This window comes from Rana temporaria, chromosome 6, assembly GCF_905171775.1.
Source record: "Rana temporaria chromosome 6, aRanTem1.1, whole genome shotgun sequence".
NCBI lineage: Eukaryota > Metazoa > Chordata > Amphibia > Anura > Ranidae > Rana > Rana temporaria.
Genome location: NC_053494.1, coordinates 119,972,234 through 120,044,322, shown reverse-complemented (window position 1 = coordinate 120,044,322; position 72,089 = coordinate 119,972,234).

Here is a 72,089-nt window from a genome sequence, read left to right as displayed (position 1 = left end):
ATGGCAACACCTAAAAGCCAAACTGGGGGAACTAAAGGCACTACCAACAGTGTTTTATATACTTCAAAAATTAACACAAAGGAGAGACATTTACAGGTAAATACAATGCTTTAATTGTGGTAAATTCACATATAAACATATGGAAAGATGTTTTTTTAAGTCAATGATCTGGGGACAGGGTCTCTTTAAGACCTAATGTGGTAATTAGGCTCAGGGACTTGCAAACTCAGTGTTTATCACTAGACAAGCAAAAGGGTTTCTACATTTTTGCAAATGCGACAATTACTATTTTTTATTTCCTGCTTGTCCTTAGAGGTATTAGCATTGGTGGTGGGCACAACTTTCTTTATTCTAATTCTATGATTCCTTACTGTATTTTCTGCGTCAAATGTTATGCTTCATGCCCTCTCCTGTAACCTGTGGTATTTTCTGTGGCGTTTGTGACTGACATTCGAAGTCAGATTTAAATGGAAAAATAAGCACAGCCAGACATTTGTTCATTATTTTTTGTACCTTTGAACAATACAATTTCCAAGACAAAGAAAAGGTTAAGTGATACATTAATAGAATTATGTCTTTAACTGAATGAATGATATTCAATAAAGATGGGCAATGCTATTATAAAATAGGCTTTTATTTGTAATTTCTCCATTGTCATTATCAATAAGAAGTTTAATAAAATGTTACTGTAAAATACCAGAGTAAATGTCTTTCTATGCAACTACAACCCAACTCTAGCAAAGGATGATTTCCTGTTTTCCTGTCCAGTGTTTGTTGCTGCCTGTGTGCTCCAGAGGATGTTGTTCATTAATTCTTGTGCTTGTGTCACATATTCAGAAAGTAAACAGATTTTTTTTTTCTTTGGGTACTCAGATAATAATAAATAACTTATGTTGCTCTCTATGCACGCTGAGAATTATTGTATTTGTGCCATCAGTGATATAGACCATTAGGTGTAATCTACTCAATGGGAACACAAGCAGTCTTAAAAAGAAGACATTTTAGTAGAAGAGAAAGTACTAGGATAAGCTTAGACTCAGTCCCATGGAAAAAGAACTCTGGATGCCAATGGGCTTTTAACCATAGCTCCCAACATCGCAAACAGCGAACGCGTTTCAAGGACAATTTTACAGGGGATGGGTATGGGGTTTGATTGTGTAGCACTACCCCCGAAGGAGCTGCTAGTTTAGATTTGGGCCTGCTCTCTGCCTGTTAACCCCTGAACTTTGGCTCGATCCCCATCTTGGCACAACTGGACAATAATATGATTGTGGAACCCAATTTGCAATAAGGGACCACAATGATACCACATAACAATAAATCTAGCCAATTATTGTTACCTTGATGTTGGTCACCTGCCACTCAGCTGCAATAGACAGAGTCTCACACAGATATAGCTTAACCAGAGGTAAAATATTTACTGGGCATAAGAAAAATGGAACAATGGTTACACAAATTGCATTGACCACACACAGCTCCCTGTAAAAGTCAATGGGACATAACTGGTTCAGAATTTCTTTGTCATCAAACCCAAATAACATAACCTGGAATCAGACCTGCGTGAGTGTATGGTAGAGGAATCTCCCAACGCAATGACATCAGCACTGGGACACCTCTCCAAATCCCACACAACCCACCCGAACAATAAAATAACAAGTAATGCAAGCAGTTATATCAACATATAAGTTCACAACTGTATGGCTCCCTCTAGTGATCAGCTTAACCGGTGCATGTGCCACCGTAGCAACTCCTGGGAATAGAGAAACTGGTGATAGCTCCTTTTTCGTGTCAGTTAATCTTCTGATAGCTCAGTTGGTGCACTTATCTATTTGTATTCCAATAAACAGGGTGAAAAGAAAGAATGATCACTTGATGTGTATAATGTAGTGTTAAAATGAACGCTAGTTCCCCGAAGCCGTTGTGTCGCTCTTAGGGTAATGTATCTTTACTTGCGGCGCTGCAGACGCCAGCAAGTATCAAAAGAAAAATAGGAGTCTCGCTCCTGCTACCCAGTTAACTATGTTGGTAGGAAAATGCCCTCTCACCACATGAGACCTTGACTTGCCGGTGTCCTCAATCTGGAACTTCCCATCGGTTCTCAGTCCCTCTGTAACACGAGGTCCCTGGTCTTCCGCGCGGCCTTTCGGTGGATAGGTGACTCCGGATTTCATGAGGTGTGGACCCGTCCCTCTCTGGCTCGGTCGACGAGACTGTCCACGAGGATCCCTATCTGGTCAGGTGATCCGCTCTCTCCCTCACTTTAGGCTTAGGCGCAACTGCCGCAGGCCTGTTGAAAGACGGTGGGCTGAGAGAGCGGGGTGAGGCCTTGCTGGTCTTAAATAAGTTCCCCCAGCAGGCTGTGCGTGGCACACTGCATTTTTGGCAGCATTGTGACCTTGTGGGTAATGTAGTCTCAGTCCAACCCTCAGCCATATAGTCTTTGTCTCTTGTACCACAATGCCCAGAATGCTTTGTCCTTGATATAACTGAACCAAACAAACTCCAACAATATAGCACACACCCGTTGCCAGAGGGAGCCAGATTTATATTCAAGCACAAAATTGCAGTCTGTTAAATGCATGCATGGTAACACCTTGCTACAATTGATATATATGCCTATGGTTTGGATCGATTTACAAGGTGGAGGCATGGCATGTTCTGCTGGGTGTCGGAAAATAATATAATAAAACTTTATTCTTTTTATGTGGAAAAAAATGTAAATAGACAACATGGCCATTAGTGGCCTCTTTCTCTATAGTTCCTTTCCCTCCCCCTCCCTTCATTCTCATCTCCATTTCATTTATTACCACATTATTAGCCATATGCCGGTTATATTATTGAAAGAATGGGGAACAAAAATCTGCGCTAACTTAAAGTAAATGGAAAAGCGGCCAGCACAGTTTGTAGATAAGCAAACAAAAACAATATAATCCAATAGTGCAGCGCTCAAAATAAATGAAAATGGAAAATTAGTCCAAATAAACAATATGGGCCAGATCCACAGACAGAGTACGCCGGCGTATCTACTGATACGCCGGCGTACTTTCAAATTACCTGCATCGTATCTTTGGTTTGAATCCTCAAACCAAGATACAACGTCATCTGGGTTAGATCCGACAGGTATACGTCCTCGTACGCCTTTCGGATCTAAGATGCAATACTTTGGCGTCCGCTGGGTGGCGTTCACGTCGTTTTGCGCGTTGGGTATGCAAATTAGCTATTTCCGAACATACGCGCGGCCGTCGCATTCTCTTACGTCGTCTCTAGTCGGCTTTTTCCGGCATATAGTTAAAGCTGCTTTTTTTGCGGCGTATAGTTAGATTTGCCATGTTAAGTATGGCTGTCGTTCCCGCATCGAAATTTTATTTTTTTATTTTTTTTGCGTAAGTCGCCTGTGAATCGGGATGGACGTAAGTCACGTCTAAGTTTAAAAAATGACGTCCTTGCGACGTCATTTCGCGCAATGCATGGCGGGAAATTTAGAAATGGAGCATGCGCAGTTCATTCGGCGCGGGGACGCGCTTCATTTAAATGAATCACGCCCCCTAATCGCCAATTTGAATTCCGCCGCCAGAGATACACTACGCCGCCGTAACTTACGGCGCAAATTCTTCCAGGATTCGAACCAGCCAAAAGTAAGTTACAGCGGCGTAGCGTATCTCTGATACGCTGCACCAATCTAATTATATGTGGATCTGGCCCTATGTGTATAAAGTCCACAAATTATATGTTCATCAATGAAATTGAAGATATAGAACCTCCACCAAAGTTTCAGTGTGTAGATACGGAAAAAGCACACCACACCACCGTGCAAACAATCCGCTTACCAGAACACAAACGTTATGGGCATGTAATCAAATAACGTGCAGGTCAATGGCAATCGCACTTCCAACAGAGTGTACAGGTGAAAACGGTTATCCGCAGGCAGCATCAATGATGAAATAACATCTCGAATGTCATGAAGGTCCAAAAGCATACATTGCGTTCATCAGCAGATATGTGGTCATAAAATGCAGAGAGGAAACGACAATAGTGAAGCCCGTTGGATAAAACCAATAAGCAATTTATTGTGTGGTATTTACAAACAGACAGGTAAAAAGGGCATCAAAGAATATAAAAATCTGCGGCTAATAGCGTGCTTGTGTCGGTCAGCCTTACATGTTTCATCCTATGGTAATATCTTCAAAGGCATGACCCAAGACACAAGCACACCCCTATAAATACAAAAAGACTCAAGCCATCCAGGCCCATGATAGGCCCCCATAGCTCCGCAAAACAGCTGTGCACAATAATTAGCAACATCCACCGCCTCCTGCACATGCCCAGTGCATTCAGGAAGGTGGAAGATCCATGTAAAGTGCCCATAAACAGTAGTAACAGTGAATACACTGCATCCTCTTACTAACCTGGTGGTCAGAGAACTAGGAACTGTGTAAAAAAAAAACACTTCCGGGGTGCCGAGATCACGGTCGTACCTGCAATAGTGTGGATACACCCGGAAAGAGGAACCAAAGTGCTCCAGCGTCGTTCCCAGGGGGGCAAGCAAAATAACACCCACCCGGAAACGGCGCAACAGCACTAGCAGTGGCCAAAAAGAAAATAACACTGCAAAACAGCATCTGGGTCAGGAAATGAATCCTGTGACACCAGAAAATAAATACTGGTTGCGGAAGTGCCCGTATATTAAAAAACAATATTACAAATGCCAAAAGTACAATGAAATATAAAATGGCAGAATAATAAACATTTTTCTTATATAGTGCATTTCAGTTTTGGTCTTTGTACAGTCTTACAATAGAATAGGACAATTATAAGAGGATTCAAAAAAATATATTTTATAAAACTATTTCTAAGTAGATGCATAACAGGAAAAAAATTGACAATCATGTCTGTATAACTTTTATTATTGTAGGGTAATTGGTTTGTTTGTCCTTCTGAGCACTGTGGCTTTAAATGGTAGCAGATATCTTTAATGATACATATACCAGCCTTGTATGATGGCATACCATGCTTTGCCCATGCATCGTTCATTTAACTGTCCCTTTACAATTGCTTATCTTTCATTTGCTCCCCAGTTATAATGTTTGATAATTTTGGAGAAAAAAAATAAAGATCCCTGAGTTAACCTGGTTGCTGATTAAACAGGGCTGGGCACCAATGGCGGCTGGTGCTAAACATTTTTGGGGGGCCGCAAACAACCCCCCCCCCCAGGTCCGCACTCACCCCTCCCCTCCACCACTGTGGCTTCCCTGGCTCCTCCGCTTGCCCTGAGAGGAGAAGCTGGAAACCAATAGCGAATATTGATTTGCTAGTGCCACAAGTGAGCCCAACCATTTTCAAGCCAATTAGAGCCTCAGGCTGTAATCGTGCTTGAAAAAAGAAAGAGTCTAGCCCCCCGCATGCAAATCACATTCAAACTAGGGGGGTGGTGCATTATTGGAGATAGAAGAAAAAAAATCACATTCACCAGGTGGGAAAATTAAGTGGCAGGGTAGCAAATGAAAGGTGAAAAATACGAGGTACAAAGGCAAGCAAATAACTTGTTTTTGTGCCCCAATTGGGCAAAGGTGCACTTAATGGGCCAGATTCACATAGAGATACGACGGTGTATCTCCTGATACACCGTCGTATCTCTGAGTTGTGCGGTCGTATCTATGCGACTGATTCATAGAATCAGTTACACATAGATATCCCTAAGATCCGACAGGTGTAACTGTGTTACACCGTCGGATCTTAGGCTGCAATTCCAGGCTGGCCGCTAGGTGGCGCTTCCCTATCTTTTACGCGACGATTATGCTAATGAGCAGTTACGCCGATTCCAAAACAAACGACCGCCGCTTTTTTTTTTACGTCGTTTGCGTTCGGCTTTTTCCGCCGTATAGTTACCCCTGCTTCTATGAGGCGCAGCCAATGTTAAGTATGGCCGTCGTTCCCACGTCGTTTTTTTTTTTTTATGTCGTTTGCGTACGTTGATTCACAAAAGCGCTGGACGCAAGTTACGCTCACACCGAAACCAATGACGTCCTAGCGACGTCATTGGGAGCAATGCACGCGCCTGATTTAAATACTACACTCCCCCTAGCCGCGGAATTTGAGTTCCGCCGGGGAATTTACGATCCGCCGCCGCAAGTTTTGAGATCCGCGGCGGCGGATCTTAAATCACATAAGTTACGCAGATCTAAAGATCCGCTAACCTATGTGAATCTGGCCCTATGTTTTTGCGGGTACTTTCCTTAACGCTATGTTGAAAAGTAGTTTCTTTGCTTATTTTACTTTTATCACTTTCCGACAGTACATAAAATTGTTTTTGCTAAGTATTCAAGTTTGTTTGCAAATTATTTCAGTATTTTTTTTGTAAAGCCTGTAGGGAAAAAATAATGTGCAGCAATCTCCAGAGAAACACTCAGTAAAGATGTCTTTTGGGTTCTTGAGAAACCACTATATTAAAGTAAAAAGGAGAAGCCGACTTAACCATGACAGCTTGAGCTGGCAAAGCGTAAGTAAGTTGCAGTGAGTGAGCACTGATGTCACATAGCTCCTATCATATACAAAAGAAAGACAGAGCCTCACGAACCGCAGTAATTATCTTGACAAGTTCAATTAGCAAGGAGGAAAAATGATACAGTGACTAGGATTTTCATTTTCCTTCTACTGCTGCTTTTTTTTTCTTCTGCAGAATGCTGCTGGCACTGAGTATCATAAAATCTGCATTGCACCAGAGGGAGAAATTATGTTATGTTTCAGTATTCCAATGACAGGGGAAAGTACCCGTGCCAACAAAGGTTTCTGGTGTTGTACAGGTGTTGCAGGCAGAAACAGGAAGCATCATTATGGAGTTAGAACAAATCCTCCTTTCCACTGTTGTACCCATCGATCATGAGTGGAGGGGGAACTCATAAACTACACTGGCAATCATACAATCTCTGTTAATGAACTGAGGTACCTGTGGGATATGATTAGTTTCCAAGCTGTGAAAAGTTATTGCAATCAAAATTAATAACGAAACTCAGGGTAGTGCAAACAATTAAGAAAAAAGCATGCTTCTCAGCCGCATGTGCTTTGAATAGTAAGGACAATATTCATTTGAGATCATAAATCATTTGACATGCAGACAGAATGTAAATACACAGTGTTATACAATTCAAACCTGACAATTTTTAAAGTTGCAAAGCTGGTGAAGAGGTGGAAATAATCTGCAAAACTTGCCATTATCTATATCAAGATTTGGGGTTTCAATGCTCAATCAAATAAAGATCTATCATACGGAAACTACAGTATATGCATTTCCTCTTTGGAAAAATAATCCAAATCATATTATTGCACAAGACAATTAAATTATATAGATCAGATTACTTGGATTCGAAGATGGTACTAATGAGTGTTATACAAAATAAAGTTGGAGGTGGTCATAGGGGTTATCAGTAAATAACATGTGCTTATTTGGGAGTACAAGATTAGGGGTCCTCAAGCTGTGAATTGGAGTAAACAGCTTTAGTTTACAGGATAATCCTGTTGCAAGCATTCTATTTGCTTCAGTGATAGAGCTAAGGTTTTGTTGATGTAGCCAGGTGCTGGCTAGTCTGCCTGTGTCATCTTGGGACATTCTTTAACCTGCCTAACGGTATTCCCGAGTGTGGCTCGGGGTGAGATTTTTGTGCTACGATCACACTCGGGTTTGCCTTGCTGGATGCAGAAAGAGGTGACTTACCTTTTCCCTGTGATCCAGCGATGTATTTCCACAGTGCACGGCGGCCGGATGTTCCGCCCGATGCACTGTGTTCCCCTGGTGAGCATTTTGTACAACTCTGCGGACTCCATGTTGTTGGTCAGTTCATTATGTAAGGGCTTACCTTGGCTGGAGTCCATATTGCAGAGTTTTATGCTCACCCTTACAAATACACACAGCCCACGGTATCAAAGTAAGAAGCTACCTGGGCTGTGAGTCTGTGCACGGGGGCTTGACAGGGATTTGCCAAACGATGGTCAAAGTAAAGCCGTGGTCAGGGATTCCAGAATTCAGGATACACAATAAACATAGCCAGGGTGAGAAGCCAGAGTCAGTCTTGTAGCTGAAACAAAGCACAGGAATACAGGTACACAGGAACCTTGGGCAATGACAGGACAATCACAATGAACTGACAAATCCCTCAGAGTAAGGCAGTGTTTTATATCCTAGTTGATTGGGTAACCTGCCTCAGCTGGACCAGGAGAGACAGGTGCAGATTGCAAGGAGACCCAGAGCACATCATTCAGAACCACCTTAGCTGGAAAGCAAGCAGAATACCAAACTGAGCAGTGGCTCAGCAGTAAAGAACCGAAGCAGCAACAAAGAGGTCCCAGGTTCAATACCACCCAGAGCCACTTGGGGCACGACCACGCCTCGCCGTCTGCTTGGCACGGTAGGGACCGTGGCAACCTCCACCGTAATGGTACACACCAAAGGTGGAAAGGATGTTATGAAGCCACAGGTTGTGTTTAGGGATGAGCCGAACACCCCCCCATTCGGTTCGCACCAGAACCTTTGAACGGACTGAACGTTCGCGCGAACATTTAAAACCCCATTGACGTTCAAATTTAAAAGTGCTCATTTTAAAGCCTAATATGCAAGTTCTTGTTGTAAAACATCTTTGAGAACCCGGGTCTTGCCCCAGGGAACATGTATCAATGGAAAAAAAAGTTTTAAAAATGGTTGTTTTTTCAGGAGCAGTGATTTTAATGATGCTAAATAAAAAATAAATGAAAAATTCCTTAAAATATTGTACCTGCTGGGTGTATATAGTATGCCTGTGAAAACGTCTTTAAGAAACCCGGGTCTTGCCCCAGGGAACATGTATCAATGGAAAAAAAGGTTTTAAAAACTGTAATTTTTTTCTTTAGCTGCAAACTACAGAGCACATGGCCAGTACACACCAAGTAGCTTTAGGTGCAAACTACAGAGGACACAGGCAATAAACCACGTAAGAATACTGCAGCTAGCACAATCACCTGCCTGCCAGTAAATTAGGAAGAACTGATCTAGCTAAACTATACAGTGTATAAATATATGTACAACACATGGGATGTATATATATATATCCTCTACACACTGTAACATTAACTGACTAGCCTGCCTGCTCTATCTACCTGCAAAAAATGACACTCTCTCTGTCTCTCAACCTGCAGGTGGCCTTTTATATTGTGGGGAGTGTACTAAACCCCCTAAGCCATAATTGGCCAAAGTCACCCTGGCTTTGGCCAATTATGGCTCTTCGTTTTTTGCAAGCTGTGATTGGCCAAGCATGCGGGTCATAGTGCATGCTTGGCCAATCATCAGTCAGCGATGCCGCAGTGAATTATGGTCTGTGAAACGTAACTCGAATTTGGTGCGAACGACCCGTTTTGTTTGTATTTCGATGAACGATCGAACATACGATGTTCGAGTCGAACATGAGTTCGACTCGAATACGAAGCTCATCCCTAGTTGTGTTGGACTACAACCACACTATGGGAGGTGTGGACAGAGCTGACCAGGCCATGACCTTTTACCCAGCCATGAGGAAGCAGCAAAAAAAAATACTATAAAAAAAAATTTGACATCTTTTGGAACAGTGCCTCTGGAATTCCTTCATTCTGACGAAAAAAAAAGTGACAGGCCTATGGTCCATGCGGACTTTGTGTGGAAGGTTGCAGAACTAGTCTTTCTGAAGCACCAAACGCCAACGGCGGTAAACCGATCTGGACGTCGGGCTGCTGGTGTTGTGAACCCTGAACGACTGACTGGTCGTCACTTTATGGACCACATTCCACCCACTGAAAAAAAACACCACCCACAATGATGTGTGTGGTTTGCTGCTCCAAGCGCGACGACAACGGAAGATAAATCCGTAAAGAAACACGTTTCTATTGTCCCGACTGTGACCAGATGCATATGGGACCGTGAGGCCTAACCAGCGTGACATGCCGTCAACACTTGCCAACAAAAAGCTTGGGCAGGAGAAGTAGCTGCATGGCAGAAAGGGAAAATGATGGCACTGAAGTGGCGGGATAAAAAAGACATGTGCCTTATGAGTACAGTTCATAACACCTCTGTAAGGGCTTACCTTGGCTGGAGTCCATATTGCAGAGTTTTATGCTCACCCTTACAAATACACACAGCCCACTGTAACAAAGTAAGAAGCTACCTGGGCTGTGAGTCTGTGCATGGGGGCTTGACAGGGATTTGCCAAAGGATGGTCAAAGTAAAGCCGTGGTCAGGGATTCCGGGATTCCAGAATTCAGGATACACAATAAACATAGCCAGGGTCAGTCTTGTAGCTGAAACAAAGCACAGGAGGCAGTGTTTTATACCCTAGTTGATTGGGTAACCTGACTCAGCTGGACCAGGAGAGACAGGTGCAGATTGCAAGGAGATTCAGAGCACATCTGGATCTGTTTTGGATCCATTAAAGCGAGGGTTCCGCGGGAATACGTTTTCGCTTCCATCTTGCTTGTGGGCACTCTGAAGCCCACAAGCAAATCCTTCCGGGATGCGGTGACTGCTGATGTCCCAGCTTTCACCGCTCTATCCCGCGCATGTGCAGTGTTGACGACAAGCGGCGCCTTCAACACTACACAGTTGCCATCACAACTGTAATGTGTAATGGCGCTTTCACCTGTTTTCCATCAGTTAAAATGGTGGAATTGTATCCGCCCTTGTCACATGACCGGCTGCATGTCATGTGACATGTAAAATCACGCGAGAGTGCTTCTGGTGGGCTAGAGAATCGTCTCCTGAGCAGCGTCATGCTGAGCTCCCAGGAGACATTGCAGCCAAAGCGACACGCCCACTCCCGCGATAGACAAACCAGGTGCCTGGTTCAGAAGAGATAAAAAAGGTATGCAATTGATTTAAATTTTTTTGGACAGCGAACTTTCAATACAGACACTGAGCACGTGTGTTTAACGCTTACTTTCAAATTAGGGCAAACCTCCGCTTTAAGATTGAGGGAGCTCTCAGTCATGCAATCATCGATCAATGCGAGGCATTTTTCTAATCCGTGATATTGGTCGTATTTTTAGTGATGCAAAAGTAAAGTTGAGTGTCATCAGAGTAGGAGTGGTAGCACAGGTCCTGTTTGCTGATAATTTTGAGGAGTGGGCGGAGGTAGATGTTGAAAAGCACGGGTGACGGGGGTGATCCTTGAGGGACTCCGCAAGAAATGGTGCGTGTTTCTGAGGTGAAGGCTTCTAGTTTCACTGTCTGGGAACGATTTTCTAGGAAGGATGTGAACCAGGGTAGATGTGAGTATTTGACTCCAGCTACTTCTTTAAGATGAATGAGTAGAGTTTTGTGATCTACTGTGTTGAATGCTGCACTGAGGTCCAGCAGCACCAGGAGACATGATTCTCCATCATCTGCTGCTTCAAGGGCGTCATTCCATATTTTGAGAAGTGCCGTTTCTGTGCCATGGCCTGGGCGGAAGCCTGATTGTAGTGGGTCCAAGAGTTTGTGGGTGTCCAAATGGAGTTGTAGCTGTTGTACTACTGCTTTCTCAATAATCTTGGAGATGGTCTTAAGGCTTGTTACCGGTCTTCAGTAGTTTGGGTCTTTGGGGTCGAGGTTGGGTTTCTTTAGGAGGGGTTTGATTATGCCTTGCTTTAGGGAGGTCGGAACAATACCTTCTTTGAACGATTGATTTACAAGATGTGTTATGATGGGTGACAAGATATCGGTACATTCTTTCAGGAGTTTTGTAGAAATTATGTCACTTGGTGATGTGCTGTCTCGGAGGCTTCTGATGATGTTTGTGGTGGTGTCGACGGTGATTGGGACCAGCGAAAATGTTGGCGGTTGTACAATATTTGTATTGATTTCCTCTTCTTGCTTTGGCTGAGTGAGGTTGGTTGTTTTTTTTTCTGTTGAATTATTTCCCAAATGATTTTGATTTTGTTGATTAAAAAATGACGTTTGCTGGAGGCTCTAAGCAGGTGGGGTTCATAGTCTGAGCGCTTTTAAGATGGTGTTTGAGAAGTGTTCTTTTTTTGCTTTGAAGATTGCTTTGTAGTATTTCTTAATGAGTGCTTTGTAGTTTGTGAGATTATCCTTTGTTGGGTTTATTCTCCAGGCTCCTTCAGCTCTTCTGTGTTCTTGCTTCAGTAATGTAAGAGCGTCGTTAAACCATCCGGAGATGTTTTTGCGGATGAGTTCTCTGCGTTTCGGAGCAACTGTGTCTGCTGTTTGTAGTAGTGCTTTGTTTAATGAGTTGAGTGTTTGTTCCGTTGATTGGTTTTGATTTAGCATTCCTATGTTTTTTGATAGTGTGGTTTTGAAGAGTTCAGAGTGTAGAGATCTTGTCCAATGTGTTGTTATTGAGTGTTTCGGTTTTTGGGAGATGGTGTTGGTGGTGATTTTAAATTTAATAGCGTGGTGGTCCTACCATGGTAAAGGCATGTTATCCAGTGTGTTGATGTCCACATTTTGTTTGAAGATGAGGTCGAGAACGTGCCCCGAAACATGCGTGGGAGCATCTATCAGTTGCTGCAGACCTAGTTCTTCCAGTTGGTCGATGCAGGAGGTGGCGATGGGGTCCTGGATGGAGTTGGCCCAGAGGTTGAAGTCCCCGGGTAGCAGAACGTTTTTGACTTTCAAGGTGTATGTCGAGATGAATTCGGTGAAAGGTGTGAGGAGGTGTGTCTTTGGTCCTGATGGTCTGTAGCATAGCAGTATGTGGACGTTTCGTCAGGTGTTGGTTGAAGTTGCAGAGTGAGTGTTTCCATGAAAGGCAATGGTTTGATGATAGAGAGGTGGGATTTGTAGATCACTGCTAGGCCTCCTCCTCTTTGTCCTATTCTATGCTTTGTTAGGATGCAGTAGTTCTCAGGCACTAATTCTGCTAGGATGGTGTTACAGTCGGATGTTAGCCAGCTTTCCGTGATAAAGAGGCAATCTGTGTTGTTTTGGGTGATGAAGTCATGGATTTCCTGTCTGTGCTTGACTGCAGATCTGTTGATCAGGGTGCATGATAAGTGTTGTAGTTGAAGTGGTGCCTTCCTGTTTTTGGTGGTCTATTGTCAATTGATTCTTAGAAGTTGTTCTTTCCGTAATATTTTTTGGGTGAAGGTTGGTAGTGTTGAGGCGGCAATCCTTAAGTTGTGGAGGGTGTCTGCTGAATATTTAATGTTGCACATGGTGGGAAAAAGCTGATGATGCTGGGATGATAGGATGATGATGATACCAATGAAGTGACGATGAAGATGATAAAGATGACGAGAAGATGATCCCGGAGATACGGCTAACAGTAGGATAGTGATGGCGATGCTGATGTGAACCCAACTGACCTAACCTTGTATTAACATTCCTTTCTGTGTGTTGACTTAAGAATCATTAGTAAATACTCATTTTCTTTGCTATAGTCTGGTGTCTTTGCAATTGTGTCCTTTTGTAAACCATGTCCGAACCCATGCTGTCAGATGTCGGGAGGCTTGCAATGTCAGGGCGACCTTTTGGGATTCATCCAGCGACCCCTATGGAAGTGGCACTACATTTGGGGGCTCACCCCTCACGGTTGGCCCTAGCAAGCAGCATGATGAGCCAAGAGATGAAGAGTGGAAAGACCCAGCAGCAGCAGCAGCAGATCAAGAGCAAGGAAGCTGACTGGTGTTGTGTACAGTGGTGGAGATTCCTGGAAGCCAATGGACCGAAAGTGAAGTACAGCAGCTAGTGAAGAAGAGCTGTGCCAGAGCAGCTGGTGAGGAAGAGCTGTGCCAGAGCAACTGGTGAGGAAGGCTGAGAGCCGAGTTCAGCCTAGATTGCACCCATGCTAGAGTGGAGAGAGGCTATACTGACCTGCTTTCAGAAGGACATTGTGAATTTGGCAGAAGGTTGAGGCCCAAATAATGCCATTGCTGCCGGTTGGGGACCTGGTGGAGAATCTGTCGCAGGTCAAGTCAATCAATTTGCCTCCTGCCTTTTTCTATACCGACATGAGCAAGCTGGTTGAGAACTTAGTAAAGAATAATACAGATTTGATCAATCAAGGATACTGGAACATTTGGTTCTTCTCAGGGTGGATTCCAACCCCTGCTGGAGAGGAAGAGTTTGAAAGTTGGATGGATCAGGCCATGCAAGCGGTGGAAGAATGGAGTGTTCCAGAAGTAGTGAAAAGACAGAGTGGAGTCTTAGGGGCCCAGCAGCTGAAGGGATCTTTATCCAAATGGTTAGAATCATTTGAGATACAGATGGCATCCCACCTGTAGTTCCAACCCCTGCGGATGCGAGTCTGCAACTCAAAGATCCAGAATATTTCTCACTCAAGGAGATTTCTATATCTGTCACCCTCCCCCCTTGTCACCTGGGCATCCACTCTTTTTATGCAATAGTAGGTAAATGATGCCATGTTACTACAGTGTACCCCACAGAAATGTTTAGGGACTTGTTATGTGCATTCAAATTAATACTGTTGCAATAATGCTCCCCAATACATGTACGCAAGTTACACATGGTACTGCCTATATACTGAAGGCAACAAGCTGTACATTGGTCAAGATATTCCACATGCATTGTCCCACAATTAATATACCGTGACATTCTATAAACTTTCCTCGTGGCAAAAGTTGTAAAATTCATGCCCACTTTGTGTATCCTACAATACCAACATGTGATGACACCACATTGATAGAAACCCATTACAGATAACAGACTACTGTCCACGTACAAAATAGGCAAGTTTTTTCAAATCACATCCACTCTTTGAGAATTTGAGGTGACAAAAGTAACACCTGCTGTTCACTTACTTCCACTCTCTCCTGCAATCTTTTACGGAAAACCTTGCATTCTTCATGAAAACTCGACTCATTTAACCACTTAAGACCCGGACCAAAATGCTGCTAAGGGACCTTGCCCCTTTCTGCGATTCAGAACTGTGTCGCTTTAACAGACAATTGCGCGGTCGTGCGACGTGGCTCCCAAACAAATTTGCCGTCCTTTTTTTCCCACAAATAGAGCTTTCTTTTGGTGGTATTTGATCACCTCTGCGGTTTTTATTTTTTGCGTTATAAACAAAAATAGAACGGCAATTTTGAAAAAAATCCAATATTTTTTACTTTTTGCTATAATAAATATGCCCCAAAAATATATAAAAAAAATATTTTTTTCCTCAGTTTAGGCCGATACGTATTCTTCTACCTATTTTTGGTAAAAAAATCGCAATAAGCGTTTATCGGTTGGTTTGCGCAAAATTTATAGCGTTTACAAAATAGGGGATAGTTTTATTGCATTTTTATATATATTTTTTTTTTACTACTTATGGCGGCGATCAGCGATTTTTTTCGTGACTGCGACATTTTGGCGGACACTTTGGAGAATTTTGACACATTTTTGGGACCATTGTCATTTTCACAGCAAAAAATGCATTTAAATTGCTTCGTTTATTGTGAAAATGACAGTTGCAGATTGGGAGTTAACCACAGGGGGCGCTGAAGGTGTTTCGTTTCACCTAGTGTGTGTTTACAACTGTAGGGGGGTGTGGCTGTAGGTCTGATGTCATTGATCGTGTCTCCCTATAAAAGGGATCACACGATCGATGCAGCCGCCACAGTGAAGAACGGGGAAGCCGTGTTTACACACGGCTCTCCCCATTCTTCAGCTCCGGGGACCGATCGCCGCACTCCAGCGGCGATCGGGTCCGCGGGACCCACGGTCCCGGTCACGGAGCTTCGGACCGGGCCGCGGGTGCGCGCCCGCGACCCACGGCTGGGTACTAGTACAGGACGTACCTGTACGTACATGTACCCAGCCGTGCCATTCTGCCAACGTATATGTGCAGGAGGCGGTCCTTAAGTGGTTAAACAATTTCCCCTTTACGCTGATGCAGGCCCGGACTGGGACAAAAATTTGGTCCGGGTATTTTAGACTGAGCAGCCCATGACTATTTTACCGGGAGGCACGGAGAGCATGGGGGGACAGAGAATGTGGGGGGTGGAGAACATGGGGGAGTGTGGAGAGCACTAAAGGGGCCAGAGAGCACAGGGGGTGAAGAGCATGGGGGGTGGAGAGCACTAGGGGGAGCCAGAGAGCACATGGGGGCAGGAGAGCACAAGCAGGAGCAGAGAACACGGGAGGCGAAGAGCACAGTGGGGGTGGAGAGCACAGAGGGGCTGGAGAGCACTGGGGGGATTGGAGAGCACTGAGGGGGTGGGGACCACAGGGGGGCCTGGAGAGCACAAGTAGGGACAGAGAACACGGGAGGCGAAGAGCACAGTGGGGGTGGAGAGCACAGAGGGGCTGGAGAGCACTTGGAGGGTTGGAGAGCACGGTGGGGTGGGGACAACGGGGGGACTGGAGAGCACAAGCAGGGGCAGAGAACATGGAAGGTGAACAGCACAGGGAGGTGTAGAGCACAGGGGGGGGTGGAGAGCATGGAGGGCTTAAGAGCACTGGGGGCGGAGAGCACAGGGAGGGGCTGAAGAGCACTGGGAAGGGCTGGAGAGCACTGGGGGGCCAGAGAGTAAAGGGGAGCGGATGAACACAGGGGGCCCTGAGAGCACCGGGAGTGGCTGGAGAGCATTTGGCGGGACCGGAGAGTACATGGGTTGATGAGCACAGGGGGGCCTGAGAGCACTGGGAGGGACTGGAGAGCACAGAGGGCTGGATAGCACTGGGGGGGCTGATGAGCCCTCTGAATGTCCACGGAAGGGAGAGAGTGAGAAGCAGGCATTCAGAGGTTGTGGGAGAAATATAAAGACATTCTTCTACTGTGTCTGCAGCGGCTTCTCCTATCCAGGAGCACGCATGGAGACTGAGACATACTCACTTGAACACCGGTGGAGGCCAGGCGAGCTGCGGGGGCTCAAGGAGCCCCACAAGAACATGCGGCCCGTCTTACTATCGGAGGCATGGGAGAAATTCTAATTTAAATCATTATTGTTAAAGCGGAGTTTCACACGTTTTTTAGTTTAAAGTCAGCAGCTACAAAAAAGCATAGCTGCTGACTTTTAATAAACAGACACTTACCCATCCCATGGTCCAGCAAGGCGGCTACCCAGAGCCTTGCTCCTTCTCTCCTCTTCGCCGTCACCCATCACCTGTGGGCACCCGGCTGTGACAGCTTACTGCTTCACGGCTGGGCAAGCGCTGAGCATGTGCAACTTGCGATCTCCTGGGACCTGTGTTGTGTCCCAGAAGATTGCTGGCAGGGAGGGGCCACCTAGGGCAAGAGGAGGAGTCACCTAGGCAGCCAAAAGGAGGAAGTGGGACAGGAAGTCCCACTAAAAAGAAGGTACACACTCCCCCCCCCCCTAAAAAAAAATGACATGCTAAATGTGTCATGTCAGGGGGCGAGGAGTGCTTAAAAGGGAAGTTCCACTTTTGGGTGAAACTCCGCTTTAATATTCTCAACATAATTGTGTTTACCAGTGGTGTTGGTGGTATCCCCCCAGATCACCAACAGATCATCAATCAATTTCCCATACCAATATAGGCTGTCAAAAAAAGGATTCTGGTGTGTAAAGATGACTTTCTCATCCCACCACCCCATATACAGTATATGTAGATTTGTCAGAGATGGGGAGAAATTCACATTCCATAGACACCCCGCAAAGCTGCAAATAATAAATACTATTGCATTTAAGAAATTATGGGTAAGTAAAAACTGTATGTAGCATAAGAAGAAAGTCCAGAGTTCTCTGGAGTAGGCACTGTACTTAAATAGATGGAATCAAAATGCCTGTGAACTGCTGGGCATAGAAGTCATACTCTATGACGGTGACTTTGGAACTGGTTGGTCAATCAGCCATGGGACCTCTAGACAATTAACGAGGGCAGTCACCACTGGACTAGGTGCAACCGTGGTTTGCTGGGACCTTTTGCTGGCCGTCCGGGGGGGTTGTTCTTGTGCCCCGGGGGCCACTAGTTCTATGGTGGCCTGGGTGTACTTTTTGATTCAACCGCGCAACAAGCGGACGGCATGAGGACATCCAGAGGAGATCGGGGACACCGCCGGCAAGGAAAGGATGCCCATATCAGGCAGGCGGAATGCAAATCCGCTGCCTAATGAGCATAATGGGAGCACAGTGCCCTGTGATCCCCAACCCCTCTTGCCGGGAGGACGCACAGGCATGCAGCACCCACACCCAGTGGTGACATAGGCCAGGGAGGCAACAAGAAAACCCTAGAAAGCATGAGTGGAATGACCCATAATGAGAAACTATTGTGTTAACACATTGTGCATTCAGGTGCAAACTGCACCGCGCTGCAGTGTAAACAAAATAATTACATGTATTTATTAACAATATTGCAGTAATTGGTATGAGGGTATATGTTTTTTAACAACTAGAGCTAAGAATTAAACAGGAAAAGGTGAAAAGGTGCTAGAGTGTTGGCGAATCTCAGAAGGAGAAAATCAATTCCTCTGGATCCAGGGTGCAGAGTGTGGTGTTGCTGGTGCTCTGTAACAATAACAGGTGGCACTGCGACTTCTGTGAAAGGTGGCTCTTCGGTGTAAGTAACACCCGTGGGTCTACTACCTTCTTACCTTACTGCTGTAAGGTAAGCAGCATTAAAAGATATGGTGGAATGCTAGGTCATTCGAGGTGGGGGGAGGGGGATCCTTCCTTCTCCAGCATTTCTAGGATTGTAAGGATGCAGGATGGGGGGGGGGGGGCGCTTAGGGGCTCGAGTATGGATGGAGAGATAAGAGAATACAGAGCCTCTTGGTGTAGTATGTTTGGTGTTTGAAAATATTCACAAATTATTTAGGTAAAAGTTACTCACATTTTAAATGATGTAGTGCATTGCATAAAAATGAGCAGCGAGCTTGGGACCTTGTTGCTCACGTGACTTCAACGGGGATAGGGATACGGTGCATGGAAGTGTTTATATAGTGTGTGTGTGACATGTATAACTTATTAGCCATTTTCTTGAAGACCTCCTATTGAGGCATGGGAGCAGCCATTTTCTTGGTTTATTTATTATTATTTATTATTGGTTTATTATTTGAAATTGATGTAAATAGATGTTTTCCTTCTGAGATTCACCAGCACTCTAGCACCTTTTGCTACACTTACAATGGACTTTATTTGATTTAATTTTACACTCATTGTTTTTTCTTTTATATTTTTTTGAACACTCATTGTTGAATACCATTGCACTTTTAGTCACTTGTTTACAGCACAGCAGCACTTTATATATTTATTTATATATTGTCCTCTCCGCACATTGTCATTAATTTATCTAGGTTTATATGTTATTTAATGAGGGAGCGCAACACCACTGTTTGATTTTTTTGTGATTCTTTTGTGGGTAGTGTTTGACCCTCACGATCTTTGCTGCACCCTTTAGCTATTTTACTATCTGCCCATATTAGCGCAGGTATACTTCTCTTACATATAGAGCTAAGAATTGGTGGTTAAGATCTATTCATATGGAAGCATTATCTATGCATCCTACATTGATGCCCTCAGTGTTTCACTGCAGGTGCTGGCCATCTGTCCGTGCGCACCCCCTGAAGGGCCTCTCCCCCTCCAATAAGAATTCCTGAAGGGAGCACACGCCTCGGTGGCGCCTTGCTCCAGGGTGCCGAATGGCTGGGAGGATGCTGAATTCCTTTTGAAATTCTTTTAGTGGAACTCCGGTTAGAAACAATGGGGCAGATCCACAGATTTCCTGCGTCGTATCTTTAGTTTGAATCCTCAAACCAAGATACAACGGCATCTGGGTTAGATCCGACAGGCGTACGGCTTTGTACGCCTTCGGATCGTAGATGCAATACTTCGGCGTCTGCTGGGTGGAGTTTGCGTCATTTTCCGCGTTGGGTATGCAAATTAGCTATTTCCAACGATCCACAAACGTACGCATGGCCGTCGCATTTTCTTACGTCGTCTCTAGTCTGCTTTTTCCGGCGTATGGTTAAAGCTGCTTTTTTGCGGCGTATAGTTAGATTTGCCATGTTAAGTATGGCCGTCGATCAGGCGTCGAAATTTGATTTTTTTTTTTTTTGCGTAAGTCGTGAATCGGGATGGACGTAATTCACGTCTAAGTTAAAAAAATTACATTGTTGCGACGTCATTTAGCGCAATGCACGGCGGGAAATTTAGAAACGGAGCATGCGCAGTTAAATGAAACACGCCCCCTAATCGCCGATTTGAATTCCGCCGCCAGATATACACTACGCCACCGTAACTTACGGCGCGAAATCTTCCTGGATTCAAACTAAAGCCAGGTAAGGTACGGCGGCGTAGATCTCTGTGGATCTGCCCCAATGTTTTTAACACACAGTTGACTGGTAATTATATACCCTGTATTCCTTGCTATTGGGCATATACCCATGTAAAGAATTTAAATTCACTACATATATTTCTTACAGCAAACCACAAATCCTCTGAAGAAAATCCTTCGGGATCGAAACGCGTCAGCAACTTATACAGATGCATGTGAAAAGTAAAACTGTTACAATTCTGTGTGGTTATTTTATACATTTCTTTCACCGGAGTATATAACTATCATGACTGTATTCAATGTACATATATAATACATTCTTTTAACATACACCTTTGCAAATTATCTACGCCCAGTTTCACTCAAGGCTGTTACAGGGCAGAATTCTGTCCGCTTGGAACAAAGATGTTCAGGCCCGGACCTTCCTATGATCCTATCTCTAAAGGTTCGCCAGAGCCTCAATTGGTGGTTGCTCCCCAAAAATCTGTCAGAAGGAAATTCCTTCACTCCGGTTACCTGGAAATTGATAACCACAGACGCCAGCCTTCTTGGGATTTGAATTTGGTATTGTCTGTTTTACAGAAGTTACCTTTTAAACCATTACACCATGCTTCTTTAAGTTTTTTGACAAAGAAACAGTTTTTTCTCGTAGCCATATCCTCAGCAAGGAGGGTATCAGAATTGACGGCTCTTTCTTGTAAAGAACCGTATATGATTATTCATGATGACAGGGTGGTGCTGTGTCCTCACCTGACTTTCTTACCTAAGGTGGTTTCAGGATTTCATCTGAATCAAGATAAAGTCCTACCGTCTTTTTTTCCAGATCCGCAGTCTGGAAGAGTCTACACTCTCTAGATGTTGTAAGAGCGGTGAAAGTTTATCTGCAAGCTACGGCTCAGATACGAAAGACTGATTGTCTGTTTATTCTGCCACAGGGCCCAAGGAAGGGCCAGGCAGCATCGAAGTCCACTATTGCGAGTAGGATTCAACAAGTCATTATTCAGGCCTATGGTTTAGAAAAGAAGATTCCTCCTTTTCAGGTGAAGGCGCACTCGACTAGGGCAGTTGGTGCTTCATGGGCAGTGCATCACCGGGCCTCCGTGGCTCAGATCTGTAAGGCTGCTACTTAGTCTTCGGTCCATACATTTACTAAATTCTACCAGGTAGATGTTAGAGGTTACGAGGATGCCACCTACGGGCATAGTGTGCTGCAGGCAGCAGTATAGATCCTCTGGCCCGATGGCGGTCTTGTTCTGATCTGTTTCTCCCTCCCCTCAATTTTAGCATTGCTATGGGACATCCCATTAAGTAATTAAAGGCTCTGTGTCCCTTGATATATGAGCAAGAAAATAGGATTTTTTAATACAGCTTACCCGTAAAATCCTTTTCTTGAGAATACATCACAGGACACAGAGCTCCCGCCCCTCTTCAGAGTTAAACGTGGGACACTTATTGCTTTGTTACAAAACTGAGGTACTCTCCATTTGGGAGGGGTTTTATAGGGAAGGGACCTAATTTTAATTGGGTTTACCAGTGTCCAATCACCTGTGGTGACTATATAACCTATTAAGTAAGGCTCTGTGTCCCGTGATGTATTCCCAAGAAAAGGATTTTACAGGTAAGCTGTATTAAAAAATCCTATTATTACGCTGTCCCAAACGGAACACTTACTGAGCAGGAGTAGTGAATACGGTCAACTCTGTATTTAAAGTATCTCTTTCACAGGACCCGAGAGCATGCCTCCTAGGTGCACTGGAGGAATATGAGTGGGAATTGCACACTAGAGAGGCAGTATCCACAGAGTCTTATTCCAAGCTAGGAAATTGATTATGACCCATTGGAAATCTGAGGATCCCCTGACCATAAAGGAATGGATTGCTAATATTGGTGCGCTGTTGGGAATAGAGAAGCTAATTTATCAACACAGGGGAAGTACAACCAGATTTTAGAGAATTTGGGCATTGTGGTTGGATGTGCCGGGACTAGCCCCGGGGGATCTGGTAGCGGACAGACTATTAGGAATCAATGTTGGATGAGCGAAGGGGAAATGGGGAATAAGGACTGAGTATCGGATTCACAGACACTGGCGCACATTTATGCCGCCGTAGCGTATCTCCTTTACTCTACGCCGACGCAGCGCAGAGAGGCAAGCATGGAATTCACAAAGCACTTCCTCCCAAAACTGCGCTGGGTTTCCAAGGCGTAGGTCCGCGTAAGTGGAAGTGGGCGTGAGCCATGCTAATGAGGTGTGACCCTATGCAAATGATGGGCCGAGAGCCAGACAGATACATATCGCAGAACTGCGTATGCGCCGTCCCGTGGACGCATCCCAGTGCGCATGCTCACAAATACGTCGGAACAACTGCCTAAGATACGCCGGATCACTGCCTACGGCGTGAACATAACCTATGCCCAGCCATATTCACGTACAACGTAAACTACTTAAAATACGCCGGCTTGTGTTCCCTGGTGCAGCCCTTTGCATGGATGCTGCTGAGTTACACCTCCTTTATGGGGCATAACTTTACACCGTACGTACAACTTACGCGCACCAGTCGTAGCCTGCGTCGGGCGCAAGTACGATCGTGAATCGGCGTATCTCCCTCATTTGCATATTTGAATAGAAAATCAATGGGAGCGCCACATGCGTCCAGCGTAAATATGCACCCACTCTGCGCCAGCGTAGGAAAGTTACATCGGTGGAATGAAGCCTGTTTTTAGGCGTATCTTAGTTTTGTGGGCACGGCACACAGATACGACGGCGCATATTTGCAACTTACGCAGCGTATCTCGAGATACGTCGGCGCAAGTGCTTTGTGAATCCGGGCTTGAGTCTGTAGAAATATTAAGGATGATATGGTGCTGTATATTACTGTGGGTGTGTGGCATAACATTACCTGTAATGCAATGATGGCAATGTAAGTATACCAATTCTGTAAAATAAAAACCTTTTGTTGTATAAAAAAAAAACAAGCTCCAACTAGCCAATGAAAAACATCAGATCTGAAAGGAGAACTTTATTGTCATACTTATAGAAAAAAGACCCACATATTACTCCTCCCTAGACCCTCTCTTCATTCCTAGGATAGTGTTTAGGCTGGCCAGGTTCCATCTTCTATAGCAGGGATATGCAATTAGCGGATCTCCAGATGTTGCAAAACTACAAGTCATATCATGCCTCCGCCTCGGGGTGTCATGCTTGTGGCTGTCAGTGTCTTGCTAAGCCTCATGGGACTTGTAGTTCTGCAACAGCTGGAGGTCCGCTAATTGCTTATCCCTGTTCTATAGTGTAACAGTATAAGCTGTTAACAGAAACATCCACTAGGGGGGGACATTATATCAAAAGGGAGTGTACATGTATGTATATATATATATATATATATAGTATTGTCATTGTTAAACTCTGTCTTGTACCTTTGGGAGGAATTTTTCTGCAGAGTTAACGCTGCTGTTTAAAGCTCAGCAGATTTATTACATCCTCTTTGAAACAACTTCTCATTTTTTTGGGTTCAAGTAAAATATCTCTAGAACCTGAATACACTGAGTTGTTTGATTATTGCCACCCAGTGTTGCAAGGATGTCTGAACGTAGAGTGTCAGGTGGGTTGGAAGGCTCACTAGGTCAGGGATCTGCTCATCTGCTCATGCAGTTGAGCAGTTAATTCCCATCAGTCCTCTAGGGGGTCCTGCTACATCTACTCATCTGGAACCTTTCTCTACCACTAATCACCGTTCCTGACAGACAGGTGACCTGTCCCTTCACTACCCACATACAAAATGCATGCTAAGCCCAGGAACCAAACTTAAATAGACTCTGCCTAACCCAAGAGTGCCACCAGAGTCACATGGGGCAGCATCCAATTAAATATCTTCCCCAGTGAGCCAGCAAACCAATGGAGGAACCATGTTCCTCTTGACTTCCTCTCCCTCTGCAATGCCGCTGTGGTTGAGCGCAACCTGCAGTGGAGAAAACGGATTGCACCTGCCTACAGACTGAAAGTTGGCCAGTTCCTGCTGAACCAGACAGTACAAAGCTTTACTCTACATGTCTCATGCTTTTTCTGTATTGTAAGTGTTATGCAGCAGCATCTTCAATTTTTACTTACCTCATAAAAAATTAAGTAAGTCATTCCTTTGCACCAGTGGCGCGTGAAACAGTAGGGCAATAGGTACATATTTAGTATAATTAAAGCAGAGAAAGAGACTGACATATCACAGCACTGCAGCAGACATCCAAATTTCCTCTAGCATAGGAGCATGACAGGAGGTCACTTGGAAATGTGATTAGATGACAAGGGCATATCTTTTAAAGTACAAATATCTCTGTTGAAATCCTTCATTTAAATGCTGCATCTTGTTTTTTATGGTAATCTTCCCTAAAAATCTTTATTCCCTCTTTAGCCTCTGGTGAGTAGAAATCTTTGAAGTAAATACAATTAATGTGATGTTAAAAATCAGACTTATGTGATCACTATACAGTATGTCCAATCTTTAAATCTAAATTGACCACATAATATAATACCAATGCAACTTTACAAGGCGACAGCCCTTTCTTTGAAACAAAATTATATTTAAGATCTTTACACTAGGGGTGAATCATTTTAGACATATAGTGGTAGATTTATAAAGAATTTGCACTGCTGTTCACTCTTTGAAAGTGCGTGTACATTTGATCTTTGCGACTGGGGTTATAGCCTGTGCTTTTTGATTGCAAATCAATGATTTTAAACAGAAAATAGAGTGTTTGTCCACTAGATAGAGCTAAGTATCATAGGAAATTCCTATAATACTTAGCTCTAACTTGTGGCCAAAAGTATTTTCCCAAAAATGTCATTATAGTGTGCAAGTGTGTGTTGGGCACAGTGGGCTTCGAGGGAAAGGGGCCCCATTGTGCCCTGTTACACATTGCACATGGGGAGTAATCTAGCTGACCATGCAACACTGATCCACTGTGGCTCCCCTGCAGCCAGAGGCTTCTCCTCTTCTCCCCTCCCACTGGCTTTGGCTGCTGTAGGGGAGCCAGAGGGGGTTTTTACTTTGCAAATAGATCCCCTCCTCTTTCTTCTGTACAGAACGCTTTCTGTTCATTCACTGTCAAATGCATCTGGGGGCTGCAGAATAAGGTATTGAGGAATTTATGTTCTGAGTCCATTTCTCTGTCTCAAAAAAGAGACATCTGTTTAGACCCCCGATATTTCACCAAATTTTATCTCCCAGTGGGGCACCCAGGTCTGCCTTCTATTTCTGTACATATTTTGGTGGTGGTGCTTATGAGGATGTTGGTAATGATTGATAGGTAAATGAGATCGGGGCTATGTAGGTAATTTTGAGTACCTAATCTGAAGATACTGGGCTCCATTCACAGAATAAACTTGCATGAGATATTTAGGTGTCAGGACACATTTTGCCTTAATATTTCATGTGATCCTGAAACAGTCAATTTCCTAGACCGTTTGTGCTGTATTTACTGAAAAACGCTGAAAACTCTTGATAAACACTGCATGAACAGGCATTAAAATCCATTCACAGAAGGCAATAAATAATTAAATGCAAATAGATATTAAGTAATGGTCCAGGACTCTTTAAAACCCATCACCTTATGACCCCCATGCCACACGAGAAGGAGGGACTTAATAACACCCCCCCCAAAAAAAAAGAAGAACTTAATAGTTCTTTATTTCTTGGCTGTGACAACTCTTGAAACCCCACTTCCCATTCTTATGACCCCATTCAACCAAAATCCTTAATAGGATAAAAGGAGGGGAAAAAAAATTTCCTATTCCGTGACTCTTTAAATCCCATCACCTTATGACCCCCCTACCACACGAGAAGGAGGGATTTAATAACACCCTATAATAAAAGGAAAATAACTTAATAGTTCTTTATTTCGTGGATGTGACATCTCTTTGAAACCCCACTTCCCATTCTTATGACCCCATCCCACCAAAATCCTTAATAAGATAAAAAGAAGAGAAAAAAAAAGGGGGGGAGCTGCTTCTCCCCTATTTCTTTCCCCTTCCCCCCGACCCTCTGTGCTCTTCATCCAGTGTTGACTCAATTAATTAATTCCTCCTCTCTACTGTGCAAGTAATCCAAATTAGTGTTGTGAATTTTTTTTTTTATAATAAAACGGTAAGTAAAAGATAAAAAAAGAAAGAGAAGGAAAGGGGGGCCAAAGTCGCTTTTCTTTCCCATATGCTAAATCCTCTCTCTCTGGTGCCCCCATGAGGGGGAGGGGATTTAGTCTCACCCTTCCCTCCCGAAATAAGTATTTTTTTTCCTTTTTTCTCTCCATCGTATCTCTCTCTACCTCTTATAGGCGGAGGGTGGTTTGGGGGGGGGGGGGGAGGGTAAGAGAGGGAAGGGGAAGTAAGAGAAAAATCTGAGGGTGCTCTTGGGGGGGGGGTAATTTATGTATTTTTATATATGTATGGTGAGGTTTTTTGTATTTTTCTTGTTGTCTTTATTTGTTCATGTTTCCTCTTTTTTTTGTGTATGTGTTGTAATTTGTTATAATAAAGAAAAGAAGCAATTATAAAAAAAAGTAATGGTCCAGGACATTATCAGCCAGGGGCATGCTGGGTCAATGACGTCAGATTGTGGATTGTTGTGGAGTGTGAGCTCCTGGGGTCAGTGTCCTGAGACTGTGCGGATTATCGGAGCCTCCATGCTGAGAAGTGACCTCCTCCTCCTATCCTGACAACATGGAAGTTATGCCTTCTACACAAGATTGGAATTTCCGGTGGAATAAAATCCGATGGAATTTTCCATTGGAATTCCGTTAAAGCTGTCTTGCATGCACACTGTCAGACCAAATTCTGATCGTCCAAAATTCGGTGACATAAAACACTACGACGAGTCGAGAAAAATTAAGTTCAATGCTTCCGAGCATGCGTCTACTTGATTCTGAGCATGCATGTTTTTTTCTCCATCGGAGTTCCACACAGACGATCGGAATTTCCATCTGACTTTTTTCATCAGAAGTTCCGATCGTGTGTACAAGGCATTACAGTCAGTTGACATTTACTGTGGCCCATAGGAATTTTGTAGGAACATCTTCTAAAGCCCCTGCCAGGGTATGCAGCCAAAAGCGCTACTGGCCTTTTTTAAAGGTCCAGTACTGCTGGTAAGCAGGCATTTTTTCCATTTAAGGTGGCGGTGTCTCTTGTGGTCTGTTGCACATGGGGATGGATGCTGTCTGCATGAACTTTTAATCAGGAAATCACATATGGAGAGGATGTTATCGTAACAACCTCCTTTGACTTTATACCCTGAATCACTTATTGAGAACTCTCACCTTTTTAATATTTCTTTGGACATTACACTTGGAACTTTTTCGTATATGCTGTGAACTACCTTATTGTGTTTATTATAATACTGTGTTAGCGCGACTCTGTTTCTATATATGTTTACATTTATTGTGCCCATATCACACAGTTGAGTTGCAGCTTGTACCATTGTGTTATGTTTTACTAATTTATCAGATAAATATTTTTGGCATGTTTTTTTCCCCCTGAAAAAAATCCCTCCTTTGTACCTGTATAAAGATGGCCATACATGCAATCTGTATCTGTAATTTGTAGAATTAATTAATAATAAAAAAAGGAGATCTTGATTTAAAATAAAAAAAAGTTGACTATTAAAAAAAATAAAACATTATGGAGATCTGGCTTTAAAAATAAAAAGATTATTCATGAGATCACAAGAAATAATAAAGAAATACGTTTGCCAGAGCTCTGTGTGAATATCAACAGCAAAACAGCTTGATTATTCTAGCATTATAAAGAAGAAAAGAATGTGCTGCATTAAAAGATGCTAACATTTGCAGCGTGACGAATGTGCTATCTCCATTACGAACGCTAGTTTTACCAGACCAAGCACTTCCGTCTTGTACTTGCTTCAGAGCATACATGTTTTCTTGCGTGTAGGAATTGCATACAGACGATCAGAATTTTCTCCACAAACTTTTCCCGTCGGAAAAATTGAGCTCTTAAATTTTTCTTTCTGGCATTTCTGACAAAAAAAATTCCGATGGAGCCTATACTTGGTCGGAATTTCTGACCAAAAGCTCACATTGGACTTTCCTGTCCGAATTTCCGATCGTGTGTACGCGGCATAAGGTCTTAATAGTGGTTAAAATGTGGTCAGAAAGATTGATAATATTGAGTGATTGTGGAGTGATGGATAACTCTTTTTGGTTTTGTGGGAGTGAGTGTTGATGCTTTCTTGGTGCCTTTTGTTTTGTATTCACATGCGATCTAAAAAATCGCTTTGTTGCAATGTTTCTGGGAGTGAATCAGATCTGGGGGTGTTGGATATGGTGCCCTATTTTGAGTGTGAGGAGTTTTTGTCTTTTGTGAAGCTTTAAAATGCTCTCTAGTGTGTGAGTGTCGGAGATGTCATCATTCGAGATATTAATCGGGCAATCACGCTTCTGTCGCCACGTCCATTTGTTTGGGCTGAGACAGGTTGTGAGGTTTTTGGTATACTAGTATTTTTAGATGTCTTTACTCGGGGATTAACCCATTGATGGGCAGTGGGTTTGGGATTGGATGTTCCATATCCATCAGTCCACCTAAAGGCCCGCTCCTCATGAAAAGCGTTTTTGTCCCTGAAAAATGTCTTATCCTATTTAAACAAGATATCCTTGTTAAATTTCTCAAATCTCTCTCTTAGTTGGGTTTCTAACTCGTCATGGAGTGTATGTGTTTTGAATTTAATAAATTAGAGAATCAGAGTATTGATTTTGGTATCAAGCTCTGTGATTCTCCTGCAATACTCATGAATTAATAAATTCATGAGTTCAGATAAACATTGCTTGAGTATTTTCTTCCGGGCAACTTTGAATTCGGGTTCGATCTTCTCAAAAGTGAGAAAGATCTGAGCCCAAAGTCCAAATGGATTAATGTCATTCTTTTGATAATGTGGCAAACAAGTGAGGCCTTTTTTTGTACTATATGTGTCAGATTTAACCGCTTCCATACCGGGCACTTACACACCTTCCTGCCCAAGCCAATTTTCAGCTTTCAGTGTCGTAATTTGAATGACAATTGCGCGGTCGTGCTACACTGTACCCAAACAATTTTTTTACCATTTTGTTCCCACAAATAGAGCTTTCTTTTGGTGGTATTTGATCACATCTGCGGTTTTTATTTTTTGCGCTATAAACAAAAGAAGAGCGACAATTTAAAAAAAAAACACAATATTTTTTACTTTTTTATTTAATAAATATCACAATTTTTTTTAAAAAAACTTTTTTTTTCCTCAGTTTAGGCCGATACGTATTCTTCTACATATTTTTGGTAAAACAAATTGCAATAATCATATAATGATTGGTTTGCGCAAAAGTTATAGCGTCTACAAAATAGGTGATAGATTTATGGCATTTTTATTTTATAAATTGTTTTACTAGTATTGGCGGCGATTTGAGTTTTTTTTACTGTCACCGTGACATTGCGGCGAACACATCGGACACTTTTGACACGTTTTTGGGACTATTCACATTTATACAGCGATTAATGCTATAAATATGCATTGATTACTGTGTAAATGTGACTGGCAGGGAACGGGTTAACCACTAGGGGGCATTGAAGGGGTTAATATGTGTCTCTAAGGTGTGTTATAACTTTAGGGGGGAGGGGACTCTCAAGGGGAGGAGACCGATGTGTGTTCCTCTGTACTGGGAACACACATTGGTCTCCTCACCGCTGACAGGAGTGTGGATCTGTGTGTTTACACACACAGATCCACACTCCTGCCATGATTACCGACAATCGCGGGCACCCGGCGGCAATCGCGGCCGCTGGGCACCCGCGCCGGGTCACGAGCGTCGCCGCGGGCGCGCACCCTAGATCGCCGGGAACGCAGGACGTCATATGACGTCCACCCGGATCGAGGAGGGGTTCCTGCCGCCGTCATTTCACAATGAGGCGGTAGGGAAGTGGTTAAAAAGGCATTCTTAATCTCGGATTCAATGAGTTCAATAGTATCATTGTCCCTGGCTGTCTTGGTCATCAGGCTGTCCTACTCTTCCCCCAGGTATTCAGCCATAGTGGAAAGAGATGGCAAGTGGTGACAAAGAGGTGACCAGTCTAACAGTCAAGCACCATAATACAAAGGGACGATATACAAAGCTCAATATGCTCCCAGCCAAAAATACAATATAACAGAGATTAAAAGGTTTAATATAATGAAAAGGCGATCGATAATTGAGAAAATGTACAATATATATATAGGTATGCAGCCGTAGGAAAGAACATATATATATATATATATATATATATATATATATATATATATATAGACACACACACAAACTGTCAATCCCAGACTGGAGGGGATTTTGTGGGTGTTGAACCCAAATATCAATATATACAAAGACATTAAAGAGTGACAGTGCATGGATGGCCTGGTCTGGCCAATCACATACGTGATCTTAAGTATTTGCCCCGTGGACATAATAATCTCACATATAATGAACAGATAGCATTGCAATCATTAAAGGAAAACCCTGCTATTAAATCGTCCGATAAAGGCAGAAACATTGTTATTCAGAACAATGGAGATTATGTCAAGATGTGCCATGATATTCTAGATAACCCACAATGGTACAAGCGCATATCAAGATCCTTGATCGATGGTTTTGTACATGAATTTTATGCAGTAGTGGATCAAGCTTACAAACAGAATGTCATGGACAAAAATATTTGGGAATATGTGCGAACACCCTTTCCACATTTTATGTGCTTCCTAAAGTGCACAAGAATGTAAAAAAAAAACAGGAAGACCTATTGTATCTGGGAGGGGCAGTCTTACAGACAACCTCAGCAGATACATAGACAGGTTACTTCAACCATTGGTGGAGGCATTAACTTCTTACACCAAAGACACAATACATCTTCTTCAGATATTGGATGGCTTCTACGTCGATGGTGACACACATTTAGTTGCCATCGATGTGGAGGCCCTATACAGCTCTATCCCACATGATGTCGGCCTTTCAGCAATCCAACATGTTCTATCAAGGTCCGGGAGATATACCCACTTGCTTGTTGAGTTCATTGTGGCAGCCTTGGAGTTCATTCTGAAACATAACTTTTTTTCATTTGCTAATTCCCACTACCTTCAGGTGCAGGGCGTCGCCATGGGCACTTGTTGCGCACCGGTGTACGCCAATCTGTACCTGGGGGAGTGGGAAAGGCTATTGTTTACTGACACTGTAGCATGTAGCTATACCAGATATATCTATCGCTACATTGATGATGCCATCATGATGTGGGATGACCCTATCGCATCCTTATCAGAGTTTTTGGATTATATTAATTCCAACAATACATTTAATCTCCAATTCACAATGACTCATGACACCTCCAGGATTTCCTTTCTGGATCTAACCATCACCAAAGCCAGTGATGGTTCTTTCCAGAGTAAATTATTTAGAAAACCTACGGCAGGCAACACCATTCTGGAAGCATCCAGCTTTCATCCAGAAGCCTTATTGGCCTCTATTCCTTTTGGCCAATATATTAGGGCTAGACGAAATTGTTCCAGTGATGCGCTCTTTGACAAAGAAGCTGGAATACTCAGACAAAGATTACGGGCCAGAGGATACTCAAATGGTATCCTCAAAAAAGCATAAAAGAAGGCAGGAATAAATGTAGAAGGGATCTCCTTTTTTCTAAAAAAACTATTGGAGAATCCTCCCCCACACATGTCATTACTAGATATTGGGAATATATTAATATTCAAATCTAAATACATATATGTGTACAATGTGATAACACAATCATAAGTGAATAAACTCATAAAATTGTAAACATGCAAAATGGGTGAAAAAAAGTCCGTGATGCTACAAAAAAAGGACGTGAAGTATTAAGAGGAAAGTTCATATAACTTCAATATAATTGATCCACTCTTCCAGGGCTTCCACCACACCTCAGTGTTCAGTGCTCCAATCCCCCCTCACAGTGGACACTCACCACAATACTATGCCTCCCACTCTCGTGTTTGGCTAATGAGCTTGTAATCAAAATATCTCCGATGTGTCACCAATATATGAATTCCAGTGTTAGATTCACAGATGTTCCAAATTGCAATGCAAAAAAAGAGAAGGTGCACAATAGTGTAAAAACGTAAGACCAGTTTAATTAAAACACTCAAATAAACCTCCAAAAATTGCACTCACAAACAAAATCAAATGCAAAACTTTGTGTAATAGCAGATCGCTGCACACTTCAAATCCTTAACTGAAGATAACAGTGGTCACGGCGGACCCTCGATCAACTGGACACTCTCACCGCAATCCTTGGCACAGCACACCACTCAAACGATAACTCTTTAACTCGAAAATCCAAAGCTGCTAGGAGATGGCTGCAAATAGTCCTAGATGTAACCTGGAACTTTAGACATGGATTAGGCCACGCCCCGACATGTTTCGACTTCCTGTCTTATTCATGGGTGTGGCCAAATCACCCCTTCCCCTCTTTTATATAGTCCGTACTCAGGGATACTAATAACAGATCCAATCAATGTATGGCGATTACCACACCGCATATTGCTGAGACAGCGAGAACGTCACCCGGTCACATGTGTCTCAGCGACCAATAGGGTGAGAGCATCGCCATTTCTATGGGCGGGAGCTGTGTATAGCGTCTCATTCGTCACTCCGGCAACGAGGAGCGCAACCAATCATGTTGCGCTACTCTCGTAGCCAATCAGTCTGGAGCGGAGCCACGAATGAGAGTGAGCTGTCATCAAGGTGCCGCGTTGTCCTACCAACGGGGAACGCGGCCAAATGGTCACGTGTGCCCCGTAGCCAATAGACGATATTCGCAGCGTAGCCCCAGACGGAAGTACAGTGTATATCTAGTACACTGACACATCACACAACAGTTTACTTTTAAACCAATAAAGGAAATTCAAACTAACAACCTAATATTAAAAATGAAATTGTGTGGGCATAACAGCACTTCTCAAGTGCTGAGGGTAAAGTATGATCTCAAATGGGGGGAACGGTCGAGAGAGTCCCCGTGACCACCAATCCCCAGCTTTGACACACATATCAATATATGGTCATACATTCATTATTTAGATAAAATAAAGTACACACCTTATTTAAAAGTTGAATTTGCACTATAACTGTGATCTGACAATATGTCTATTAAAATATGTGCCTATACACATTAACCCAATAATGCCCAGATCCATCCGTTTAGATCAGCATAAGTCTAGATTAGTTATGTGCATATTAGATAAATAAAATTTAATTTAAAATTTAAGCAATTAATGTTAACTATATATGGAATGAATGGTTATTAGTCAATAATGATTACAGGTACTGTAATTCAAATAAATCTAAGACATCATAACGACCAAATAAATAAATAAATTCTAGGTGTCTGACCCTAATACTGACAACTGCAAAGAAAGGGGGGTTTAAACTGGTGGCACCCCTGCTAATATAGCTGAAGAGATTGCAGTTCAGTAGTAGGGTACAACCCAGAAACGAACATTAGAAGAAAAAACTTTTTTCCATACATGGGTGATAAAGATGAAGGACATAAATGTGGAGAATGTGACAAAGAAGTTATATGACTCAGGAATTATTTATAAAACAATTTAGGTCAACTTCTATATTTAAAGGGGTGGTTCCCCCTAAAACACATTTCTAACAATAGATTCGTAAGACCCGTTACACTGCGGGTAGGCTGGCTTTTTTTTTTTTTTTTTAGTACATACCGACATCTCGGCGTTTCGTCCCTTGTCAGTGGGTGTTCCTAGTTGATTGACGTTCCTCGGACGGGCGCATACGTGACGTCACGACTTTCCGAAAGAAGCCGAACGTCGCTGCGCAGGTGCCGTATAGAGCCGACTCTATACAGCGCCTGCGCAATGACGTTCGGCTTCTGTCGGAAAGTCGTGACGTCACGTATGCGCCCGTCGAGGAACGTCAATCAACTAGGAACGCCCACCGCCAAGGGACAAGACGCCGAGATCTCGGTATGTACGAAAAAAAAAAAAAAAAAAGCCAGCCTACCCGCAGTGTAACGGGTCTTACGAATCTATTGTTAGAAATGTGTTTTAGGGGGAACCACCGCTTTAAACCCCGAGGCTGGAGACATTTGAGCAGATATATCCACTGGGTTTCGCGCTGTGAGAGGTCCCTTATTCTATTTGAACCCCTCCAACCGAAATACACCACGTCGATCCCACAGAATTGAATCAAAGATGGACCCTGTTTATGTCTCTTTTTAAAATGCATGGAGACGCTATGATATTCAAAGCCCTTTTTTATATTCGCTAGATGTTCAGCGATACGCACCCTGAGCAATCTTTTGGTTCTCCCCACGTAAAGTAAACCGCAAGGGCACCATAATAAATAGACTACATAGGAGGAGTTGCACGTGCTGAATTCTTTGATCTCAAAAGAACTGCCATCACTTCCTACTACTTTACATTTCCCCCTGTTGTGTGTTTGTACTGTTCGACAACATATACACCTCCCACAGGGAAAAAAACCTTTCAAATCAATTTTTATAGAAGGATTAGGAGGATCCAGAATTTTTCGGACAACCCTATCTCCGAAATTCGGTGCTTTTCGGTAAATAAACCAAGGCTGCTCTGGTATTACAGCCCCCAAATGTGCATCTCTAGCCAGGATGTACCAATGTTTGCGGAAAATTGTTTCAATATCCTTATATTGAGCGTGGAAACCTGTTAAAAATCCCCATTGATGTTGATTCTTGAAATCAACAGCTTCCTTTTTCCTTAGACACTGTTCCCTCGGTACCTCTGCTACATCTCTTATGATGTTATTCAGTTTTGTTTCATTGTATCCCTTCTGTACAAATCTGTGTTTCAACATAGTTGCTTGTTCTACATAATCAGATTCCTCAGTACAATTTCTCCTCACTCTAAGGAATTGTCCTTTCGGGATGTTACTTATCCACGCCGTATGATGTCCACTTCGGATCGACAAGTAACTGTTCCGATCCGTAGTTTTGAAATGTACTTTGGTCTTCAATTTTCCTCTTTGGTGTTCAATGTTGACATCGAGGAAATTAACTGAACTCGTACTAATACTGTATTCAAGCTTGATGTTATTTCTATTGTCATTAAGGTCTGTCAGGAACAGTCTAAGATCCACCTCCGATCCCTCCCAAATGAGTAAGAGGTCGTCAATGAATCTGCGGTAGAATATAAGCTGTTGCTTCTGATTGCGGAAGATATATCTATCTTCCCATTCCGCCATGAACAGGTTGGCGAGGCTGGGAGCAAACTTTGCTCCCATAGCCACGCCAACCTGCTGCGAGAAGAAGAAGCCGTTGAACCAAAAATAGTTGTGCGCCATGCAGAACTCCAAAGCTTGGCCCAGAAATTTCTTTTGGACATGGGGGATGTCGTCCCTCTTGCTTAATGCCCAATTTAATGCCAGTGCAGCGTCCTCATGTTGAATTATAGTATATAGGGACGCTACGTCCGCTGTTACCAAAATAATGTTGGACTCAGGGTTGATGTTTAATAGCTCCAAAGATGTCAATAAATCCGCCGTGTCTTTAAGGAACGCCTTGGTGTTACGGACACTGGGCTGGAGGAACTTGTCTAAGTACTCTCCCAGCCTAGCGGTCACTGATCCAATCCCATTTACAATGGGGCGGGCCGGTGGGACCGTTGGATGTTTGTGGATCTTAGGAAGCGTGTATATCACAGGAGTCCTACACACAGAGGGAGCCAAATAGGCTTTTTCTTTGGCATTTAGGGCATTAGTCCGGTGTCCCCAACAGACAAGGGCATCTAATTGAGATTTATAATCCTCAGTGGGATCTGAGCCTAATCTCTTGTAGGTGGCAGGATCGCTTAACAATGTGGTCAGTTGGTTCAGATAAAAATCCTTATCCATAACGACCACCCCATGGCGCACAACTATTTTTGGTTCAACGGCTTCTTCTTCTCGCAGCAGGTTGGCGTGGCTATGGGAGCAAAGTTTGCTCCCAGCCTCGCCAACCTGTTCATGGCGGAATGGGAAGATAGATATATCTTCCGCAATCAGAAGCAACAGCTTATATTCTACCGCAGATTCATTGACGACCTCTTACTCATTTGGGAGGGATCGGAGGTGGATCTTAGACTGTTCCTGACAGACCTTAATGACAATAGAAATAACATCAAGCTTGAATACAGTATTAGTACGAGTTCAGTTAATTTCCTCGATGTCAACATTGAACACCAAAGAGGAAAATTGAAGACCAAAGTACATTTCAAAACTACGGATCGGAACAGTTACTTGTCGATCCGAAGTGGACATCATACGGCGTGGATAAGTAACATCCCGAAAGGAGTGAGGAGAAATTGTACTGAGGAATCTGATTATGTAGAACAAGCAACTATGTTGAAACACAGATTTGTACAGAAGGGATACAATGAAACAAAACTGAATAACATCATAAGAGATGTAGCAGAGGTACCGAGGGAACAGTGTCTAAGGAAAAAGGAAGCTGTTGATTTCAAGAATCAACATCAATGGGGATTTTTAACAGGTTTCCACGCTCAATATAAGGATATTGAAACAATTTTCCGCAAACATTGGTACATCCTGGCTAGAGATGCACATTTGGGGGCTGTAATACCAGAGCAGCCTCGGTTTATTTACCGAAAAGCACCGAATTTCGGAGATAGGGTTGTCTGAAAAATTCTGGATCCTCCTAATCCTTCTATAAAAATTGATTTGAAAGGTTTTTTTCCCTGTGGGAGGTGTATATGTTGTCGAACAGTACAAACACACAACAGGGGGAAATGTAAAGTAGTAGGAAGTGATGGCAGTTCTTTTGAGATCAAAGAATTCAGCACGTGCAACTCCTCCTATGTAGTCTATTTATTATGGTGCCCTTGCGGTTTACTTTACGTGGGGAGAACCAAAAGATTGCTCAGGGTGCGTATCGCTGAACATCTAGCGAATATAAAAAAGGGCTTTGAATATCATAGCGTCTCCATGCATTTTAAAAAGAGACATAAACAGGATCCATCTTTGATTCAATTCTGTGGGATCGACGTGGTGTATTTCGGTTGGAGGGGTTCAAATAGAATAAGGGACCTCTCACAGCGCGAAACCCAGTGGATATATCTGCTCAAATGTCTCCAGCCTCTGGGTTTAAATATAGAAGTTGACCTAAATTGTTTTATAAATAATTCCTGAGTCATATAACTTCTTTGTCACATTCTCCACATTTATGTCCTTCATCTTTATCACCCATGTATGGAAAAAAGTTTTTTCTTCTAATGTTCGTTTCTGGGTTGTACCCTACTACTGAACTGCAATCTCTCCAGCTATATTAGCAGGGGTGCCACCAGTTTAAACCCCCCTTTCTTTGCAGTTGTCAGTATTAGGGTCAGACACCTAGAATTTATTTATTTATTTGGTCGTTATGATGTCTTAGATTTATTTGAATTACAGTACCTGTAATCATTATTGACTAATAACCATTCATTCCATATATAGTTAACATTAATTGCTTAAATTTTAAATTAAATTTTATTTATCTAATATGCACATAACTAATCTAGACTTATGCTGATCTAAACGGATGGATCTGGGCATTTTTGGGTTAATGTGTATAGGCATATATTTTAATAGACATATTGTCAGATCACAGTTATAGTGCAAATTCAACTTTTAAATAAGGTGTGTACTTTATTTTATCTAAATAATGAATGTATGACCATATATTGATATGTGTGTCAAAGCTGGGGATTGGTGGTCACGGGGACTCTCTCGACCGTTCCCCCCATTTGAGATCATACTTTACCCTCAGCACTTGAGAAGTGCTGTTATGCCCACACAATTTCATTTTTAATATTAGGTTGTTAGTTTGAATTTCCTTTATTGGTTTAAAAGTAAACTGTTGTGTGATGTGTCAGTGTACTAGATATACACTATACTTCCGTCTGGGGCTACGCTGCGAATATCGTCTATTGGCTACGGGGCACACGTGACCATTTGGCGGCGTTCCCCGTTGGTAGGACAACGCGGCACCTTGATGACAGCTCACTCTCATTCGTGGCTCCGCTCCAGACTGATTGGCTACGAGAGTAGCGCAACATGATTGGTTGCGCTCCTCGTTGCCGGAGTGACGAATGAGACGCTATACACAGCTCCCGCCCATAGAAATGGCGATGCTCTCACCCTATTGGTCGCTGAGACACATGTGACCGGGTGATGTTCTCGCTGTCTCAGCAATATGCGGTGTGGTAATCGCCATACATTGATTGGATCTGTTATTAGTATCCCTGAGTACGGACTATATAAAAGAGGGGAAGGGGTGATTTGGCCACACCCATGAATAAGACAGGAAGTCGAAACATGTCGGGGCGTGGCCTAATCCATGTCTAAAGTTCCAGGTTACATCTACGACTATTTGCAGCCATCTCCTAGCAGCTTTGGATTTTCGAGTTAAAGAGTTATCGTTTGAGTGGTGTGCTGTGCCAAGGATTGCGGTGAGAGTGTCCAGTTGATCGAGGGTCCGCCGTGACCACTGTTATCTTCAGTTAAGGATTTGAAGTGTGCAGCGATCTGCTATTACACAAAGTTTTGCATTTGATTTTGTTTGTGAGTGCAATTTTTGGAGGTTTATTTGAGTGTTTTAATTAAACTGGTCTTACGTTTTTACACTATTGTGCACCTTCTCTTTTTTTGCATTGCAATTTGGAACATCTGTGAATCTAACACTGGAATTCATATATTGGTGACACATCGGAGATATTTTGATTACAAGTTCGTTAGCCAAACACGAGAGTGGGAGGCATAGTATTGTGGTGAGTGTCCACTGTGAGGGGGGATTGGAGCACTGAACACTGAGGTGTGGTGGAAGCCCTGGAAGAGTGGATCAATTATATTGAAGTTATATGAACTTTCCTCTTAATACTTCACGTCCTTTTTTTGTAGCATCACGGACTTTTTTTCACCCATTTTGCATGTTTACAATTTTATGAGTTTATTCACTTATGATTGTGTTATCACATTGTACACATATATGTACCGTATTTAGATTTGAATATTAATATATTCTCATAGCGCTGTGGATTTGTATTGACACTTGATGTATATAATATATTCCTTTATTTCACATATTATTTATTTAAACAGCAGCTAGGCGCTTCAACTTCTTTCCATACAGGCGCAGTAGTGGGTTATCAGTTGGGCGCAGTTTTGATATCCCAATCATCACATTACTAGATATTGCCAACAACACCGACAAATCAGAAATATACTACAGAAATACTGGCATCTAATAAGCATGGACACTACCCTAGCATCATTCGTATCCACACAACCTCTTATTACTTATCGACGAGTATCTTTTCTGCGATATAAACACGTTCATAGTGAATTTTAAACCAATAGGCATGACCGCAATAGATTGACTGGCACTTTTAGATGTGGCAATTGCAACTATTGCCAATATATGGACACTACCAAAATGGTAGTGTTGCTGAATGGTGAACAATTCAGATCTAAACACTTTGTGAATTGTGATTTTTTTTTTTAACGTGGGATTTGTAGAGGAGCGCGTGGTCCGGGGCGACTACAGGAACTGCCCGCGGGACACGGGACGCCGCTTCATTTTTTTTTTTAATCCACTTTATTTTTATAATTTTTCTTTTCTTGTTTCATACATAAATATGCATTGCAATTCAAATGACATACATTGTACAACATTTTTACATTCCTATAAAATTCCAATGTACGTCTCTATATTTTTATACCCCACCCCCCCCCCCCCCCCTGTCCTCTGCCTTCTACATAGAGAATCTATCCATCACCAGTTTTGGTGGTGCAACACTCGCATCTCTCAACCAGGAATACCAAATCTCCTGAAATTTACCCTCTGCTTTCCTTCATTTGTAGGCCAAGTGTTCTCTACCCAGCAGGGAGTTGACATATGCAATCCATTGCTTCCCTGTGGGAACCCCATTTTATTGTTTAATTGTGCTTTGGAAATTACCTCTTGCAATATTTTGTTTGACTGAAGCATAATTGTCCTATCCTGGATTGCAGGAACCAAGGAGTCAGGCACGATGTCCGGCAGGAAAGCTGGGAAGTACCCGTAATTTACAAAAAACAGGGCTTGTCGTGTGGCCAAGTAAACAGCATCATTGTAGGCAAATTCTGCCAAGGTTAAAAGATGCCCAGTCATCCTGGGCAAAGGATGAGAAACACTGTAGATACTGTTCCAACATCTGGTTTATGCGCTCGGTCTGGCCATTGGTCTGGGGGTAATAGGCCGATGAAAAACATTTTTAACATCTTGCACAGATCTCTCCAGAATTAAGATTTAAATTGTACCCCATGTTTAGAACTGTCCCTGCACAAAATGTAATTTCTAAAGGAAAAAAGTTAATTTAAAACTACTATTATGGATATTAAGGGGAACCCCACGCCATTTAAAAAAAAACAAAATGGGTGGGGTTCTCCCCAAAAATCCATACCAGGCCAGGTGGTGAAATGGTTTCCATGGATGTGAACAAGTCTATTCAGACGAGGAGCAGCCAGGTGCGGTAGAATGTGCGGGAATTGGGTTGGATGCGATCCTCCAGCTGCTGATAGCTCTTTTGCAGGGTGCAGATTGCCTGGGTGAGAGACACAAGTTGCAAGCATAGCGACTCCAGAGGCGAAGCCCCTCTCTCGACCTTCGACATCTGGCTGAGTGGTACTGTCACGTAGTGGAGATCGGGCTAGAGAGGGGGCTTCTCTTGCACCTCCTGTCCAACACTCCTGGTAGTGATGACAGGGAGTGAAGGACACAGAGTGGCACGAGGGCCGATGCCGCTGGCTGGGAATTGGCAGGAACCAGGTGGCTGAAGAGCGCTGGGCAGGCTCTGAGAACTAGAGCTCTGTATCGCTGGGTCAGCAGATGAATGCGTAGCCGGGACATAAGCCAGGGGGTCATCAACAGCTGGACAGAGCAGGTAACGAGACAAGAGGACACAGGCCGGGTTCGGTACACAGACGGGCAACAAGGTACAGGGACATCAGACCGGAGCGGAGTCAAACACAAGCCAGAATCAGGTAGGCAGGCGGAGGTCAAGGAGCAGGTTCAGGTGAACCTGGGTCAAAACAAAGGAAGCTGAAACAGATCAGGTAAACAGGCACTCACTGAAAGACCACTCAGCAATGTTCATGTGTCAGGGTACAGTTTAAATCAGCTTACTTGGTGCCCATACGTGCACGTGCATGCGTGCACGCGTGCACGCGCGCACATTGGCACGCATACGTATGCACCCGCGCATGCGCCAATACAAGTTCCTCTTTGTACACACACTGGTGTGCCTGTGCTTGTGCGCAGATGCGTGTCTGTTAGCTGGACTTCCCTTACAGCTGCATGCTCAGATAAGGACCTGATATGGATGGAAAGACCTCACACCATTTAAAAAAAAATGGCTGAGGTCCCCCCAAAATCCATACCAGACCCAAAGGGCTAGGTATGAACTAGGGGGACCTGCATACTGTTTATTTTAAGAATTCTCATACCGAAAAAAGGCTGCATATGTAAGGACAAAGTGGTAACTTTTGCATCCAAACATAAAGCCTGGGGCTAGGAGGGGTGACAACTGCAATTGTTCTGTGAATGTGCATACTTATCGGGCACACGATCATTTTTCAGCATGAAAAAAAAAACATTGTTTTTCAGCATGTTGAAAAAACAATGTTTTTCCAATTTCATCATTAAAACGACGCAATATACCTTCATCCTGAGGACGCAATATACCTTGTGAAACGCGTAGAGGCTGCTGACATCTACGGGACCACACGCTGATTGTAAGTAAGGCGCAGGGGGAACACGAGAGGAACGGCTTTTATCCTTCATATATTTTGCATACACGGCTGGAGAAGCTTGGTGCCGGCATACGGGCACAATAAAATGTGAGTGCAATACCTGCTTTTAATTTTTAAAAATAATATTTTTTTTACATACTACACTATGAGGGGCACTCTTTCTCTGTGAGCTTTTGTAGAAAAGGAGAGACCACACTAGTATACCTAAGGCATCTGGTAGTTGTTGGAAACGCATAAGAGGAGTGGTTATCCCGGGAATGAACCAAAGGCATTTATTAAATGAGATCTGGTGAGTGGTAATTTTTTACGGTGATGGGACTATCACGGAAGTGGTGAAATCATGTTGTGTTTTAACATCTCACAGGAGAAGCATTGATCGTTTTATGAGCACTTGGCCATCATATTGGGACTTTAAAGGGAAGAGGATCAACTTAGAAATCCTCTACCTAATTGTCATATATGTATATATTTTTTTCACATATACATTTATTTATATTTTTTGTGGTTATTGTAAAAGTTGTTTGTTTCTATGGTAAGGATCCCCTAAATCTCATATAGGGGAATGCACGTTTTCTAAGAGCACTATTCAATATGTGTATGGCACAGATATGTATGTGTTTTTTGCATTTTTTTGAAAAGAATACTCGTATATGAGCACTTGGTACACATTTATATATACACATATACTTGGTGGATTGTCAATAGAGTTGATATGCACTGGGGTCAGCAATTGTAAATAGTGCCCAGAAGCAGGTGGATACAGATTAACCACCAGGGTAGCGCAATCCATATACTACACCTATTAATTTTTGGACGAGACACCATAGAGTGTCTTGCACATTTTTTCTGATTGCAGCACACCCACCATTAAAGAATAATTTTGTTTTTTCTTTTGCGCCAGCAACACTTGTATCTTTAAAACGATGTTGCCCACACACAATCGTTTTTAAAAAATGATCTAGCAAGGCGCGGTGACGTACAACACATACGACGGCACTATAAAGGGGAAATTACATTCGCCTTTGGGCTGCTTTAGGTGATTCCGTGTTAGTAAAAGACGATTTGTGATTTTTTGTCTGTTACAGCGTGATGAATGTTCTTACTCCATTATGAACGGTAGTTTTACCAGAACGAGCGCTCCCGTCTCATAACTTGCTTCTGAGCATGCGGGGGTTTTGAACATCGTTTTAGCCCACACACGATCATTTTTTACAACCCGAAAAACTACATAGTTTAAAACGACGTTAAAAAATGCAGCATGTTCAAATTTTTTTTTTTTTGTCGTTTTTCAGAACCTGAAAAATTATGTGAAGCCCGCACACGATCATTTAAAATTACATTTTTTAAAAACAACGTTTTTTTCATGCCGAAAAATTATTATGTGTACGCGGCATTAGAATTACACCCCAAAGCATTTTCTACTACACCTCCATTACTCCTCCAAGAAACAGGAATACAACATGTGTGAGATTTTTTTTTTTTTACAGCCTAGCCACATATAGATGCCTTCAGGCTTTCTAGGGGTATACATTATACATCTAATTTCCTTGTCAAAAAAGGTTTATTGATTGCACAATAAAATGAAAGTACATTGTTACATATACTGTACAAGGATATATATATATATATATATATATATATATATATATATATATATATATATATATATATATATATATATATATATATATATATATATATAAATAAGCTCTTTTGTTAAACAATAAAAAATAATATATATAGGTAACATAGTATGTTTTGTTTGTGTTAAACTTCATCACACACAATTAATTAATTGCTCCATGTTACTTGATCATGTTAGTATGAATATTGTAACTATTAATACCTAACAAAGGTTATCCTAAAATACTTTGTATATATGTAAATCTATCATGTATTGATATAGAGCTGATATAGATAAACAAATGTTATAAATTAACTTAAAAAGAAAAGAAAGTTAAAACGGTGGTATACCCCAAAATTCTTTTTTTTTTTTTAAACCTGCAAGGCAAAGGCATAATGAGCTAGAATGACTAGCATACTAGCTCATTATCAATTACTTACCTTAGATCGAAGCCCCCACAGCGGTCCTCGGACACATCCTCCACCGCCGCCATGATACACAGAGTGACTTCTGGGTATCGCCGCTCCGGCGCTGTGACTGGCCGGAGTGGCGATGATGTCACTCCCGTGCATGTGCATGGAACGGCACGATCCCCCACGCATGCGCACATTTCCAGCGCTTTCCAACAGGCTCTCATTCAAGAACCGTCGCGCTCAGTGCGCCTGCGCTGTGGTCTATGGCGCGCGTTGCGCCATAGACATCAATGCCCGCTTTTCTGCAAATATCTCCTTAACCATGCAGGTTAAGGAGATATTGCAAGCACCTACAGGTAAGCCTTAATGTAGGCTTACCTGTAGGTGCAATTATGACTAGAGGGGGGCAGATCCACAAAGATCTGCCCCGGCGCAGCGTATCTGAGATACGCTACGCCGCCGTAACTTACTTTTGTTAGGTTCAAATCCAGAAAGAATTTGCGCTGTAAGTTACGGCGTCGTAGTCTATCTCTCGGGGCGTAGCGGCGCGTAATTCAAATCGGCGAGTAGGGGGCGTGTTTCATTTAAATGAAGCGCGTCCCCGCGCCAAACGAACTGCGCATGCTCCGTTCCTAAATTTCCCGCCGTGCATTGCGCTAAATGACATCGCAAGGATGTCATTTTTTTGACGTGGATGTAAATTACGTCCAGCCCGATTCACGGACGACTTACGCAAACGAAATAAAAAAATGTAAATTATACGCGGGAACGACGGCCATACTTAACATTGCGTACGCCACCAAATAGCAACTTTAACTATACGCCGAAAAAAGCCGACTAGAGACGACGTAAAAATTGCGACGGCCGCTCGTACGTTCGTGGTTCGTCGGAAATAGCTAATTTGCATACTCGACGCGGAAAACGACGGGAACACCACCCAGTGGACGCCAAAGAATTGCATCTAAGATCCGAAGGCATACGAAGACTTACGCCTGTTGGATCTAACCCAGATGCCGTCGTATCTTGTTTTGAGGATTCAAAACAAAGATACGACGCGGGAAATTTGAAAGTACGCCGGCGTACTCTCTTTGTGGATCTGCCCCAGGGTATTCAACCACTTTAAGAAAAAGGAGGGCAAAGAAAGAATAGTGAGTGTGTAAGTTCACAAGGTTGGTCCAGGTACCAGGGCGTGGTTCAGTATAGTTATTCCATGTATAAATGAAATGTGGTTAAATGGTTTTGTTAAATAATCAGTTACCATGGCTGAAGGTAATCATTAAAATTTGGGGGTAAATGAGTTATACATCTAATTTCATGACTATCTATTGTATTTTGGAGGTCCTGGAGCACCTGGATGATGGAAACACCCATTTAATGATCACATTTTGGAAAGGAAAAAACAACTCAAGTTATTTTCTAAAAAGCCTTGTGAGTCTTTTGGAAAAAAAATTGGGGGAAATGTGGAAAGAAATTATTATTTATTTATTTTTTTAACACAAAGTTGTCAATGAATTCTAAGTATGGCCATGTGTTTTGAGGGGCAATTTTAAGTATTCCCATGTGTTATTTCCATGTGGCTCCCAAACAAAATTTACGTCCTTTTTTCCCCACAAATAGAGCTTTCTTTTGGTGCGGTTTTTATTTTTTGCGCTATAAACAAAAACAGAGCGACAATTTTGAAAAGAATGCAATATTTTTTACTTTTTGCTATAATAAATATCCCCCAAAAAAATATAAAGTTTAGGCCAATACATATTCTTCTAAGTGTTTATTGATTGGTTTGCGTAAAAGTTATAGCGTCTACAAAATATGGGATAGTTTTATGGCATTTTTATTAATATTTTTTTTTTACTAGTAATGGCAGTGATCAGCGATTTTTATCGTGACTGCGAAATTATGGCAGACCCATTGGACACTTTTGACACATTTTTGGGACCGTTGTCATTTTTACAGCAATCAGTGCTATAAAAATGCACTGTTACTGTGAAAATGACACTGGCAGTAAAGGGGTTAACCACTAGGTGGCGCTGTAGGGGTTAAGTGTGCCCTAGTTAGTGATTCTTACTGTAGGGGGGATGGGCTACATGTGACAAGACAGTGATCACCGCTTCCGATTACAGGAAGCGATGATCACTGTCATTGTCAGTAGGCAGAGTCGGGAGATGCTTGTTTACATCAGCATCTCCCCGTTCTTCCTTACCGTGGTCGGGCTCACGGAGCTTGCGGTGGGCGCGAGCCCGCCGGCGGCAGCTGGCGCGCATCCACAATACCGCGCTCTTAAAGGGGACGTATATATACATCCTTTGCCCCCCCTATGTGAATTGGTAAGGGGTACAATGTACCTTTACCACTTCACAAAAAAAGTGTTAACATTTTAAAAACGACAGGAGACGACTTGGGACAAGTCCTTTATTAAAAATAAAATAAAACAATTCCAGCGATGTCAGTCTCGATGTCCAGCGTTGTAATCCATTCGCGATGCTCTCTCCAGCGAGGAAAGACGCACAATCCTGCCTTGACTGGAGGCACCCGGCCGAATGACATGCAAGCTCTTTGACAGCACTTTTATAACCAAGGGTTTCCAGTGACATGTCAGAGGGGGCTGGGTCACACGTGGGGAAACCCACACTGTGTTTTTTTACCATGACGCAGGATTTATTTTTCAATGACTTTCAATTACTTTGATCTGTATTACCAGGACCCAACAATTCATTATAGCCGCGAGTAGTTTTAAATTACTTTTTTTCCTTTAGAAATGTCATTTTATGCAGAGATAAACATGGGAAACATGCGCTTCTTTACAGGCACACTATAGACACCCCACAGGTACGAAATCTAAAGGAATATTTCACTTTAAGCATTATTAAAATCACTGCTCCTGAAAAAACGTCCGTTTTAAAAAAAAATTTGCATTGATACATGTCCCCTGGGGCAGGATCCGGGTCCCCAAACACTTTTTCTGACAATAACTTGCATATTAACCTTTAAAATTAGCACTTTTGATTTTTCATGTTCGTGTTCCATAGACTTTAACGGTGTTTGCGTGTTCGAACACATTTTTTGCCTGTTCGCATTTTCTGCTGCAAACCGAACCGGGGGGGGGGGTGTACGGCTCATCCCTAGTCCCAAGTATAGCAGTACAGCATATGGCCTGTGTACAACAAGACCTTTTCAATGTTTCAACTGATTATGTACCTGACATTGCATTTTGTTTTTCATAAAAATCAACCAACACTGAGAAAACAATATAATGTAATTGATGCAATTATGAAATGCCCAAAAAGGGGGTACTTTTCTTCATGCAAAAAAATATATTAAAGTGCAACTGTGAGTTTCTGTGAAAAATCAAACAAAGTCCAGTATCATGCAGACTAATCCAACGTCCACAGTAATTCCTAAAGTGTATGGTGCTCCAATCCACAACAATTCACAAGTGTAAGGTGCTCCAATCCAGGTGACCCTGTTTCCCCCAGCCTCTCACCTTAGCTGGCTTGTAATCAATCCTCTTTAAATCCACACTGGCAGCGCCTCCTAAATAGCAGTGCAACCTTAACTATGAATGGATGACTCTTAGCTAGCTTTTAAACAGGCCTCTTTAAATACACACTGGCAGCGGCTTAACAACATTTACCATGGACAGATGGCTCCCAGCAATAGAAGTGAGAAAAGAATAGGCTCCATAGTGTATTACCGTTTCAAAGGTTTTAATAACAAAAGTGGATACACTTACATTTATGATGATACAACAAGCACATCAAGCAGTATCTCCTCCGCTCTCGGCCGCGAGCGGAGATGACGTCACCACTCTCCTCCCTTACACATTACGTAGCCGCACACACGACAATTAATCATAGGGTATGGAGCCATGGGGCCGGATTCAGAAAAAGATACGATGGCGTATCTCCTGATACACCGTCGTATCTCAGAGTTCCGACGGTCGTATCTATGCGACTGATTCAGAGAATCAGTTACGCATAGATCTCCCTAAGATCCGGCAGGTGTAAGTGACTTACACCGTCGGATCTTAGGCTGCAATTCCAGGCCGGCCGCTAGGTGGCGCTTCTGCATTTTTACGCGACGAATATGCAAATGAGGAGTTACGCTGATTCAGAAACAAACGACCGTCCGGCGCTTTTTTTTTACGTTGTTTGCGTTCGGCTTTTTCCGGCGTATAGTTACCCCTGCTATATGAGGGGTAGCTAATGTTAAGTATGGCCTCGTTCCCACGCCGAGTTTTCAATTTTTTACGTCGTTTGCATAAGTCGTTCGCGAATACGGATGGACGTAATTTACGTTCACGTCGAAAGCAATGACGTCCTTGCGACGTCATTTAGAGCAATGCACACTGGGAGATTTTACGGACAGCGCATGCGCCGTTCAAGTAAAACGTAAAAAATGCGGGGTCAAGGGAAATTTGAAAAAAACACGCCCCCTCCATTCCCATTTGAATTACGCGGCCTTACGCCACAACACATACGCTACGCCGCTCTAACTAAGGGCGCAAGTTCTTTGTGAATAAAGAACTTGCGCCCAAAGTTAGAGCGGCGTAACGTATCGGAGATACGTTACGCGGGCCGGACAGATACGCCAATGTATCTGAATCCGGCCCATGGTGTATGAAGGTGACTTTTATGCTGCCGCGCTGTCATGACAACAATCGATATGATGACAGCGTGCTCAGTATTTTAAAATTTAACATAAAACTTCCATATTACGTTGTGCTATAACCTAGGATAGCAGCCTCTTAGCAGAGAAATAAAATATTCCAAAATATGGGCTGAGACCACCGGACGCTCCCTCTGGTGGTCAAAATTCATAGTGCATTCCAGAATATCTTAAAACAAATAAAATGTAATTAAAAACCACCAGACCCCCCCTCTGGTGGTAAAATTACAAAGTGCATCCCAGGATAAAATTGAAAACCAACGGGCACTCCCTCTGGTGGTCAGATTTGTTATTTTTTATTTTATCCCAAACATCTAAAAAACTTTAGGGCAAATACCAACCAGACAGTCCCTCTAGTGGTCTAATCCCATATAACATCCTAGACCATTTCAATAAAAATATATAAACATATCTTCTATCTATATATATATAACATTTATAAAATTGGGAAAGGGTATAAAATGAAACATCTCAAACCCTTAAGGTGAAATGTTTCCCATATCTCAAAATATATTCCACTATACCTTTATGTAAAATGTAAAAAAATATTATCTATCAGCATACGTCAACACAGCTAATAGATAAAAATCTCTACAACAGAATAACCCCTAATCAATTGGGATAAAATAATGTATAGGAAAGATCTATTGCTCAGCAAATAACAATTGTACATTAATAAAATTACTCTATTGTGACAACGGTCATAATGTTGGGATAGGCTATGCTTTGGAAACCCATTTTTTATATTTTGCGTTTGTGTTTTCGAAGTCTTTTCCATAATTCTCTTTTAGTTCTCCCCACATACTGAATCCGGCAAGGGCACGCAAGGAGATAAACAACCCCTTCAGTCTTACAGGAAATAAATTCTTTAATTTTATATTCATTTCCAGTAAAAGTTGACTTAAAACTTTCTTTTTTCTTCTTGCTTTCTTTTGTATGTCTGCAAGTATAGCAGGTTTTACATGGGTAAAAGCCTTTCAAATTAAAAAATGTAAACACTTTTTTTGCAGGTGGGTCTAAAACATTTTTTGCAATCATGTCCCTCAGGGTAGGGGCCCTACGATATGTAAACATAGGTTTCTCAGGTAATATGGTTCCTAGATGTTGATCAGCCTTAATATTATTCCAATATTTCTTACAAATGGTCTTGATTTATTTATGTTGAACATTATAGTCTATCACCACAGGAACTCCATAAGTTAATTCATTATTTCTGGTTGAATAAGTGTTTATCTTTCCAAAGCAGAGACAGCTTCTATTTTCTTATTAATAAACTCCTGTTCATAACCCTTTTCTATGAATCTTTTGCCAATGAATTTGGCTTGTTTTAAAAATACTTCAGTTTTCGTACAATTTCTTCTTAGTCTCAATTGCTGCCCTTTTGGTATATTATCTAACCATGGGGTATGGTGACAGCCATCTAATGGTAAATAACTATTTCTGTCTACTGCTTTAAAATGAGTCTGTGTTATCAATTTAACTCCCTCTTTTCTAATCTCCAATTCCCCCCAAAAAAAAATGTCATCACTTATCTCCCATGTGAGTTTGATGTTTTTCTCATTCGAGTTCAAGTTAAAACCAAAATCAATAAGACTGCAGTGGTGTGATGGTTTTCAGAAACACTGTTGCCGGCTGCACTGGTCTGTCTTCACTTACACAGGTATGACAGCAATCGGGGACACTGGCTGGCTGCACTGGTCTGGTGAACCTGTTACTGATGTAGCTAGTGATCAGGTACACTGTTGCTGGCTGTGCTGGTGACAATGGGAGTGGTGTGGCTAGCAATAAAGGAAACTGTGGCTGACTGCACTGGTGTTGTGACAATTCACACTGGTGTGTCCAGCAATCAGGTACACTGTAGCAACTGGGGACACTGTAGTGATCAGATACACTGTAGCAATGCGGCAATCAGGGACACTGGTAAATGGTGTTGTGACTGTAAAAATAAATAAATAGAATATTTCACAGATAGGCTCTGCTTCCGCCCACATGCAGTCTGTGTGAGAGGAAACAGAATCAGTGGCTGCATCATTCAGCATTTGTTTATGATTACCATGATCACACATCGGTCACAAGACACTCCACTGCACTCCCTAGAGCAGTGGTCATCAACCCTGTCTTCAGGGCCCACTAACAGGCAGGTTTTATGTATTACCTTGGGGAGATGCAGACTAGAATACTGCAATCACTGCGCAGCAAATGATATCACCTGTGATGTATTTCAGTTATCTTGCAAACCTGGCCTGTTAGTGGGCCCTGAGGACAGGGTTAATGACCACTGCTTTAGACTACATTCAAGTGGCCACATAGGTGTGGATAGTTTGCTGCATTCAGAGTCTGCAAAATGCTTTCTCTGGATGCAACAATACTCTGTGCTATGACCACATAAGGGCAGCCATCAGAAATGTTGGGGCCCCTCACACCACTTAAGGCATGGGCCTCCTGGAGCAGAGAACTGGGGGGTGCTGACGCAAATTGAGAACCAGGGGGGTGCTGCTGCGAATTGAGAACTGAGGGGGGTTGCCGCAAATTGAGAACGGGGGGGGATTCCGCGAATTGAGATCCAGGGGGGGCTGGGGTTGCCGAAAATGACACTGGCATCTCACTCACTTCTTCCTCTGGCCGCGAACTGAAAGTGAAAGTGTTTTATCTCCTCTCGCCCTGACATGAGATGGGGGGGGACTACAGAAATGAAAGTTTTCTTTCTCCTCACAGCCGCGAGCTGAGAAGGGGGGCGACGGGCCCCTGGGAACATTCAGGCCCCTTACAGGTTTAATTCCTGTACCCCCCTGATGGTGGCCCTAACCACATACAAACTGTCCGATTAGCTGTTCCCAGTTTGTGTACTGCCAAAACTCCACAGAAATGCTGACCCTGGGCGCACACTGGCCGTGACCAGGGTCAGCCAGAAAACTCCATTACAGGTGAGCTGTTACATGCAAACACATACAGAATACAAATCTGACCGCCACCATTAACAGCTGCTTCTGTTTGCCACAGTTGGGTTCAGTGATGCTTTCTGTTTCTGGGAACATACATGCGAATATCTGTTTTATGCTACCTCTGTACTATGCTTGGCCGCAGACGGCTGACAGGAGTATGGCTTACTAATAGCAATGCATGGGGATGCGACATGCATGCTCACAGAGAGGAAGGCCCCTGGGGATGCTTTTGCAGAAATGGCTGTGCGGCACCATGTATCACTGTAAAACAAAGATCATTGGAAGGTAAGTATTTCTCCAGGTGGCCAAAATTCAGGGGGGTATTCACTAATTGTACAAAGGTTCAGTTGTTATTTGAAGAAACAACTTTTGATATTTTGAGTGTTTTCGTGTTTCAATGGTTTGTATTTGAAGTTTTCAATTTTCCATAATAAAAAAAGAATACAAAACATATAAACAATTTTGTGGCAGTAATTACCGCTCCTCTCATTAAGGCCACCATACTCCTCCTATGATACAGTACTGACATAATGCCTTCAGGGATGCAATGTATATTAACAAAACAACTACAAACAAGTTACTCTAGTGAGATCTGAATTTAAACTAGATAAGCATTATAGGCTACAGGCTGACACTTTACATCATCCTAATTGGGTACAACCAAGAGGACAATTGCACCCAACGAGAGGTAGTTTAGGAAGAAAAGAAAACAAAAAGGAAAGAAGTTGAAATTTAGAAAGTGACCCTCACACCCCAACCTCCGCCCCCGCCGGCCCCCACAATGTTGTAGTCCCTACTCCTTTGTTAGATACTGGATCCAGGGACTCCATGTCTTTTCAAACTGCAACATTTTATCATTTAAAGTTGCAGTCATTCGTTCGTTAAGCATAATCCAGGAGAGTTTGTGTTTGAGCTGGTCAAGTGGCACCACCGCCGACCTCCATGATTTTGCAATAGTAATTTTAGCCGCTGTAAATACAAATGTTATGAGACGTCTTTGATATTTTGAGGCTGAGTCCAACTCTGCCACCACCAGCACCTGTCTGGGAGATTTGATCAGGTTCACTTGGGTGAGAGAATACACAAAGTTGTAGACCCTGATCCAATATCGCCTCACCTTGGGACACCGCCACCCTATATGGAACATCGTCCCTAGTTGTCCACAGCCTCTAAAACAAAGTGGGGATGCCTCGGGTAGAAAGGCCGCCAGCCTTACAGGGACCATAAACCATCTCATTAGAACTTAGCTTCTAGTAATGAAGTATTTATGATGGATTTCGAGGCTCCCTGGGCAATCTTATGTCACTCGTCCAGCTCAATACTCTCCTGAAAGTCAGTCTCCCATCTCCGCATGTATTTCAGAACATTTAGTTAGGACTATATATATTTCAGAGATATGTCCCCTGATCTTGTCATACTGTGTACATAAGTATTCCATTGGGGTCATTGTAGTTATGTCCGAACTTTTCAAGATAGTAGATAAAAAATACACTATCTGGGTGTACCGAAAGTATTCGGATGACGGCAACTGATATTTATCCTCTAGTCTAGTGCCTTTCTTGTTAAGATACCACCTCGATCACATACATCTGCTATCCTCAATAGCCCTTTGTTTGTCCACCAGTCAAACCTTCTACGGGTGAGGCCCGGGGAAAACTTACATTTCTCAAGATTGGAGCTAAAGGGGTATGTAATGATTGAAATTTGTGGGATTTGAGCAATCTATCCCAAATACTTAAGGAGGTAGAGAGTGGCGGACAGAGAATTGGGGGTCTCTGCTTAGGGGATAGCCAAATAATAAAGGAAATTGGGTGTGTCTTACATGCCTCGGCCTCTATCTTCATCCAGATCGGATGGGGACGTGAGCTATGGAATTTAGTAATATGGGCCAACTGTGCAGCATAATAATACTTCAACAGGTCTGGGAAGCCTAGTCCTCCATACCTCTTGGGGGTATACAGCGTGCGTGAGTTCACCCTAGGCCTCTTATTCCCCCAGATAAATGACAAAAGTCTAGTTTGAAATGCTTTCAGGTCTAGCTTATATTTTGAGTGTTTTAAAGAAAAATTTTCATGACAGTAATCTTCTAATTTTATATTTCTTGCAAGGATTGTAATTTATAGTGACTCATAATTGTATTGCCATATATGAATTGTCATGCGGCTTCACTTACACATATTTTTGTTTGTTTCAGAAAAGGGGTATGTCTTTTTACAGTTCTTGTCCCTTTCTGGTTTACTGTGGAAGTTAATGAGCTTCAGGCAATAGTTTACCCCCATTAACCGGAAAGAGAAATTCTTTCCTGAAGAACCTCTGCAAAGATTTATTGGTCACTTAATTTATAAGACCCATTTCTGTATTTTACAACATTTTATTAAGCTTTCTACCTTTTCATTCTACTTCATTTCAGAAGTGTAAGGTATAATGTTGGCTTCACCAACCATTCTAGACCTAATGTTCATGGTAATAACCTGAAACTTTCAATTTAGTAGCAATCCATCATTCCTAAACTATTATTTGGAGTAAGGAGTTTGGAGTAAGGAAAGCTAATTTACTCACATCGACTCCCACTGACTATGGCTGCCACGAGGAACACAGAAAAATCAATTATTCTCAAGTGTGTAACACATAAAAGAAAGAATTCATCAATACTTCTATATTCACACTGCCCTATGATGTATTGGTGTTAGACAGAACAGTCATAAAACACACTATTTTACAAGATTCCTTTTACTCTCCTAAAAATGTTCCAGTATGATGTTTTATTACCAACAGAATTATATGGCTAGTGGTCTGAATCAATTCTCAAATATGCCATCAAAGAGACACCCACGTCTTTCATCTAATCAGAGTGGACATACTGTATAGAGGATGCAAAGCATTCCAGTATTACTTTATGATTGATAGTACCAGTCTGCAAGTTGTTGTAAAGCTTGTTCTTTCTATGTCCCTCTAGAGCTTAGTAGAAACAAATAGACTGTACTTGATGGGTGTCTTGTAGATTTTCATCGTAACCAAGCAGTTCATATACAGAAGCTGCTGTCCGAAAATAAAACTGTGGTCTAAATGGAGCTGTAACAAATAGGCACCCTGCTGCTAATTAAATGAGTATTTATTTCCTACGTTTTTAACTGTGGAAGTAATCTGAGTGCATTCCTTCATCAACATGATGGAAAGTCTTATTGCAGTCAGGCACATGGAGAAAAGGCTTATCGTTTTATTCCAGTTATACCCTAACTAAGCCTAAATCTACTCTCATCCCCATTCTAAGACTATTCTATCTTCCCTCTAAAAGAAAAGATGTCTATAATTTATATATTCTGAAGCCGCTCTGGTCCCATCAAATGAGCAGCTTTTCTAGGGAGAAAAACCCCCCATAGATATTTTTGAAAGATTTGCAACTTGCTGGAACTGCAACTGATTGTTGCTCAGTGGTGCATAGAGGAGGCAGATGATAAAAAGGACAGAGAAGGGCAGATGACTATGAAGCACTGGAAGAACAATAAGCGACTGGGGAAGAAAGAAAATAGAAGCAGAACACAAGCTGAAAGTAGACAGAATGGGATGATTGGTAGAATGGGTGTAGTGAAGCTCATAGTGGGCACCTGGCATAGGGAACTTAATTGTTGCTTAAGGATTGAAGGGAGAGAGAAGTGGCAACTGATTGTGTTTCACTGAGAGAAGATGCAAAGCAAGGACAACCATGTGTATATCAGGAGTTGGAATACATTTATGTACATACTTATTATGGGTCTGTGACTCAGTGGGGGAATTCAATAACGCTTTTTCACATTTCTGACAATAGCTTACTTTAGAAATGCCTACTCCTAATTCAAGCAAGCATTTGCACCAGTTTCAGGGCTTCTGATGAAATCTGTAATGGATGAAATATGCTGAGCATTTACAAATTTATATAACATTTTATAACTGGTTTTAAACAATCCTGTGTAAAAACATATATAAAATGTCACATAAATTTCATCTGTGAACTGCTCCACATACACCATCTTATAGTGATCATCTGATATCTGCTATCTGTGACCCAGTTTGCCTAGACCTACTCCTGATATTTGGCTGTACTGACCCCGGATTGCACTTCTACACTTCTGCCTTGTCCTTCTTTTCCTGACTAGGGATGGTCCCCATGTTCGAGTCGAACATAAGTTTGACTAAAAAAATGGGTGTTCTTTTGTTCGTAGAACAAACTAACATATGGGATGCTTGCGACAAGTTCACCCAACGTGGAGCGCCCCATAATACACCTTTGGCCAATCATGGCTCAGGGGCTAAGTCCACACCCCACACTATATAAGGCTGTTGCTTACACAGCAGCCGTATTTAGTGAATGAATGGAGATTAGGCAGGTAGTTAGAGGAGTGTGCAGTCAGTCAGTGTAGTATAAATGGGGCATGTCCTATGCCTAAATACTTTTGCTAATAGGTGTCCCTCATTCCCATTTCAAAAAGTTGTGAGCTTCGACTTTTTTCAGCCAGGGTCCACTAAAACCACCTTAAAGAGATCCTGTCACCAACTTAATAAGAAAGAAAGCCTTTTTTCCTTTTGAGCATTTCACTATCACTGGAGACACCGAGGGGAGAATTGGGCCATCAAGTCTTGTATTCTATGATCGAGTGGTCAGCATTAGTCAGCACTGCAAGCTAAAGGCCAAGGCTGGGCTATAGCCAATCTCCCTTTAAGCTTGCTGTTTGGTAAGGAGGTCTAAACTATGGTGGACGGGCACTTTTTTTTTTTATTTGTGTTACTGTGGTGCCATTTATAGGATTGCTTTCTTCATACAGACTTTTTATATGCTCAATTTATAAAAATGTTGGGTCACTTTGGTGTCAATCTAAGGAGTATAGTTTTTGCATGGACTCTTTACTATATATTTTTCTAATGTACAACATCATTTATTCACTATTTTTGTTTACTTATTGGCACAGCTTTTCTATATTTTTTTGTTAGGATATATATATATATATATATATATATATATATATATATATATATATATATATATATATATATATATATATATATATATATATATATATATATTACAGTTCAGAGTATATAGTGCAGTCTGTGTAGTAGAGCTGCACGATTCTGGCCAAAATGAGAATCACAATTTTTTTGCTTAGAATGAAGATCACGATTTTCTCACGATTCTCACGGCGTAAAATCTTTTACATTTAAAAAAAAAAAATGGGCTAACTTTACTGGCTAGGTTTTTTTTAATTCATTAAAGTAATTTTTTCCAAAAAAATGCATTTAAAAAGACTGCTGTGCAAATACAGTGCAACATAAAATATTGCAACAACCGCCATTTTATTCTCTAGGGTCTCTACTAAAAAAATATATAATGTTTGGGGGTTCTAAGTAATTTTCTAGCAAAAAACAATAATGATTTTAACTTGAAAAGAGCTGTCAGAAAAAGGTTAGGTGTTTAAGTGGTTAAACGTTCCCTAATTTACATACAGAAGTTTATTCCTTTGATGTGATACCATGTTTAGACTTAACTTTCCACTGATAAAGAATGTTTTCAAAACTTGGCAGGCTTCCCAGACTTGGCATATTGCCCAGACTTTGAGTTTTGGCTGAGAGTAGAGAGGAAATTCTTTGCATACCAAAGTGCAGAGAGAAAATTATTTTCATGTCAAAGATCGTGAAACCCTGTGTCAAGAATTGCAACGGGAAAAAGATTGCGATAACGATTCTTGCCGATTAATCGTGCAGCTCTACTGTGTAGTATATATAATACAGTTCAGAGTATATAGTGCAGTATGTATAGTATATATAATATGGTTCAGAGTATATACTACAGTCTGTATAGTATATATAATACAATTTAGGGCATATAGTGCAGTGCAGAGTATATAATACAGTGTATTGAAGTGGTTAAGGTTCCCCTGTGACAGGGGTCTGTCATAGATTTTAAGGGGAATTCCACACCAAAATAAAAAAAAAAATTGCCGTGGGCCCCCCAAAATCCATCCCAGACCCTTATCCGAGAATGCAGCCTGGAGGTCAGGATAGGGGGACGAGCAAGTGCCCCCCCACCTGAACCATACCGGGCACAAACCCTCAACATGGGGGTTAGGTGCTTTGGAGCAGTGGGCTCTGTGCCCCCCCGCCCCAAAGCACCTTGTCCCCATGTTGATGGGGACAAGAGCCTCTTCCCGGCAACCCTTGCCGGTGGTTGTTGGGGGTCTGTGGGTGGTGGGCTTATGGAAACCTGGAAGCACCCTTTAACAAGGGGGCCCCCAGATCCCGGCCCCCCCAAAAAAAGAGTCAAAGAGTAAAAACCACAACAGACAGTTTTTGACAATTCCTTTATTAAAAATTTAAAATATCCCGCAATGTCCATTCATCTTCAATCATGCTGCCTGACGGACCCGGAAAATAGAAAAAATGTAAAAAGCTCCGTCTCGATGGGATGCTTTTCGGCGACTACTGACTCTTGGCTTTGACAAATGTTATTTAGGCAAGGGCGAGGTCACCCGTTGACGTAACTGAGTGACCCCGCCACCCTTATGACATCATGTGACATCAGAGGGGGTGGGGTCATCTGGTTACGTCAATTAATGGCCCTCCCTTGCTTATATAAGAGCTGTCAATGCGAAAAGACAGAGGAGGCCTCCCATGGAGGCAGAGTATTTTTTATTTTTTTTCATTTTTTTCAGATCCGTTGGGCCGCATGATTGAAGATGGATGGACATCGTTTTCTTTTTTTATTAAAGAAATTGTCAAAAACTGCCTGTTGTGATTTTAACTTTTTGACGCATATTTTGGTGAATGTGTAGGCGCACAATGTGCCCGATACCCATACACATAGGGAGGATGGGATATTCCAGTTTCCGATAAGCCCCCTCCAACCTAACAACCAATGGCCAGGTTTGTCGGGAAGAGGCTCTGTTCCCATCAACATGGTGCTCTTATACCCATGTTGAGGGCATGTGGCCTGGTATGGTTGAGGAGAAGGGGGGATGCTCGCTTGCCCCCCTATCCTGACCTCCAGGCGGCATGCTCGGATAAGAGTCTGGTATGGATTTTGGGGGGACCCAATGCCATTTTTTTCCTTGAGCCAGCAATATATTACAGCTGTGAGCAAGTTTAAATTATTTCCTTTAGAAATGTCATTATTACTGCACTGTTATTCAAATCGCACAGATGCACCACTTTACAGGCAGACTAAGGGACGATATTTAAAGGAATATTTCATTTTTATTGTTTCACTTTAAGCATTAATAAAATCACTGCTCTTGAAAAAACAGTAGTTCTAAAAACTTTTTTTTGCATTGATACATGTCCCATAGGGCAGCACCCAAGTCCCCATACACTTTTTATGCCAATAACTTGCATATAAGGCTTTAAAATTATCACTTTTAATTTTTCATGTTCGTGTCCCATAGACTTTAATAGGGTTTGCATGTTCGCTTGGACTTTTGCCTGTTTGCAGTGTTTTGGTGCGAACCGAACCAGGGGGTGTTTAGCCCATCCCTATTCCTGAACTGCTTATCTATTTCCGACTCTGTCACAAACCCTAACTTTGCCTTTGTCTGTTTTATTGTACTTGATTTGATATGGCTTACCTGAATTTGCACCATGTCTGAGTCTCTGTGCTATGGTATTTTCAAGCCTGCAATGCCACAGCCAGTGCTCCTGCCCATACATCTGCTTCAGATCACAGACTACGCAACAGCCTACCCCCTGTTTGTTGTTCCTGGAACTGTCATCCACTGCAGAATATGGCCTGATATCCCTGTGTTCAGTGTCCTGTCTATCAGCTAATGTGTAGAAGCTACTGAGTGCTTACTGGTTAAGATATGCCTGCCTGTACTAGCTGCTGGTAAGAACTACAAGGCACTAATGCCAGTCCACCCCTTGTGCCACCTGTTTGCTTTACCATGGACCCTGAGCCAGAGTTGTAAGAGAGACAATTCTCATTGCTTCAGGTACCTCCACTAGGTCTGTGACAGTATAAGACAGCCATGTCAAAGCCTAAAAGAGGGGCCTTTCCTTTAAAGGATATGCATCAAAGCACCACAGGACTCACTCAAGCAGACAAGTATCTACAGGAAAGCTATACTCATATTGAAGGAAGCATCCAGTCACTCTCCATATCTGCTATACCTGCTGTTCCAGCTCCACCTCCATAACTGATAGAATTGGGTGAGCGGTTCACCGCACTCTGTCCCCCCCTCTTTTCTGCGGCCGGCCAGGTTAACGTGCTCGGAAGAGGGTCTGGTGTGGATTTTTGGGGGAACTCCACGCCATTTTTTATTGTTTCACTTTTAGCATTATTAAATTCACTGCTCCTGAAAAAACGGCTGTTTTGAAAACTTTTTTTTGCATTGATACATGTTTCCTGGGACAGGACACAGGTCCCCAAACACTTTCTAGGACAATAAATTGCATATTAGCCTTTAAAATTAACACTTTAGTTTTCTCCCATAGACTTTAACAGGGTGTTCCACGGCTTTTCGAATTTGCCGCGAACACCCCTAATTGTTCGTTGTTCGCCGAACAGGCAATGTTCGAGTCGAACATGAGTTTGACTCGAACTCGAAGCTCATCCCTATCATGGCAGTGCAGATGAGCAGGTAATTCCAAGCAGTCCCTTAGGGAGTCATGCTACAGGTGAACTGGCTCAGAAAAAAGTCTCAGATTCTTTGGAATCTCATTCACCTGGCTATTCATATTAATAGGAAACTGAGAGAATGCAGGATGAAGAGGTCTACTAGTCAACCTAATCCCATGTGGCTTTTGCCAAGGGCTCCAGCCCCTTCAGGTAGGATTGGCCACACCCATTCCTGAGGAACCAGAACTGATGCAGTTAGGCCTACTTCGCCCTTCATTACCTCCAGAAGGGGATTAGTGTTGTTGACAGAACAATCTCTGCCTGCATTGTTGAGAAGCAGGACATTATATGCTGATCTGTCCTGCTAAGCTCTTTAAGTGCTTGACCATTTCTTCTGTTAATCGGTCACTTGTACCAGCCAGCTTCACTCGCCTTGTTCTCTCCATCTCACTATAGATTCCATGAAGAGTTATCCAGTTTCTGCCATTATTGACAGCCTGCAGCTGTTTCATCAACTTAATATTCCCTTCTTAGCAACAGATACCACTAGAACCTAAATCTCATGTATTTTCCATTCATCTGGCTCCCCTGGAAGGATCACTTGCTAAATTTGGATTTGTCACATAGGAAACTGCTCCCCTGCCAGCTGTTATACTCATGAGTCAAAAAGAACTGCTACACCTTGATGCCATTGCTTTGCCCTTACTCTCTATCTTTTTGGGCATGCCATGTTTACAGGCACACAACTTATGCATTATTGGGTATAGGGGAAAATTAGGTTCCAATCATTCTATTGCTAGAAGTACTACCTTCAAAAATAATCGACCCAATCCTAATTTTTGCTATGTATAAACACTGATACCGATTTACACCAATCCATTCTGGTGCCAAGACTGTGATTTTTTTGGGATGTGTTTAACAAGCATGGAGTGGAGACTCTTCCTCTGCATCAAACCTATGATTGCTCAATTGAACTATTTATTAGGGCTGAAATTCTGTTTGGATATTTTCCCCCTCTCCAAACCTACACTTGATGGAATACATAGATGATAATCTCAGAAAAGCATTCTTCCATCCTTCCACTTTTCCAGCTGGAGCGGAAATCTTTTTTCAGAAAAAGGACCCTTCCCTTTAGCCATGTGTAGATTACTGGGAGTTTAAAAAAATACTGTTAAAAACAGGTTATCCTCTTCGATTGATGGCTGAACTGTTTTAAAGTTTTCACCAAATTGGACTTGTGAGGTGCATACAATCTGGTACGCATATAGTATGTGAGGAAAGTTAAGAAGCAGAAGACTGTATTCCACAACTAGTTAAAACACTTTGCGTACCTGGTGATGGCCTTCAGATTATGCAACATACCTACTCCTTGCCAACACTTCTTTAACAACAATTTCTTAGGCCTGGTACACACGATAGGATTGATCCGCGGATACGGTCCGCCGGACCGTATCCGCGGATAAATCCTCTGAGGATTTTGATCGGATGGAGTGTACACACCATCGGATCGAAATCCGCGCCGAATTCCCATCGCGGTGACGTGTCGCGCCGTCGTCGCGATGATGACGCGGCGACGTGCGCGACGCTGTCATATAAGGATATCCGCGCATGCGTCGAATCATTACGACGCATGCGAGGGATGGGTTCGAAACGGATCGATCCGGTGAGTCTGTACAGACCACCGGATCGATCCACTGGAGCCGATTCCAGCGGATAGATTTGTAAGCATGTCTTCAAATTTGTATCTGCTGGAATTCGGAAATATCCGCGGATAAATATCCGCTGGAACGTACACACCAGAGGATCTATCCGCTGAAACCGATCCGCTGAGATTTTTCAGCGGATGGATCCTCTCGTGTGCACGGGGCCTTAGACATCTTTGTCATTATCTATACACTAAAGTCTGAAAAAGTGAATTAGATCAACAAATTCCAGGGACTTTTAATCTCTAATGAGGGTAGCAAGATGGATCCCTAGAAGGTAACAGCCATTCTGGATTGGAAAGCACCAACTGATAGGAAAATAGTTCAACCTTTTGTGGGGTTTTGAAACCTTTATTCAAAGTTTAGCAAAGGATTTTTATGCAATTATCACGCAGCTGATCAAGCAAACAATTGTTTTTGTTGGACCCCTGGGGCCCAGTCTGTTTTGGCGAACAGAAAGTCCTGTTCATATTAGTACCCATTCTGAATATTGTTCTGCCATACTTTTTGGAAGTGGATACATCTGAAATTGTTGTGGGTGCAGGTCTGTCTTAATGCCAAGGGCCTAAAGCTTTGGTGCACCCAGTAGCATTTTTTCAAACTCACCCTGGCAGAGATAAATTATGATGTGGGACACAGAGAGCTAGAAGAATTGAGATAACTTCTGGGAGGAGCAGCTCACTTGGTACTGATTTTTACTGATCACAAGAACTTAGAGCAGTGGTCTCCAAACTGCGGCCTGGGGGCCGAATGCGGCCCTTTGCTTTCCTTTATCTGGAACTTGGGGTATTATTCCATCCACTGACACAACAACAATGGGTAAAAATTCTGGTTTTGCCGCTCTCGCGTGGGTGTGCAGCATAGTGATCAGGGATGAGGCGTATCCCTTGGGTCACAGTCCAACCCCGATCAGTGTAAAGAGCCAAATAAAATGGCTCTTTACCACGTGACCATCTGTGTCCAATCACAGCCAGTCACAAGCACTATCCTCGTGCATGACGCTCGTGCACGCTCCCCTGGTGATCGGGGATACCGCAAGTCACTGTGACACAGCCAGTCCCTGATTGGGATTGGCCAGCCCAGTTTATCCAAGTACCTATCTTCAGACCATCAGAGTACCTGAGTACCTGTCTCCGGCTCATCAGAGTACCCGAGTACCTATTTTAGCCCATCAGAGTACCTAAGCACCTGTCTCCAGCCAAGAGTGCCTGAGTACCTGCCTTCAGCCAAGAGTACCTCAATACCTGCCTCCAGCTCATCACAGTACCCAAGTATCTGTCTCCAGCTCATCATAGTATCCCTATTATTTATCAATATTTTGACAAAGTGGATTTTATGCTTTTTATCTACACATTCTGCTGCTCCTCTTGAGTATGGGTAAACCAAATGTGTGGTCACATAGAAAGGCCCAACATCCAAGTACCTTTAGGTGTTCTAGAGGAATAAATTACACATCTAATTTCCTGACTTTCCAATATGAGAACTGGTGTCTCTTTTAACTGCATACCTGAAATTTTTTGGTGCCCCCCCCCCCCCATGTAGAGATTATAATCATGGATGCACACAGGCTTTTGTATGGGACCATGTCTTCTGGAAATTTCCATTGACGTGTTGTCGTGGATGGTGTACAGGACGTACACATCTCGCTTATGCCTCCCTCCACATTCCTTATACAGAAAATGTAGTTTGGGCACTCAGGGGGCTTTAGCTGGGAATCTTTGCCTTCGTACACGCGGAATGCATACAAATATCCCATGGCTCTTTTACTCAGCTTGTATAACTTTACTCCATATCTGGTCCTTTTACTGAGAAGGGATTGTTTAATTCCCAGCTGGCCAGTGGACAAGGGATCTATCCACACAGATGTTGTGGTCAGGGACACAAAGTTCAGCAAATCTCTGGGAAATAAATTGATTAGGGGGTGAATTTTGTATAGTCATTAAAAATTAAGGAAGCGCATGATCATTCCATTTTGTGACCTGGGCATTATAGCAGAATAAATGCCCATGTCATGGATGGGGTGGACTAGTAAGTATGCCCTTCATTTTTTTTTATAAGCCCCATGTTAATTGTTAGGCCCAAAATGTTATTTTAACTCCTCCACTGTGAGACATCTCCATTCAAACAGTCAGGCATAGGATGAATTGGGGTTGTTTGCAATATATTGGCAGGCAAAAAGATTGGTCTGGTCCACAATGAACTGAAGTAAACTGTCAAGCAAAAATACATTTCTGTAAAATTTTCAGTGTTGGTCTGCACACCTGGCTGTGTGGTGAAAGGGGAAATACTTGCAGATATCCAGTTGGAGGGCAGCCATTATAGGTTTGCAAGCGCATCTGGTAGAGCTGTTGTGATATTCCAATGCTGGTACTGGGCCTTTCATCCTTGGGTCTAGCGCCATTGGTGTTTGCTGATTTATCATTGGGGTGTATGGCGCTGCTGGTGGCAGCCTGGTTTTCAGGGCGCCTTGTCTTTTTAGGAGGGACTCTTTCCTCCTTTGATTTGGCCACTGATCCACTACTATCGACAGGTTCCTTTAGATATTGAGAGCTCCCCACTGCTCTAAGCAGTCATACTAAGTGTCAGGCAATCACTGTGAGACTTCTGGTGTGCTCATATGTGCATGGTATTTCCCACAGAAAGGTGACTAGGGCCACTCATGCGTGCAAAAATGTCCACTTGCTGTCGCCCACAAGCACGTGTACATGTATGAGCACATGCACAATTCCTGTTGGTGCCAGATGTAGGAGCAGAATTTAAGATCGAGTCAGGAGCAAGCTGGGTCAGCAACAAAGGAATCATACAGGATAAACACAGGACACCATTGCACTGATGTGTGATGTGTGACAGGTACACTGCTGATGGGCACTGATGAGTGACAGGTACACTCTTGATGGGCGACAGGGGCGCTGCTGATTGGCGACATGTACACTGATTGGTGACAGGTACACTGCTGATGGGCAGATGGGCAATGTGACGGGTCTTTATTCCGGTGTGTTGTGTACACAGTAGAAATGCAGTTGGATTGGTAACTCACTGTTATCTGACTCTCTTCTCCTCACACAGGATCTGTAAGGGTTAGGCCGGTCATACATGGTTTGATTCAAACCAATAATGGGCAGGCTAAATGTACCAAGTTGATCGATCAATCAACTTGGGTACAAGCAGCCTGCCAGATTTTCTTGCGATTATCACTAGTAGCTGCTAGCAATAATCGCTGTATCCCCCCAGCCAGGAGAAGACAATTTCTGATTCCACTGTCAGCTGTTGATGGGGGAACTATGCAAATTTCTTTCCTGCAACCTTTGGTTGCAGGAAAGAAATTTGCACCGTGTATGACCAGCCTAATTGTAAAGCTAGATTAAACCAATTCAGTAACATAAAAACAAAGAGATTTGAGTGTATTCAAATGAACAATCACATACCTGACTATTTACTATATTTGTTGGAGAAACTGAAGTAAAAAAAAAAATCTCGCAGATTTTTCAGAATAATACACAAGCTTAAATGTGATTTACCTAAAGTGATTGTAAACCTTTACTTTGTAAAACAACCCATTTTATTTATAAGTGATCACATTCCCTCTGTTCTCAGCTACATAATAGCTGGGGGAAGAGAAGCAGCAGCACACTGAGCTTTCCAGTGAAAGGCTGTGTATGGGGGGATGTCAGGAGAAGTCTGATCATTGGAGGAGAGCACATTGAGCAGAGGGACTGGAAGAAACACAAAGGATTTCACACAAAGGAAGCAATACAAAGAGAACATAATACTTTTTTTTATACAAGTAAATGATACAGCGGGTATATATCAGGAATATGAAATGTTGGGTTTATTTATTCTTTAAATATGTTACTGTAAGCCCACATTTGTATCTTTTAAATGTTTAAACTTTGTTTTATTAAACAAAACAAGTAAACAGTAATTGGCAGTTGACTGTAAATACTGTGAACAGACAAAATTTGCTGTGGTCAAGAAGATATGTCATATCTGGTCATGAAGGAAAGGTCCCTAGTCATGAAGCAGTTAAGGACAATATGAAAAACAGAAGATAAATACAAAAAAGCTACTGAAGCCTTTTAGTCACAAATCAATCTATTAACCTTTTCAAGCATTCCCACAGATATTAACCTTTGCAGAATAGAGTTAGATGGGAAAACCATTAAACATCAAGATAATTATTGTAAAATTGAATTGTACCTGAAGTGTGGGTTGAGCGTGGCTTTCTAGACTGCTATACAAATGTGCAATGCAATTAAATTTCAATTACATTGACGGTGTAGGAGACACCTAATAAAATCCCATTTGCAAAATTTAAAATATGTACAAAGAACAAAGTAATAAAAATAATGGAGTACAAATCTTTTTTTTTACCGGTATTCTGCACCTATGTGACCTTCATAGAAATGTATTATTGACAAATCCTTGCACGTTTTTCTGTGTTCTTGTTGTAATTTATTTTATTTGAGTTAGAAAATGTAAGTTTTAATTAGATCTGGGATAATAGCATTGAGTTTTAAATCACTAGTGTGCATGAAGATATTTTTCTATAGATAAGGAAAGATAAAATACTTAAATGTGGTTATCACTGGTACTGCAATTGTTGGAAGCCCTGAAAACATTATTAACCAACAGGAGTCAAGGATAGTCATAGCTTTATTAGGGTAGACGTCACACTTCCCTAGGCACATCAGAATTACTACATATTTTGTACAAGCTCCATCCCTTGTGTCATGCCATTATTTTAGTAAAAACAAATTTAAGTATACTATTGGAAAAAGCATATGGTCTTTTTTATATGCAAAGCTGCTTTTGACTGTACAAACACAAAAAAGGAAACCAAGAAATGTATTACATCTATATGTTGTGGTACATTAGAGGTTTCTTGTGGTGCATTGATGGTGAGCATTCTGTTGCTGTTCAGGATGATTGGCACTACAATGCACCACACCACAGTTCACACTTTACCATGCATTTCAAAAAAATGCACAGATTGCTTCAATAAAAATATCTGCATAAGATCTTTAATTTGAACTCTGAGGTAAGCAAATATTGTCTAACTGCGCCCGGCCGTCATTTGTCTATATTTGTAACTCGTTCTGAGTGGACGTCATATGTTGTCCTCCCCAGATCGCATGGGCCCCTCAGACCATGGTTGGGCATGGCCTGTCACCCACTGTGCTCCCCTGAAAACATGTCATTCATTGTGTACATTTGTGTTGCTTGCTGTGATTAGTCACAGTGGTGCAGATAGCCAATCACAGCCCATCTGTGCCATGTGATTAGTTGTGGGCAATCACAGCTAATCGCAATAGTAAACACTGAATATAGTAATTTCATTCAGAAGAAATGGTTGCTTATAACATTGAAAGCAATCATAGCTTTTAAAAAAAAAAACTGATCACCTCCCCAAAGTAGTACAGTGTTACCATAGTAACATAATAACATTGCTCTGGTCACAGTAGGTAAAAAAAAAATTGTAAAACATAAAGAGAAATGTATATTGGCCTGGGCAAAAAGGGGGTAAGAGTGCCTGTTATTGAAGTGGTTAAAGACAAGAGGAATGTGAATTTGTGTATGTCTTCCAGATCTTTGCATGAGCTTCCTGTGACCAGTAGGGACTCACCATTTGGTCCAAAAACAGGTTTGGACTGAACTTTGCTTGTTTAGACTTTCATCGGAACACCCAAATATTAAACCAGGGGTAGGCAACCCTAAAAAGGTGGAGACCTACCTGAACAACATGGGAGAAATCAAAGATCACTGGGCACAGTGTCGCCTCCTCATACCGAATTTAAACCTCTAATTGCTGTACTACCGCATAGCAATTGCATGCATTGTACGGCAATCATGGGTTTAAATCAGGTGGTGAGGAGGTAACATATCGCCTCCTCCGCACCTGTCAAACACACTTGGATCGCTTTTCAGGGAGGAAACAGTGTATACTGCACTTGTGAATGAACCCTTACTGTTCTGAGGCCCCTATAAGGCTGCTTTCACACTTATGTGCTGTGGTTTACCCACACCGCTGGTGCATCTACTTTCCTGGGCTAACTGAGCTTTGCCATGGACTTCTATCAAATCCTGCATTCAGGAGTTTTGGTGCGCTTTCAGAAAGTGCTCCAAACCTGCATGGTATAATAGAAGTCTATGTCTAAGTGCAGCAAACCTGAAGGAAAGCTGCAGGTACACTGCACTGTACCCATGGTGTGAGTAAAAAGCAATGCATCAGTGTGAAAACTGTCCTATACTATTATGCCCCATGTATTGCTTCACACTGACCTGAAAATCTTTTCTTTCCTGCTGCTGGCACCACTCTGGAGACTGCTGTCCGGGATAAGAGGTGGAGTGCAGTTGGAATCACTCCGCATGAGACTGGAGCCAGCAGTACAGAGGAGGCATCGGCTTTTGCGGCTAGCATAAGCGCCCTACTACAGCTCCAACTTCATAAGTAGTGCCTTTGCATTGCACTCTGTTTGATGCTTTGGAATGGTGGGTCAGCAAGCCCAGACCGTGATCTACCAGTCAACTGTCTGTGATCTACTGGCAGATCGTAATCCACTGGTTACTTACCCCCATAATTAAACTGGTACCAAATGTCAAATATATGATCGATTTTTTTTATTTTGTTACTATATATATATGACAGCTTCTGCTATCAATGATCATTAACCATTTCCCTACAGGCACATTGTAAAATGATGCCGACAGGAACATCTTCTCCCTCTGGGCAGGCATCCTATGACATCCGCCAGTTCTCGCCACCCTCAAGGGACACAGCCCATCCCGATCAGGGTAAAGAGCCAATAAAAATGACTTTACAATGTGACTGGCTGTGTCAAATCACAGCGGGTCACATGCACTGTCTTTGTGCACGCCGCTCAACGCGATGATCGGAGATGATGTGTGTCACTTTGACACAGCCCATCCCCGATCAGGGTAAAGAGCCAATTAAATCGGCTCTTTACCAAGTGACCGGCTGTGTCCAATAACAACCAGTCACAAATCTCAACAAACCACTGTAACTAGCTGTTACAGGGTTCTCCTCCTCACACACCAAACCCATCTGAGTACCTGTCACCAGCCCATCAGAGAAACTATCACCAGCCCATCTGAGTACCTGTCTCCAGCCTAGAGTACCTGAGTACCTATCTGCAGCCCATCAAAGTACCTGAGTACCTGTCTCCAGCCTAGAGTACCCGAGTACCTGTCTCCAGCCTAGAGTACCTGAGTACCTATCTGCAGCCCACCAGAGTTCTGTACCTGTTGCCGAGAATGTGTTTCCAGCACGACAGCATCGCGCTGATTCTTGGCGACAGGGTGCCGACATCTCGCACTCGCTGGAATAGACAAAGCACATTCCAGCGAGCACGTCATAGAAGCGACGGGAGATCCGACTTGGATTCCCGCCAAATCTAGCTGCGGTGTTTGGTATGCATCCTGAGAAGGAACTCCACGCCAAATTTTAAATAAAAAACAGGCATGGGTTCCCCCCCAGGAGCATACCAGGCCCTTAGGTCTGGTATGGGTTGTAAGGAGACCCCCCTACGCCGAAAAACTGACGTGGGGGGTCCCCCCACAATCCATACCAGACCCGTATCCAAAGCATGCTGCCCGGCCGGTCAGGAATGGGGGTGGGGACGAGCGAGCGCCCCCCCTCCTGAGCCATACCAGGACGCATGCCCTCAACATGGGGGGGTTGGGTGCTCTGGGGCTCTGGCCCCCCACCCCAGAGCACCCTGTCCCCATGTTGATAAGGACAGGGCCTCTTCCCGACAACCCTGGCCGTTGGTTGTCGGGGTCTGCGGGCGGGAGGCTTATCGGAATCTGGGAGCCCCCTTAAATAAGGGGGCCTCCAGATACCGCCCCCCACCCTAAGTGAATGAATATGGGGTACATCGTACCCCTACCCATCCACCTGGAGGCAAAGTGTAAAAGTAAATAAACACACGACACAGGGTTTTTAAAATAATTTATTAGTCTGCTCCGGGGGCCTCCCTGTCTTCTTTAGCTCTTTTAGCGGGGGGGGGGCTTCTTCTTCACCGCCGTCTGGTTCTCTTCCACTCTCCGGGGGGTCTTCTCCGCTCTCGGGGGTCTTCTCTGCTCTCCGGGGGGTCTTCTCCGCTCTCCGGGGGTCTTCTTCTATCTTCTCCGCTCTCCGCTCCCCGGTTCTTCTCCCGCTCACTGTCCAGTGCCTTCTCCTTCAGGGCTGGCCGCCGCTATCTTTGTGTATTAGCTCAATTACTAGCGGTGGCCAGCCCGGCTCTTCTGTGACGTCTTCTTCTCCCTTCTTCCGATGTTGACACGACGCCTCTTCTCGCTGCAATGACAGGTGCACGGTTTGCATCCGATTTATATAGGCCTCTCTTATGATGTCACAGTCCCACCATGCTCCGGTACCTACCCACGTTGGCGGGAATCCAAGTCGGATCTCCCGTCGCTTCTATGACGGCTTTGTCTCCATCGCGGCAAGCCAGCTTGGCGCTGGCTCCTGCGATGGGGCTCGTAGGTGGTCAATCTCGCCGAGAAAGGGAGCAAGATTGACACAATATCGCGGTCACCCACTGTACATATCTGCAGACCATCAGAGTAATTGAGTACCTTTCTCCAGCCCAGAGTACCCGAGTACCTGTCTTCAGCTCAGAGTACTATATGAAGCCCATAAGAGTACCTGAGTACCTATCTGCAGCCCATGCCTCATAGAATATACATTGGGGTGTTTTCTTTCCAAAAGGGGGTCATTTTGAGGGCGTATCCATTGTCCTAGTGCTCCATGGCCTTCAAAAGTGTGATAGGTTGTCAGGAAATTATATGTGTAATTTTTGCTCCTAAAATGCCTGACGATGTTCCCTGCATGTTGGGCCTCTGTATGTGGCCAGGCTGTGTGGTATCGCCATACTCAGGAGTAGCAGAATGTGTTTTGGAATTTAATTGGAAGTATGCATATGCTGTGTGTGAAAAATCACAACTTCAAAAAACTCGCCATGCCTCTTACTAAATATCTTTGACTGTCTACTTTTCAAAAGGGGTAATTTGGGGGGTATTTTTACTGTCCTGACATTTCATCTGACAGTGCTCCCTGCATGTTGGGCCTCTGTATGTGGCTAGACTGTGTAAAAGTCTCACACATGTGATATTGCCATACTTGGAAGGGGTAGCAGAATGTGTTTTGGGGTTTAATTGTTGCTATGTTCATGCTATGTGTTAGTAAAATCATATGAATTGACAACTTTGTGTAAAACAATATACGTTTTAATTTTCTTTCCACATTTTCCAAAAATCTGTGAGGAAAAAAATTACATTCAAAAGACCCATTATGCACTATAGATTTTTTGATGGGGTGTTTTCTTTCCAAAATGGGGTAATTTTGTGGGTAATTCCACTGTCCTGGTGTTCCAGGGCCTTCAAAAATTTAATAGGTAGTCAGGAAATTAGATGTGTAAATTATGTCCCTAAAACACCTGATGACGCTCCTTACACGTTGGACCTCTCTATGTGTCTAGGCTGTGAAAAAGTCTCACACATGTGGTATCACCATACTCAGGAGGAGTGGCAGAATGTATTTTGGGGTGTAATTGCAAGTATACATATGCTGTGTGTGAGAAATTTTGTGGAAAAAAAAATATATATACAGTATACCTGTATATATATTAATTTATTAATTTCCACAAGAATTGTGGGAAAAAATTACAACTTCAAAAAACTCACCTTGCCTCTTACTAAATACCTTGGACTGTCTACTTACCAAGAAGGGGTAATTTGGGGAATATTTGTTCTGTCCTGACATTTCAGGGCCTCAAGAAATTATATCGGCCATCGGTACATCAGGTGTGATCAGGTGTGATCAATTTTTAATGATTGGCATCATAGCTTGTAGACTCTATAACTTCACCAATATAGAAAATTTTGTGGAAAATAGTTTGCTTTAGGTTCACTTTAAGGTTATGAAAAAGGGCACCACCTGTGACTGTAGAAATTCTAAGACCCCTTTTACACTGAGGGCATATTGCAGGCGCTATAGCGTTACAAATAGTGCCTGCAATCCACCCTCAAACAGCTGCACCATTGTCTGCCTGTGTTCTGTAAAAAAGAACTGCCGGAATGTACCTGTATGAGCTCTGCTCTGGGCGCACAGCTGATTACTCTCCTCCCTTCTCTCTCCAGCT